Raw genomic sequence first — 72089 nt, forward strand, 5'->3', positions numbered from 1 at the left:
CAGCACTGCTGACGTTTCTTCTTGCTGGAGGCTGCCATTTTGCTGAAGCCCAAAGCCTGTGAACAGCAGTAAATATTTAGGCTGTCAGCAGATCGGCCTCTACAAATTCAGCACAGTGCTTAAAAATAGAGAGCAACTGAGCATGTGTAGAGCACGGTCAGTCCATGTATTACTAAAATTTGAAACTGTATATGACACTTATTTGCAATGCTTTACAAAGCTATCCCTGCAAAAGGGCCAGCCCAAAGTGATCTAGCAGGGCTTATATTTTCTGACTAAAGTTCCACTTTAAGTAGCCAGCGTTTGTGTTAAAGAGAAACAAAAAGACCATTATATAAATAGTGTAAAATTATTCCAAAACTTACTATCCGTTTCAGGAAGCTCCCTGTAGCCAACATCATTCTCATCTACAGGGACTACCAGACCCAGCACCATGGAAAGACTTGGTCACCACCTAATAAAGAGAAGGGGAGAGGGATGGAGACAGCTGGACAGTTACAGGAAAACAAATAAAGATTGAATATCAGACACAAAGATCTGCTCCAAATCAGGTTAGTTACGCTCATATATTTTTTTTTTTTTAAATAGATGAAAAACAAAAATATCCCAACTCTAGATAATTTTGTCTCCGTTTCACTTAGGAGTAAGGTTTATAAACTCAGACAGGTTTTTATTGCTGTCATTGCACTTGTGCTTCACTTTTTCCAAATTTTGTTATGCTACAGCCTTATTCCAAAATTGATTAAATTCATTATTTTTCCCTCAAAATTTCACAAACAATACCCCAGAATGACAACGTGAAAAAAGTTGTTTGAAATCTTGCAAAATGGAAAATTAAAAAAAACAAAAAAAAAAATAAACCACACTACATACATAAGTATTCACAGCCTTTGCCATGACTCATAATTAAGATCAGGTGCATACCATTTCCACTGATCATCCTTGAGTTGTCTCTACAACTTGGAGTCCACCTGTGGTAAATTCAGTTGATTGGACATGATCTGAAAAAGGCACACACCTGTCTATTAAGGTCTCACAGTTACAGTGCATGTCAGAGCACAAACCAAGCCATGAAGTCCAAGGAATTGTCTGTAGACCTCCGAGACAGGATTGTATCGGAGGACACAGATAGGGGGAAGGGTACAGAAAAAGTTCTGCATTATTGACGGTCCCAATGAGCTCAGTGGCCTCCATCATCCGTAAATGGAAGAAGTTTGTAACCACTAGGACTCTTCCTAGAGCAGGCTGCCCGGCCAAACTGAGCAATCATGGGAGAAATGTCTTAGTCGGGAAGGGGACTAAGAACCCGATGGCCATTCAGACAGAGCTCCAGCTTTTCTCTGTGTAGAGGAGAAATCATCTCTGCAGCACTCCACCAATCAGGCCTGTATGGTAGAGTGGCCAGACGGAAGCCACTCAGTAAAAGGCACATGACAGCCAGCCTGGAGTTTGCCAAAAGGCACCTGAAGGACTCAGACATTGAGAAACAAAATTCTCCAGTCTAATGAAAAATTGAACTCTTTGGGCATGAATGCAAGCATCACATCTGGGAGGAAACCAGGCACTGCTCATCACCTGGCCAATAATATCCCTACAGTGAAGCATGGTGGTGACTGCATCATGCTGTGGGGATATGTTTCAGTGGCAGGAACTGGGAGACTAGTTTGGATTGAGGGAAAGATAAATGCAGCAATGTACAGAGACATCCTTGATGAAAACCTGCTGCAGAGCACTCTGGACCTCAGACTGGGCGAAGGTTCATCTTCTAAGAGGACAAGGACCCCAAGCACACAGCCAGATAACCAGTAGGCCTACGGGACATCTCTGACGTCCTTGAGTGGCCTAGCCAGAGCCCAAATAGGTGTGCCAAGCTTGTATCATCATACTCAAAAAGACTTGAGGCTGCAATTGGTGGACAAAGGTCCTTCAACAAAATTACTGAACAAAAGCTGTGAATACGTATGCACGTATTTTGCAAAGATTTCAAAGCAAACCTTTCACGTTGTCATTATGGGGTATTGTTTGTAGAATTTGAGGGAAAATAATGAATTTAATCTATTTTGGAATAAGGCTGTAACAGCAAAATGTGGAAAAAGTAAAGTGCTGTGAATACCTTCCAGATGCACTGTGATAAACCTAGGTGACATACACATCGGCTACAATCCTACGCCCTTTCCAAATCGCTGCACCTATTTTAGTTATGGCAGATGAGAGCATAACCTCCATTGCTAGCACTGACACCACTAAAACTATCTTTCAGAGAACTGCCCTTTCAGGATCCATTTTGCACCGAACCCTACATCTGCTGCTCAAAATTACAAGATATATCTCTATCTCTATCTCTATCTCTATCTCTATCTCTATCATCTCTATCTCTATCTCTCTATATCTCTCTATATCTATATATATTTATTACATACACACGCCGTGGATGCAGTTAAGGTAACTCCTGAGGCGATCAGAAGCCTCTGCTAATACATTGAAATGTGTTAAAATATTTCATCATTTTTGGACCTTCTCTTACAAAAGGTCCCAAACTACTTTCTTCAATGTCACTCTCCCACCCGCTATGGGCTCTTCTGAGGAAACGCAGACAACAAGGACCACCATTCGGAGGGAAAGAGGTTACCTAAAAATATAGACAAGTGTGTGATATTTCACCCCTCACAACAGCATAGTTTGGCCTATTCAAAGGACTATGGTTTATGCCTATCAATACATTTGGTGCTGCTCTTCACCCCCACACCATTGTTGATGCTTCTGTGGTACTGACCTCTATCACAGCATCACAGCATTCAGAACAGCAGTGGACTATGCAAGCAAACACCAACCCCCCCCCCCCCCCCCCCCCACTGGACAATCTGCACTAAAGCACAATCTTACCAGAGCAGAGAAACCTGACATGAAATCCCTATAATCTATCCCCCCCCCCCACAGGATTGCAATAACCAGAAAGAGGTGATCAGGGAACATTTGTTTCATGATCTCCTCTACCAAGTGTGAACCCAGAGTCGTATCTGAGTTTTTGTAGTGCACAGCTACAATTTTTAAATTTTTTTTATTGAAAACACCCACCCAACACACACGCACTCCTGTTGTCCAGTGTGCACACAAATGAATACGAACACACATGCATGTAAACAATTGCACAACACATAATTGGTATTGTCGCATATCCTGGAGTGAGAGAGCAGCAATTCTAGGTCCCTCAGTTACAGCAAGCTCCAAATTGATGAGCCGCAAAAGGCATTTAAAGCGCCATCTATTGATAATACTGGGTACTGTAATTTTTTGTCATTTTGTAGACGCACGCGGTTTTGAGGGTTTGTCGTATTTGGCATTTACTTGACACAGCCTAATCATATCTGTACGAAAAAAATAAATAATGGGGATTAAATTGTTTTTGTGTGCAATAAATGCAGATTTTAAAACATTGCTATGGAGGGGAAATAGTTAAAAGAAATAAGCCAACAATCAATGCCTAACAGAAAATACAAGTACTAACTTTCTTGTCTCTCCGTTTCATGGAGTTAGATTTCTGTTCCATTGAGTAACCCAATTTATCTGCTGCAGCTGTAAGTTTCTCGATCAAACCTTTTATTGTGGCAACTGTTTTTTTATCAGAAACTTCTTTTAACTTCTTTGTTGCAAATAGCCTGGAGGAAAAAGAAGATCAATAGAAATAAAAAAAACAACCCAAAAAACAACTTATCACGCATTAGGATTTTTTTTTTTTTTTAAACTGATGGGCGCTTACTTGACAGCAGAAAACACATTATCTCCAGATGGAGTGATGAGGCACCCTTTAATGGCTTCATTAGTGCCAACAAAAACCGGCATCTCCTCTGGAGAATCTCTGAAAAATGTAAATTGACAAAGGTCTTTGACATACAGAAGATATAAATGCAATAGGAGACTTCACAATGCAGGGGGGGGGGGGGGGGGGGGGGGTTAAATAAATGTACACAAAAATGTGATGCATAGGAAAAAGTTCAATCAGCTTATGCTTTCAGATGTAAGCCTAGAATGACAGCAAAAAAAGCAACAGGCTGCAACACTTTCAAACCATAAAATGAAAGTACTGTGTTAACTGTACAATGAACCTGAATTGGGAGCAGGTGTGTTAAAGCACCGCACTGTCTCCTGAGAGCTTAGTGTCAGGCTTCCCAAGATTCAGTGCGAAAACAATGATCATGACGTGTGAACAAGCTGTGAATGAACAGCATTCACCGGCATCCAGGAAATCAATGCTTGTGGGCTTCACATGCCCACAAGCAAGATGGAAACACATTTTTTTTAAGTTATTCTTCAGTATGAAAACAGACAGAGGCGGGAAGAAGGAAAAAGGAAAAAGAAAAAAGGAAAAAGGAAAAGGAAAAAAGGAAAAAGGAAAAAGGAAAAAAGGAAAAAGGAAAAAGAAAAAAGGAAAAAAGGAAAAAGAAAAGGAAAAAGGAAAAAGGAAAAAAGGAAAAAAGGAAAAAAGGAAAAAGAAAAAGAAAAAGGAAAAAGGAAAAAGGAAAAAGGAAGAAGGACGAAGAAGGAAGAAGGAAGAAGGAAGAAGGAGAAGGAAGAAGGAAGAAGGAAGAAGGAAGAAGGAGAAGGAAGAAGGAAGAAAGAAGAAGGAAGAAGAAGAAAGAAGGGGGAAGAAGGAAGAAGGGGAAGAAGGGGAGGAGGGGGAGGAGGAGATTGGTCGCCGGACTCCCACTTTAAAATTTGGTGTCATCACTCTCACTATCATACTGATAACTGGAAGTTCAACGTGGCACCTCATGGCAAAGAACTCTGGAAAAAAAAAAAAAAAGTATTGTTGCTCTACATAAAGATGGCCAACCTTGGCACCCCAGATGTTTTGGAACTACATTTCCTATGATGCTCAACTACACTGCAGAGTGCATGAGCATCATGGGAATGTGCAGTTCCAAAACATCTTGGGTGCCAAGGTTCGCCATCACTGGCCTAGGCTATAAGAAGATTGCCAAGACCCTGAAAATGAACTGCAGCATGGTGGCCAAGACCATACAGTGGTTTAAACAACAGGTTCGACTCAGAATAGGCCTCGCTATGGTCGACCAAAGAAGTTGAGCGCATGTGATCAGAGTCAAATCCAGAGGTTGTCTTTGGGAAATAGATGTACGATTGCTGTCAGTGCTCAAACCATATGCCGCACACTGCATCAAAATCGGTCTGCATGGCTGTCGTCCCAGAAGGAGGGCCTCTTTTAAAGATGATGCACAAGAAAGCCTGCAAACAGTTTGCTGAAGACAAGCAGACTAAGGGCATGGATTACCGGAACCAAGTAATGTGGTCTGATGAGACCAAAATAAACTTATTAAATTAAACTCCAGTGGCAACCTGTGAAGCTCTGGTGAACTCCATGCCCAAGAGGGTTAAGGCAGTGCTGGAGAATAATGATGGCCACACAAAATATTGACACTTTGGGCCCAATTTGGACGTTTTCACTTAGGGGTGTACTCACTTTTGTTGCCAGCGGTTTAGACATGAATGGCTGTGTGTTAGGTTATTTTGAGGGGACAGCAAATTTACAGTTATACAAGCTGTACACTCACTACTTTCCATTGTAGCAAAGTGTCATTTCTTCAGTGAAAAAGATATAATAAAATATATTTACAAAAATGTGAGGGGTGTACTCACTTTTGTGAGATACTGTATATGCCAATGTGACATTTCAGTTTTTCCTTTTTGATACATTTGCAAACTGTTCTAAAACTTTTTTCATTTTGTCATTATAGGGTACTGGGTGTAGAGTAATGAGGAAAAAAAAAAAAAAAAAAAAAAAAAGTTATTACCTTTTAACTCATTTTCCAGGATGGCTAAGAGAGATAGGCTCCTCCTACCTAGCATAGGAAACACATGATCCACATTATAAAAGACAGCCCACAGGCAGTAGTCCCTTAGTATTAATAGATAACCGAAGGCACGGATAAAACAATAACAAAACTCCCATTAGTGCAACCAGCTTAGGATTACATCATTAGACTTATAAAAATAAGGGAGGGAACGGACACCGTCCTGGAAGATTCCTGGAAAATGAGTTAACAGGTAATAACTCTTGTTTTCCCAAGTCATCTTCCAGGATGGCTTACAGAGAGGACAAAATAGAACATTACCTGATAAGGGCAGGACCACAGCTTTAAAGGACCTTCCTAAGCACCTTCCTCCCGACAGCCTGTTTATGGTTAGAGAACAGGCCCAATCGGTAATGTTTATCAAGGTTTGGAAGTTGGACACGGATGCGGTCTTACAGATCTGGGGAGGAGAAGCGCTGATCTTTCCAGCCCAAGAAATGGCCCCTGCTGTCTGAATGAGCTTTGATGTTTTCCAGGAGGAAACAGCGAAATGTCTGGTAGGCTTCCATCATTGCAAATTAGAATCACCTTGTGATAGTAATATTTTGACGTCTTCTTGCCTTTATCTGGGCTCCAGAATAGAGCAAGCAAACTAGAGGTTGATCTCCAATCTATAGATCTCATCCTACCCAATGTGATACTCATGGACATTTAGAGAATAGGCCCTAGTAATTATCCAGCAATATTTCTGTCCCAATGCTAGATGCATATGCCCATACCGATGACCTTTCTCCGCTCTGAATGCTGGTATGGCAGCTATGAGTGTCTGAAAAGAAACTGGGTAAAAATGAACCTGGCAACTTCATGAATGACAGGAGCTCTGCCCAAAGTTGGAAGTCTGAGATCATAAGGCACATTGTGATGCTGGTGGTAAGTTATGCAGATCACTACTCCAGGAGAGTGAGCCTGTAGCAGTAACAGAACATTTACTTTGACTTGTTACAGCTGTTCTGTTAGGAAGGCTGTGTAAAAGATGCAATTATGTTTTTATCATGTACAGAGTACTGAACCTAAAACATACCCAGTCAGATATAGGGGTCAGAGCCATAGCAAGACGTGAACCCACATCTACAGGCCATATAACTGCCTATTAGTGCTGCAAGGAACACATCACAAGAAGGAGCTGTTTGCATCTGCAGCAAAATGGCTGTTACACCACCAGCTATACAAGTTTATACTGATGTATATAAATCCTAAACCCTAGGAAAGATTATAGTGACCACACAACCCCAAATAAAGGGCTCAGTGCTGCAATCGATAGAACTTTACATATTCAACTACAATGTCAAAGTGAATGTAAACCCGATTCGTGAAATTTGAGCTGGGTACATATATCTGCAGTGTTTTATCATCTCTCGTCAAAGCACTAAGTCTCGTAGCTGTCTCCTGCTCTGTTCTTCTGCTATCATCCTGATAACTTCTGACAAGTGCTTTGTCAACTGAGATAAAAGCAGCTGGAGTATTGTGTTGGGGGGGATGCTATAAATAGATTAGAGTGCTCAACTATTCAGCTCTGAAAGACTCTACCTATGAGGAAAGGAGGTGTATGCCTTTCCTCCAATCAGCTGTCTTGGCTGTATGCCCAGACTACACTTCCATTGCTGAACAGGAAAAGAAAATATCTCTTTCTAAAGAATATATAAAGCTGAAGACAGCAGATATGCAAGTAAAGCCCATGCAGGGCAGATCTGCCCCATCCACCATCCAAGGCGGTTCACCCCACTGGGCACAAATCCTTCCTGGAGGAAGAACACCAAAAATACAATACAAGATGAGGGAACCTCCTAAGTTACTTTTCAAATTGACTTGCAAAGTAGATTTTTCTACTTCTCTCTCCTTCCACTGGTAGATGGCTGGAACCATGTTCTCTAATCTTACCAGATCCAGGCATGGAGAGAGCATATGGTCCTGCATGCTGAATGTAAGGGATTTGATCCTCTGCTGAATGAAGGCTCAGCAGCAAAAAAACACGAGCCTTTGCTGTATGTATGCAAAAGACAAAAATACCTTGGCAAGGTCACAGTGACCAGAGATTTTCTCTCTAAGCCATTTACACACCTGTCTATAAAACATTAATGCATTAAGACAACCTATTGGAGATTGTACGAGACAATGTAAAGGTTAAGTAAAAGCCTCCCAATTCATACAGCCACATATACAAATGAGGGATAAAAACTTCAAGCAGGTCATTAGAACCATTAGGTTCAGTTTCCACTAGTGCAACACTGGACACAAAGTCGCATGACAAGTCACGTCCCATTGATTTCAATGGCACCCGTTCCAATCTACGCAACTCAAAGTTGCAACGAACTAGAAAAGGCCCCAGCACTACCCCGATGCAACCCTGATCCAGAGGCTGTAAAGTTGGATCAAAGCTGCACTCCAAAGTCACAACAGCGGAAAAGTTGCCTCAGTCCATACATTAGATCACATATGAGGCATGAACCACAATGGTACCAAAAGAACATAACCCAAACAGAAGCTCCAATGTTGTGTATTTAAATACATAGATTTATAACATACTTGGAGAAGTGTGAGGTCAGAGACATAGGGGGTTATTTATGAAAGGCAAATCCACTTTCAAGTGCACTTGCAGTGCAAAGTGGATTTTCCTTTAGTAAGTAACCGCCATAGTGTATTCTAATACCACACACACACACAGAAATTCATACGCAATTAATGCCAACCATTCATATAAACACATGTCATAGATATAGCTTAATGTCTGGCTACGAATCTTATACATCTTATTCAGTGGAGGAACCCAGGGAGCTCCAGGTGATAGAAGTCTAGGCACACAAACTGGAGTGCGTAGCAGATACTGTTACCCCATAATAGGTACAGCTTGAGTTCCTAGACATAACCAAATATTTTATTTGGAACAGAAGTAAAAAGCGAGTTTCCTTAAACTACATATTTAAACATCATATGTTAACAGAGATTGCTGTACACTTAACCTCTGAAGTGGGAGACAGACATATCCAAATCTAGTGATAAATGAAAGCTTCTGACACCTTTGGATAAGCCCTGAAGTGTGCAACAGGAGCAATCAGGAGGCCAACACCTGCAGGTATTAACCAGCAATCAAACACAGGTTTGTCCATGCAATTCTTGCATGGAGGTTTTGCCCAGGAGACTGTCAATTGACTGTTGCAGGATCCATAATCTATGTTGCTAGTCCTGCCTAGGGGTGGGTTATTGCCCAAATTCCAGTAGAAAAAAAGTCCTGATTAAACTACAGCATACCCTATTAGCTGTGGCTTAATTGCTGAAAACAAAGAGTGTAGTTGATGGTAAACAGCGTAAGCAGACCCCAGGAGCTCTGCACTTGCAAAACGTGACTTAAGTGTAGGAAGGAGTTAACGGGTTGCAGCTTCTGCTGATCTCTGAGATTGCCAGCCCCAGCTCTGCCGCCAAATGCCCACATTAAATGGTAGATAGGAACACAAAGCACATTCACCCCGCGTTTGTAGGAGGTATGCAAACACCCACGGCAACCAGTACCCAAAAAGGACATCCTCCTAAGGGTAACCACCTTGTGGCCATCTACCAAAATTAAAGCAGGTGTCATGGTGGAACCAAAGTACATGGTGTAGCTTTGCAAATTAGATGAAGTCTGCAGTAATACTCCTGGGAAGTTCAAGGTCCGCCTACTGCTTCCCTAAACGCACTCCCTCCCTGGTGTCTGTTAATGATGGCACCAGGGAATACTCACAAAACCACACTATAGCTGTCCATTCAGGGGGACCTGCAGCATAGCAGACTGCATACTGTCCTGGCTTACCAACATAGTTTACCTGCCTCTGCAGACATGCGCCCCTCCCCCCATCTGGAGGTAGTCAGGGACTCTGGTTGCCTCTGCTCAAGCCATGCAGTACTTCCTTCAAAAGATTTGGGGAAGCCAGCGGCTGTGATCCATTCATATTAATCAGCAGCAAACATCAAGATTTCAGCCAGCAACAGAGGATATGGTGTTGGGCCTCAGCGCCCATGAGGATAGCTGTTTCTCCTCCGGCGGAGAAGGAACCTTCGTGAAAAATCAAGAAAAAAAACCAAAAAAAAACGTAATTTCTTTTTTCCAGTGCTCTTTAGGAATCCCTTAATCTGGACTTCATTTCAAAGAGCGTTGCAGCACTGGAGCTGGTATCCAGGCAGTAGATAACCTGTACCTGCAGGCTGTGCATCTGTCCCTTAGGTGGTTCCCCTTTGCTCCCATCCTCTGTCCTAGAGGGAGAGGACACAAGGCAAAATTAACCTTTTACAAAGAGAGACAAGGTGCAGACGATCACCCTATGACCAGCACCCATCCATCTAGGGAGACTCAAATGAAGCCCTACCACTAGTAGGGAAAAAATGGGGATATACACACACACAGCCAGACTCCCTAGATCAGCCCTGTCGGTCTGTGGATAGTACAGAGAATCATCTCAAAGCGCCTGGTGCCCCCTTCACCAGGGAGCAAGAAAAGAGGAACCCCCATTTGCCTCTCTTACCTTAGGGCCAGAGTCTGCAGGTATCCCAAACCTGCTTCCCTTCTCCTCCCTGGTGACTTACCAGTGCAGGACAAAATGGCTTCCACCATCTTCTCTCTAGCCCTGAAAGGTCGAGCAGTGAGGATCGCGGTCTGGTGCTGTGGATCGGATGCCTCTCCTGGAACAGGAGCTTGTAGCTCCAACCACCAGGTCAGTTTGCTACCAAAAACATAGCTACCAAGCCACTTCCTCTGCTCTCAAGGTAGGAGTGCAGACCACTACGCTATTGAGCTGAGCGCCAAACTTCAGGACACCATAAGTCCGCACTGTCCCCCAGAAGACTGAGTCAAAATCCCAGACTGACAGTGTACCTGAATCTACAGGCATGCTGCCGACCAGCCTCCTGTGGAGAGAGGGGGTCCCCTGGAGTAAAAATTCAAGACTCCCTTTCCAGGGCAGCCCAAGCTACCTGCCTCCCCAGGTTCACTGCCCCTGTTCTGGGATGCTGTAACCGAAAGGTCCCTGCCACCTAGCACAAAGGCCAGAGAAAAATACATTTCTACAGAATTCCTGTCTGGCAGGAGGAAACACAAATACTGAGGGACTACTGCCTGTGGGCTGTCTTTTATAATGTGGATCATGCGTTTCCTGTGCTAGGTGAGAGGAGCCTATCTCTCTGCAAGCTGTCCTGGAGGATGACTTGGAGAAAAAAAAATGAATTTAAAACAACTATCAGGCTGCAACATAACGAAATTGAGAAAAGTGAAGGGGGTCTGAATACTTTAGGAATGCACTGTATGTAGACAGACACACACACACACACACACACACACACACGCTAGAGAGAATATAGAAATCCTGAAAAACATTCAAAGCCAGGTGGTCAGTTTTCTGTTATAATGACAAACTGCCCCAGTCCTGCATTTGTTCAACGTAAAGTAACGTTCAATGTCATTTTTGCAGACAGCTCCTTTCAATTCTCTTACCTGTAATAGCCCATGTGAAATTGTGTTCTGCTGTCCCCATCAATAATGGTCTGAAACTCTGGAGGATCATAGAAAAACCTCCAGTGCAGGTTATAATTCACATCACAATTTTTCTTAGATGTGTGTTTACCAGAAAGAATATCATACGGGCCTACGAGCTGAAGACCAAGGGTGTCCTTCAAAACATCTGAAACCAGATAATGTCTTCATTAGTCACAGGGGGGGGTTTGGTGAGCTTGAAAGTAGTTGTAAACCTCAGACATGAAATATGAACAAAACATATCCTATATATAGCAGCCTCTCTCAACCTTTTCAAAAAGGAGGGACCTTCTCAGTCTCAGGGAACCTCTGCTAAAAATTTCTATATCTACAACTCATGGGGCATTAGTGTGATGGTCATAGTAAGAATGCTCCTTACACTAGGAAGAATTACCCTCTTACAGATGGTGAAAAAGGATCAATGGTGGCATTGGGAACTTATCGGAAAGGCAGAAATTGCTCAAGGAACCCCTAACAACCTCTGGAGGAATCCTAGTTGTGAAACCCTGATCTATAATGTATACTTGTCTCAATCCAGAGCACCAAGTGTCATTTTTTGTCTGCTTTGTTCCTCTGCCATCTTCATGAATCACTTCTGACAAGTTTTCCCGACACCAAAAAAGGTGACAGAAGAGGTAGCTCCAGCCAATTGACAGCCTCAGCTTTGTCCACGACTCATCACATGGCTGATTAAGAGCTCCTGTGTAGCCTTGAAACATTGCACTGATGCGTTTCGATTTCTACCTTCCTATTGGAAAAGAAATGTCCTGATGAGTACACCTCAGGAGAGAAATAGGCTACCAGTGCTGTCCTCGTTCTGAAAACTAAGTTTTCCAGTTGTTTATGGCTTCGATACTGAGCAGGAGTATCAGAAAGGCATTGGAATAGCTCATCTCTAAAAACTTATCTTAAGTACTGAAAGCATTAAGCCCCGTACACACAGGCCGAATGTCGGGAAACAATGGAGGGTTCAAAAACTGGTCGACATTCGGTCTGTGTGTATGATGGTCAATAGCCATATTTTATTCTCTAGGGTCTCTGCTAAAATATATATATATATATATATATATATATATATATATATATATATATATATATATATATATATATATATATATATATATATTTTAATATGTTAAGGGGTTCTAAAGAATTTTCTAGCAAAAATCTGGATTTTTAACTTGCAAGCAACAAATGTTAGAAATGGGCTTAGGCATGAAAGGAGAAATAAAAAAAGTGCCATAGCTTTGCAAAGTTGCTCTCCCCATCTATATTTATTCAACCGTTTCCACAGAGGTAACACGGTGGTTTGGAATGCCATAAAACCAGGACATTTGGGGACATTTTCCTGCTTTACAAGAAAATGTGTGATTCCCATATCAAATGACTACCTTTTGTTACTTTTCCATCATTCCTCACTGGCCTCATCTATAAAAAGCCTGTTCAGACAGACAGTCTACAGATGTGCTATATTGGTCCTATAAAATAAGCTGAGTTAGACTTACCGGTAACTCCTTTTCTGAGAGTCTTTCAGGACAGCCCATGAGACCTTGGGCTCCTCCAACCAGGACAGGAAACAAGTCACCCCCACCAGATAAAAGGGTGGTCCTCCAGGCCCATGTCAGTCTTCTCAAGAACCGTAGGACCCTGCAAAACATATGCATAATACACATAACTTCAGACAATACCGGGTGGGAATCCGGCTGTCCTGGAAGACTCAAAATAGGAGTTACCGGTAAGTCTAACTCAGCTTTTCTCCAAGCGTCTTCCAGGACAGCCCATGAGATGATGAGCCAGAACTTACCAGTCTAGGGAGGGACAACTACCTGAAGGACCTTACGACCAAACGCCTGCTCCTGAGCTGATAGGAGATCCAGGCGATAATGTTTAATGAAGGACGAGTAACTGGACCAAGTGGCAGCACTGCAAATTTGTTCCAGTGAGGCACCAGCCCAAGACGTAGACAAGGCTCTAGTTGAGTGCGCAGTAACAAAAGGTGTAGGAACCTCCCTAATTTTGTAAGCTTCCAAGATGGCTTGCTTTATCCATCTAGCCAATGTAGCTTTAGATGCACTATTCCCCTTGTGAACTCCAGAAAAGAGGACAAAATAAGGCATCAGTTTTCCTAAAGGTCTTGGTGACCTCAAGATAGACTAAGAGAATCCTTCTTACATCTAGAAAACTAAATTTTCTTTCTAAGTCGCCCTGTGGCGAACTACAAAAGGTTGGCAATACAATGTCCTGAGATCGGTGGAATGTACTTGCCACCTTGGGCAAAAAACCTGGATCGGTTCGCAAAACAACTCGATCCTCAAAAATCGTGAGGAAGGGCCTGCAACTTTAATGTAAGTAACTTAACTGACATACTTCCCAGAGGCTCAAACGGAAATTTTACCAGGAGTTTGAAGCACTAGGGACAGGTCCCACGTTGGACAACTTCTCACCACTACTGGTCTGGCCCTAGAGATAGATTTGAAAAATCTGGCTATAGTGGGATTTTCCAGGAGAGAAAACTGGAGGAACACACTTATAGCTGTCGCCTGTACCTTTAAGGTACTAACAGAAAGACCTTTGTCAACACCCTTTTGGAAAAATTCCAAAATAGACGGAATATCATGAGTTAATCTTTCATTTTCAGCTAACCATGAGTTAAACCTTTTCCAAACTTTGGAATATATGGCTCTAGTAACCGGCTTCCTGCAATTAACGAGAGTCCTGACTACCTTGTCAGAGAACCCTTGGGCGCTCAGTATCTTTTCTTCAGATACCAGGCCGTCAAGTTTAAGGAAACCACCTGAGGGTGTGATACTGGACCCTGCAATAATAAGTCTTCCCTTTTCGGAAGACTCCGCGAAGGCTCTGAAACCAGAGACTGTAGCAGGGAAAACCATGGCCTCTTGGGCCAAAATGGGACAATTAGAATCAGATCTGTCTCTTCCAGCAGAAACTTTCGGAGTACTTCTGGAATCAGTCTGATTGGCGGGAAGGCATAACATAGGCCTGGAGGCCACGGGTTTGCCAGAGCATCGATCCAAGGCTTGGTCTGCCGGGTTCATGGAAAAGAATATCTCCGTCTTGCGGTTGTTTCGGTTTGCGAACAAATCAGCTACAGGATAACCCCATCTCTTGGGGAGGTCTGCAAAGACTTCGGGATGAAGGGACCAGTTGTCTCGGTCTATCCTGTGACGGCTGAGATAATCTGCCAGGCAATTGTTTGTCCCCTTCAGGTGAACAGCAGAAATAGAAGCTAGATTTCCCCTCTGCCCATGAAAGGATCTCCTGGGCAATGGACTGAAGCCTCCGGCTTCTCGTGCCTCCCTGCTTGTTGATATACGCAACAGAATTTGGAGGTTGTGACCCCTGATCTCCATCTGAAAAGACTGCAGGGCTCTCTGGACTGCAAGCAGCTCTCTTTGATTGGATGAGGCCCTTGCCTCCTCTGGGGACTACTCTCCATGTGCTACTGCATTGCTGAGGTGGGCCCCCCATCCCCAGGAACTCGCATCCGTGGTAATCCTTTCGGGAAATGGGAAAGGACCATGGGAGCCCTCCTGCTAGGTGCTGACCAGCTCTCCACCACCACAGGCTTATTATCCTGTCGGGAAGCCGGATCCTTGACTCCAGGGACCTTACGTCCCCGTCCCAGTTTCTTAAAAGAAACATTTGTAACGGACGCTGACGGAGTCTCGCCTATGGTACTGCGGGAAAACATGAGGTCATAAGACCCACTGCCCTCGGACACCTGTCTCAGAGAGACAGACTGGTTTGTCTGCAATGCTGACATAGTCTGGAACACCTTGGTAATCTTCTCCTGAGGAAGAAAAACTCTGGTTCACAGAGTAAAAATCGTAACCCAGATAAGTTACTTTCTGGGCCGGAATCAAGGACGATTTTTCTTTATCTTTTTAGGGACTGTAAGAAGTCCTGTACAGCCTGGAGATCCTCCAACAGCCTTTGGTATGATTTTATCACTATCAGGAGGTCGTCCAAGTAAGGGATAACAGTTATGGCCTTTAACCTTAGTGGAGTCAGCGGATCCCCCAACACCTTCGTAAAGATGCGTAGGGCTGAGGAAAGACCGAAAGGGAGGTCTTGAAATTGAAAATGTCGGGTCCCCATACCAGTGTTCACTGCCAATCTCAAAAACTTTTGGAAGGCTGAATGGATAGGGATGTGAAGATAGGCATCCCTTAAGTCCAACGTGGCCATAAAGCAGTTTGGGTATAGTAGGTTTTTGATTGTAAAAACCGTCTCCATACGGAAATGCTTGTATCTGATGGACTTGTTTAAGGTCCGGAGATTCAGGATAAGTCGAAACTTTCCTGCCGGCTTTCTGACCACAAATACATGGGAGTAGAATCCCTTGCCCTGCTCCGCCTGAGGAACAGGAATCAGGACTTTTTGATCTAATAAGTCTCCGATCTGGAGTCCCAGAGCCCTCGCTTTCTCCCGATCTTGTGGAGGAAATGTGACCAAATGTTCTGGTGGTTGGTGAACGAACTCCAGCCTGTACCCGTTGGTCACTAGGTCCAGGATGAAGGGGCTCAGAGCGACTGCTGCCCACTGTGGGATGAAGGCCCTCAATCTCCCCCCCACCGGGGAATACAAGTCACTGTGGCTTGGCGGGCTGTTGAGTTGGGTTAAACAGCACTCCCCCTTTGCCTCTGCCTTTGTGCCCAGTCCAATGCTTTTTCGGCCTGCTGTCCTTTTCTCTAGGACTCTGTTGCCTGCTTTGGCCACGAAAAAAATTTTCTGGCTGTCGGAACTCTCTGGAAATGCCTTTTTCTTATCAGCCATGCGTTCCAGTGCCTCCTATAGACCTGGGCCAGTTAAAGGAAGGCCACAAAGGCGCAACTTGGAGGCCGAGTCCCCTGACCAGGTCTTAAGCCAAAGGCTTCTCCTGGCTGAGTTCACTAGAGCCGAAGTCCTGGCCGACATTCTTACCGACTCAGCGGAAGAATCTGCCAAAAAACCCACTGCCTGAAATAGGAGAGGAAAAGACTTTAAAATTTGCTCTCTGGAGGTACCTGCTGACAGATGTGACTGAATCTGAGTCAACCAAACCTCCAGATTTCTGGCCACACAAGTGGAAGCCAGAGTTGGTTTCAGGTTTCCAACCGCTGAGTCCCAGGCTCTGTGGAGAAGGATATGCCCCCTCTTGTCCATCGGATCCTTAAGCGTGCCCATATCATCGAACGCTAGGTCCGAGTTTTTTGAAACCTTTGAAAGAGGTGCGTCTAACTTGGGATTCTTATTCCACGGCTGCGCAGTGTCCTCATCAAAAGGAAACCTTTTTTAGGTTACTAGAGAAGAATGGTTTTCTCTCAGGATTATCCCATTTCAGTTTAATAGTATTAACCAAAGAACTATGAACTGGAAAAACTCTCGATTTTCTCTTATGTAATCCTTTATACACAAGATCATGTTTGGATAACTGAACCTCTTCCTCTTTTAATTCAAGGGTAGTATAGATAGCCTTTAATAAGTCATCTACATCCTCAACAGATAACTTAAATCTTGAGCCTCGAGTGGATTCTCTATCCCTGGGCTCTGTATCTGACCCGGTTTCTTCCAAAGAAGAACGGGTAGATCTGACCTCAGCCTCAGAGTCCTCACTCTCTGCCTGCTGCGGAGTGCTGACTGACACCTTCAGTGAAGACAGACTCTCAGCTGGAGTCTGGAGCTTGTCAATAAGTGTTTTAAAAGAACTGAAGGTGGACGCAAGCTCATACCTAACAGAAGTAAGCATCTTCTGGCAAGAGGCAACCGGTTCATCTTTTACTAGGCCTTCTATACAGGTGCGACAAACTGCTTTGCTCCATGAGGAGCTCAATTTGTTTGCGCAAACCGCACATTTCCTTTTAAGTGGCTGCGCTTGGGCCTTGTCCTGAAAGACAAAATAAATGACCCACAATGTAATTAAAGCCACCCAATCACTCCGTAACACCACGTGCAGGAGGGAGGAAATGTGTCCCCTTACACCCACTACTAGAGGGGGGAGGGAACACTCACAGGGATAGCAAGGTGGTGACAGAACACCCCAGGCTTACCTGTGAGGTGCTGGTGTTGGGAACCGCATCCGCTGCCTGTGCAGGTACTGCAGGAGGATCCATTCTGCCCCTCTTGGTTGTCCACAGCCTGGCTGCTTTACACCAAGAAACACCAGCAGCCAGCGTTCTCTGTTCGCGCCGTTTATGGAGACTGGAACCTCGTCTCCAGCGCGTGATGATGACGTCATATGCCCCGGAAGTAACCCTCTCCAGGCACTTCCTGTGGGCCAGCTTGGAGCGCAATAGCTCCGCCCTCTCGAGCGCTGCGGCTTCCTCCATTCCCTGCTCAGATCAGCCATGCTGTCGGCAGGGAAGGACAATCGATGCTCAGCTGAGCTATAGTGCAATGCACTGCGCTGCGCTAGGGGGCCCGACCTCACACCGGTCCTGGCCCTCTCCAGGCACTGAGGACAGGGAACAGCAGCACAGCCAACCTCCCCAGCGGTGTGCTGCTTCTGGCAGAGGAAGAGGTAAGAGATATGCCCTAGAAAATAGCCATACAAAGCCCCTGCTTATAAGGCCTATGGGAGCAGGTTCCAGGAACATGTTACCCCCCCCATCTGGAGGAAACACAAATAACTGACATGGGCCTGGAGGACTGCCCTTTTATCTGGTGGGGGTGACGTGTTTCCTGTCCTGGTAGGAGGAGCCCAAGGTCTCATGGGCTGTCCTGGAAGACGCTTGGAGAAAACACATATAAAACAAATAGCTAGGATTTCTTCACTCTAGTGATGGCTACACAAGCATACCCAAACAAACCTTTTTACTTGCCCACTTTGTCTATCTCAGGGATAGCTTAGAATGTTACATGTTGATAAAAGCAACATATATAAGCAAGCATTGTAGTCTGCAACTGTTTTAGCTGTAAAAGGTCATTTGTTATTCTGCATAAGCCTTCTCTGACATTTATGCTCACCATAAAAATTGAATAAACAGAAAACCAAACTGCAGAATTGATAGTACAGAAGCGAGTACATATTTTTCACTTAATACTTTAGGTGGCTTTCACCTTTACAAACAAGGACAAAAAAAAAAAAAAAAAAGCTGTATTTTTACCAGAGGGAGTCTTTGGGTCAATCTCAGTGCAAAACGTCCAGAATGTATAGAAATCTTCTGGCATAGAAAGCTTATACAAGCATTCCACCTCCTGTCGTAAGCTTGTGGGTACATCAGACTGATCTGACCGTCTCTTCTTGACATCTTCATTTACTGTGTCACTATTCTGAAAACCAAAGACACAAATGCAGATAAACGATCCTGAATACTGTAAACCATACCTCTTCATCCTCTTCCAGTTTTTTTTCATAAAGTGTGATTGTGATATTTCAATAAAGTGGGGGGGGGGGGGGGGAAAAAAAAAAAAAAAAAAAAAAGGGAAAAGAAAAAGTAAACCGTGCAATGTTTTAATACATTCATCCATACAATACAAAAATGCACACATTATACAGACTGTTATGCACCCACTGGTTTGAACAGACCTTTAACCGAATTACCTCGCTTTATGACCAGTCCATTTTTTGCGATACGTCACTACGTTAGTTTAACTGACAGTTGTGTGGCCGTGCAAAACTGTCCCTGAATAAAATTTGTATAAAAATTTTTTCCCCACAAATAGCTTTTGTTGATCACCTCTGTTTATTTTTTTCACTATAAAACAAAAAAAAAAAACAGACAGACAATTTAAAAAAATTAAAAATAGGATTTTTTTTAAAACAGCTTACCTGTAAAATCCTTTTCTTTCAAAGGACATCAGGGGACACAGAGCCACAGTAATTACTGATGGTTTATATAGGGTATCACTGGTGATTGGACACTGGCACACCCTATCAGGAAGTTCAACCCCCTATATAATCCCTCCCCTTGCAGGGATACCTCAGTTTTGTAGCCAAGCAATATAGTGTATTAGAAGAGGGGCGGGACCTCTGTGTCCCGTGATGTCCTTCGAAAGAAAAGGATTTTACAGGCAAGCTGTTTTTAAAAAATCCTATTTTCTCTCTCTTTCTCGAACATCACGGGATACAGAGCCACAGTAATTACTGATGGGATGTCCCAGAGCAATGCTATCTGAGGGGGGGGGGGACCACGACCAAGTAGGGTGCAATCAGACCTGAGGACCCTGTACCGCTGCCTGCAGCACACTACGCCCAAAGGCGATATCCTCATGCCTTCTCACATCCACCGGATAGAATCTGGTGAATGTATGAACTGAAGACCAGGTTGTGGCCTTGCAGATTTGAGCTATAGAGGCCCAGTGATGCACTGCCCAAGAAGCACCGATAGCCCTTGTGGAATGTGCCCTGATCTGAAACGGAGGAATCTTCTGTTTCAAACCGTAAGCTTGAATGATCAATTGTCGAATCCATTTAGAAATGGTAGCTTGACGCTGCCTGTCCTCTATTGGGACCTTCTGGCAGCACAAACAAAACATCCGTCTTGCGGATCTGAGCAGTTGCCCCGAGATAGGCCTTAACTGCTCTTACTACATCCAACGAATGCAGAGATCTCTCTTCCGGAGAACAAGGATCTGGAAAAAAGGAAGGCAGAATAAGGTCTTGGTTTAAATGAAAATCAGAAACCACCTTCGGTAAAAAACTAGGATGAGGGCGCAGTACCACTCTATCTTTGTGTATAATCAAATAAGGCTCCTTACAGGAAAGGGCTGCTAATTCTGAAACTCTTCTAGCAGAAGAGATGGCCACCAGAAAAATTAACTTCCTCGTCAACAAGACCAAAGGAATCTGACTTATTGGTTCAAAAGGCTGTTTCTGTAACACAGCCAGGACCAAGTTCAAGTCCCAGGGGTTTATGGGCGCTTTAACCGGAGGATTAAGACGCATCACCCCCTGCATAAAGCTTCGGACCAAAGAATGCAAAGCAAGTGGCCGCTGAAATAATACTGATAAAGCAGAAACCTGGCCCTTGATGGTACTCAAGGCCAGCTTCATCTCTAATCCTAATTGTAGAAAATCAAGAATTCTACCTGTGACATATTTCCTGGGATGCCAACCTCTGGATTCACACCAGGATACATAAGCTTTCCAGACTCTATGATAAATCATCCTGGAAGCTGGCTTCCTTGCATTAATCAAGGTAGATATGACAGGACCTGAGAGCCCACGACTCTTCAGAACGTGGGTCTCAATAGCCAAACTGTCAAATTTAGCGTTTGTAAGGCAGGATGGAACACTGGACCTTGAGATAACAGGTCTGGGCGTACCGGTAGGGTCCACGAGGAACCCACCGTCATCCTTACTATTTCTGCATACCAAGTCCTTCTGGGCCAAGCGGGGGCCACCAGAAGTACCGACTTCCTTTCCTGCTTGATCCTGCGAAGGAGTCGTGGCAGTAGCAGAATAGGTGGGAATGCGTAAATCAGTGAGAACTGATGCCACGGAATCACCAACGCATCCGTCCCGCATGCAAGAGGATCTTTTGTCCTTGCCACAAATCTGTATCTTTTTGTTGAATCGGGATGCAAAGAGATCTACATCTGGAACCCCCCATCTTTGGCATATGGCCCAAAAGAAGTCAGGATGCAGAGACCATTTCCCTGGAAGTTACTGCTGGCGACTTAGGTAGTCCGCCTGCCAGTTCTCTATTCCCGGGATGAAAACTGCCGATATGCATGGCACATGCATCTCTGCCCAGACTAAGATCTGGTTCACCTCCTTTTGAACAGCTCGGCTCCGGGTGCCTCCCTGATGATTGACATAAGCCACTGCTGTGGCATTGTCGGACTGGATCCTGACCGGACAACCCTGTAGCCTGATAGTCCAGGCTTTTAGGGCTAGATATATCGCCCGGACCTCCAGAATGTTGATGGGTAAGGTCCTCTCGGTCTTGGACCATATCCCCTGAACCGCAGACTGTTCCAGAACTGCTCCCCAACCTGACAGACTGGCATCTGTTACCACCGTCCAGGTAACCGGTAGAAAGGATTTCCCCTTCTGTAGGTTTTTGGGTATGAGCCACCAATTGAGGCTCTGACGCATCGCATGCGACAGGTGCATCGGAAAGTCTAATGCCTGAACCTTCTTGTTCCAGGTCGACAGAATACTGTGTTGCAGCATTCTTGAATGAAACTGAGCATAGGGAACTGCTTCGAATGAAGACACCATCTTCCCTAGTAGCCTCATACAAAGGCGGACAGAGGGACCCTTCTTGGTCCTGACTGCCAGAATCAGCTCCCTTAAAGCAGAGATCTTTGCCTGGGGTAGAAATATTTTCTCCTGGCTTGTATCTATAATCAGACCTAAATACTTGACTTTTCTAGGTTGAGGATCCAACCCAGGTGTTCTAGATACCTGACTGTGGTCCTCAAGTTTCCATTCAAAAAGGCTACCGACCGGTCTATCAAGAGCAGGTCAGCTAGGTATGCTATGACAGCTATACCCTGAGCCCTTAATCTGGCCAGAAGAGGAGCCAAGATCTTTGTGAACACTCGAGGTGCAGCGGCTATCCCAAAAGGCAGAGCCACAAACTGGAAATGGCGCCCTCCTACCTCGAAGCGCAGAAACTTCTGATGAGCAGGAAAAAAAGGGCACATGCAGATATGCATCTCTGATGTCTATCGATGCCAGAAATTCTCCTCCCTGCAGGGTGGGAACTACTGTCCGAATTGATTCCATGCGGAAGGATTGAATCCTTAAGAATCAGTTCAGATCCCTTAAATCCAGAATGGGTCTGACATCCCCATTTGGCTTTTGGACCGTAAAAAGGTCGGAATAGAAGCCCAATCCCTGGTCCTTTGCAGGAACCATCATAATGACCTCCTGCGACAAAAGTCGCTCTAACGCTAGAAGGAGCGACTGCTTCTTCCCTGGATCTCTGGGGACACTGGATTTGAGGAACCGAGGAGAGGGAAATTCCTGAAACTCCAGCTTGTACCCTAAGGTTACCGTGGATATTACCCATCTGTCCTGGAAATCCTCCTGCCAGAGCCCTGAGAACTGTCGCAGTCTTCCCCCATCTCGAGTGAGCGGGGGCGCCCCCTCATGCAGAGGTCTTAGTGTTTTGCCTAGTAGGCTTCTTCCCCCAGGACTTCTTTTGTCCCTGGGGTTGACTCCTGTCTCTGGACCCAGATGGAGGCGGCCGTCGAGACTGCCTGGAGGCTGAAGCCCCCGGCGCTGGGGAAAGAGTTCGTTTGAAAGAGGGATGCTTACTCTTCTTCTTAACAGGTAAGACAAGAGATTCTCTTGATATAGTTATCCAAGTCCTCTCCAAACAACCTTTCACCACGAAATGGAAACCCCGCCAGGAGCTCCTTACATGGTGCTTCGGCTCACCAATTTTTCAACCATAGGATTCTACGTATATGCACCAACCCCAGTGAAAGACGGGGGGTTTGCACAATAGAATCTCTAATGGCGTCAACCACAAAGCATAAGGCCGCTGGATGGTTAGCAAACCCCTGGGCCTGCTGTTCAAGTAATACTTCGATGACCTGCTTAACATGGTCTCTTCAGTATTGACAGACTCCAATCGCTGCTACTGCAGGTTGAGCCACTGAACCTGCTAAGGAAAAAACATCCTTCAATAGGGATTGCATCTTTTTATCTACAGGATCCCTGAGCATTGTCTACAGGACAAGTCAGACTATTATTTACGGAGGAAATGGCCGGTATTCCCCACATTTTAATAAACTTTTCTTCCATCGGATAAAGTGTTGAAAACTTTCTCGGCGGAAAAAAACGTTTGTCTGGGTGATCCCACTCAGAATAAATGAGCTTTTCAAGTAAATTATGAACAGGAAAAGCCTGTGCTGCTTCAGTGACCCCAAAGCAGAATAGGATTTCTTTAGCAGTTTCAGGTACGGCCAACTTAAATGTGGAGCGGACCAATCCAGTAAGGATCTGCACTAAGACTTTCTCCTCTTGGGAAGTCGCAGAGGGCCCCTCTCCACCTGATTCCTCCGAAGAGGAATCATCCGTCCCATCCCGATCCTCTGAAAGGGATTCAACTCCTTTATCCCAGAACTCCTCTTCCTGAGGGTCTTGGGGAACAGAGGAAGGCCTAGTGCGTTTTCTTCTACTGAGACGTAATCACGGCCATTAATCTTTCCTCTACCATTAATGGTTGAGGAAAAAAACCTCTTGTGTAATATATACAGGGGCTGAAGTGCCAGAAGCAGGTGTAGCCCCTGACCCCAACGGCTCTCCCTGGCTAGCCGTCCCTGGTCCTTCAGGAGGGGAGGATGCTGCTGACAGGGGGCCCTCAAAACCTGAACGAGATCCCCTAGTGTCTCTGGTTCTTGGGGTGCTTGAACCTCTTCTACTCATAGTGCAAAGCAACAAGGTGTGAGGTATACAAATGAACACTGCCTGCTGAGCTATGTAGTCTGGCTAAAAGCCTTGCTACCCAATGCTCAGTCTGGTGTTACTTCAGTAAATGCTGCCTAGGAGAATGCCTGTGTCCCACCTTACATGCGACTATCAGCTCTGTGTCTCTCCAAAGGCTGTGTGCACCTGTACAGAGTGCCTTAATAGCCTGCAGCTGGCCTGAGTGGGAGTCTAAGCACCTGTGCTGACGTCCCGCCCCCCCTCTCGAATTTTGAAAAAAACTAGCGCTTCCCACGCTGGCCGACTCTCCTGAAATACTATGGAGGAAGGCTGGGGGAGGGGGAGGAGGGAGAGAAGCTGGTAGTGAAGACCTGCCTAAAAAACGTCAATGGTCGGAAAAATGGCAGCCGAGGCAGCGGTGCCCGAGCGGTATAACCGCTTTCTAGACCCCGGTGGCCTCTCTAGCTTGGGGGGGAACATTCAAACATGAGAAATCCCCCCATCCATCCTACCGTGACCCGGCCTGAGACGCTGTAAAACATGTGCGGCATGAACACAAACAGACAATCCAGCATAACAAGGTTTGTGCTCCTGGCAGCCCCCGGTGGTCACAATAGGCATAGCATGCATTTACCTTAAAGGAGAAACCTACTAGAATTAGAAAATTCTGTGGAATCTCCTCTTACCTTATCCAGCCGCAGGGTTCAGTTTACACAGACCCAATCGTCACCTCTCACGGTGGGCTCCGTTTGAAAAAAACATCAGAGACTGGGGCCCCCTACGAATAGGGGGATCCTGCAGTTCTGGGCCTGTAAAGCACCCGGCTAGAAAACCATTTTCTAATATGCGGGGTCCAGCGCTCTAAAAAGAGAAGCATTACAGGTAAAACCTCGTTTCTTCAGACACGAGGCCCGGGTACCATCCAATTCGGCCTAGAAAGGACACTTTGAATGGATCCGGTCTGCCTGGCTTGCCCCAGTATAGGATATTCCCTTTGGAGCTCAGCACAGGACATCTTTACACGTCCAACACCTAAGACACTGGCGTAAAAACTGAGGTATCCCTGCAAGGGGAGGGATTATATAGGGGGTTGAACTTCCTGATACTGGTGATTGGACACTGGCACACCCTGATACCCTATATAACCCACCTGTAATTACTGTGGCTCTGTGTCCCGTGATGTTCAAGAAAGAAAAAACATTTTACTTTCTGCTACAAAACATATCCAATAAAAATGTAAAAAAAAAAAAAAAAAAAAAAGTCTTCATAAGTTTAGGCCAATATATAATCTGCTACATATTTTTGTTAAACAAAATCCCAATAAGCGTATATTGATTTGTGCAAAAGTTTAATATTATATAGAATTATTAATACTAGTAATGGCGGTGATCAGTGACTTCTAGCAGGACTGCGATATTATGGCGGACAATCGGACACTGAGAATATGCACTGTCACTGTACTAATGACAATTGCATGGGCAGGGGTTAAACATCTAGGGCGATCAAAGGGTTACCTGTACCTAGCCAGTGTTTGTGTACGATGTTAGGTGCTTCTACTAAAAGAAGGGATGCATTTTATTCCCAAAATCCATCCCTATCCCCCTCAGACCAGAACTCTGCCTTTTTTTTACCTAGGCCCAGACACATAACTGAGATCTGCCCGACGATTGCCGGGTGCTAGCAGACATCCAGTGCCTGGCACCCGCAGATTGGAGTGGGGCGCTCACCCCGCCTTTTCCTGACCTGCCGGGCTGCAAGAAACATAAGGGTTTGATATGGATTTGGGGTGGGGGGGGGGCGCCACACTTATGTTGGCATGGGGTCCCTCTTAAAATCCATTCCAGACCCAAAGGGCCCGATATGGCATAGGGGGACCACCCCCCCCCCCCCATTTAATTTTTCATTGCCAGCGTACTTTTGTTTACATTGTGGGGAAACCCCTTGACAGCTGAGGAGTCATCATCGGTTGTTAAAGGGGTTGTAAAGGGAAGTGTTTTTTCACCTTAATGCATCCTATGCATTAAGGTGAAAAAACACCTGGCAGTGACCGGCCCCCAGCCACCCCCGCCCCACCCCCCGTTTTACTTACCGCGCTGTCTTTCGGCTGCTAATTGGATTGATAGCAGCGCAGCCATTGGCTCCCGCTGCTGTCAATCAAATCCAATGACACGGCCGCCGAGGGGGCGGGGCCAAGTCCTGCATTCGGCGTCTATGGACACTGAATTCTGGACTCAGGAGCACGCCCACAAAGTAACCCCCGGGAGCGCGCGCTTCTCCCAGGGGGTTATCTAATGCAGGGAGGAGCCGAAAGAGCCACCGAGGGACCCCAGAAGAGCAGGTTCAGGGCCACTATGTGCAAAACGAGCTGCATGGTTGAGGTATGACATGTTTGCTATAATAAAAAAAAAAAAAAAAAAAAAAAAAAAGGAATCTTTAGTATCACTTTAAGGAAGCGGTGGCTGGCTTTCAAGCCTGCTCTTTAACAACCAGCTATTCTTCACACAGAAACTGAACCGGTCAATTTTCAACTGATTCATATTCAAATTGTTCTGAAAATTTGAAATTCATTCGAAAATAAAGATCAAACGAAACTAAACACATTTTTCCATTCTGCACATGTCTAGCAACTTTGTAGAGCACAAACAAAAACGATCACAATGGTCAAAGCCAAAGTCACACAAATCCAAAGCTGCATCAAAGTCGCATGGTAAAGTCCCAATGGAATTCACACAAGTGTGAGTGGACACCAACAACAGTTACCGATTCCTCCCACTGCTCTCCCACCTATGAATCCAGGAAGAGAGGAGAGCGGTTCTGGAGTTAGGACAGCGCCTAATCAGTGAGAGGAATCAGGTAAGTTTTTCTGGATTGGGGGACATTGCAGGGTGTTTTGTTTTATTTTCTGTGGAATGAAGGTATAGAAACAAAAACACAAAACTTATGTTGACTTTAGAACCACTATAAATCTATGGGTTTAGTAACACTTTCAAGGACTTCTATGGTGCATCAGTATTGTAACCATATAAAACATTAGTTATTTTGTAATTTTCGAAATTCCACGTTGTGAGCCCTGCCTGTTTGCTGCCATCGCTTTGCACGATGTCATGGATTCTCAGCATGCTTTGCAACTTTTCCTCTGCTGTTTACTTTCAATTTCTAAGGACTATATATCCAATGGTACCTTGCTGGCTGCAAGCAATGATTCCTGTACTGATTCTGCCTCCTGAAACTCCTCAACACCTCTGTGAAACGTGACAGCAGTGCCTACTCACAAGACATAGTGAATACGTGTCAGAGAATTCAATTAAGTAAATGTGTGGAGATCAAAGTGGTTTTAAAGGCAGAAGGTTTATTATCATAAAGTGATTGTAAAGTCTCATTTTTTTTTTTTTTTAATTAAAACAAACACGTGATACTTGTCTTCTCTGTGCAATGGTTTTGCACAGGGCAGCCCAGATCCTCCTCTCCTCAGGTCCCTGGCTGGAGCTCCTGGCCCCTCCCTCTTGTAGAGTGCCCCCACAGCAAGTGGCTTGCTATTTGGGCATCCGAGCTGCAGCTTCGTGTACCCATTCAGACATGGAGCCATGGTTCAGCCCCGACCCTCTCTCTCCCGATTGGCTGACTTTGACAGCAGTGGGAGCCAATAGCACCGCTGCTGTGTCTCAGCCAACACTGCAGATATATGTGCCCAGCTCAAATTTCATGAATCGGGTTTACATCAACTTTAAAGCAGAACTCTGGCCCAATTTTTTTCCCCATGTCCTTGTTGCTGATCTCCTACCTTCACCCACTTTGCCATCCATGTTCTTCTGAGCTCTGTAGTTCCTCTGTAATAGGCTGCTGAACTTGCTGAAAAACCGTTATTGCCTGCTGACTTCCTGTTTGTAAGACCACTGGCTGCTATCCCTCTCCTCAGCAAGTGGTCCTTCACACCCTGTTGTAGTCCTCTGAAAGCCAAGCAGGAGGAAGCAGACATGTTGTGGGCAGAAGGGGTCTCACAGCCCCCGGTCTGTGCCACACATGGAGGAGAAGGTGTCCTCCTCCTCTGCTCCCCGACAGTCACCGCCCCCGCTCCACCGCACCCCCACCTGCCATCTCTGTGCAGAGCGGGGATCGTCATCAGCATGTACTTGTATGACACATCAGGGATCTCCCACTGTGTCAGGTATTGTATATGAGAACACCAATGCTGATGTCCCGCCCTCCGCCGTTATATGAACAGTGCGTTGTCAATCATAATGGTGGGGGGGGCGGAGCATCAGCACTTGGCATTCTCATAATACTGAACACCGCGGGAGATACCCCGCTGTGTATATGCATGTAAATACTGATAATCCCACTCTGCACTGCTGGTCCCCGACAAGTGCCACTGGTGGACACTGATAAGCTGCACTGGTTTGCATTTATATTAAATGCATTACATGTATTAACTGAAATGTATTTATTAAAATTATATTAATTTGCATTTATAAGGCTGTAACCTATCATACCGTGTGTTATGCATGGCTTGCTGGCTGCAGAATGAGGGGTGCGATTTATGTTGAAGCGGGAGCGTTCACATTTACATATACAAGCCTAGTGTACCTCCCACATTCACTCCCAACCCAAGTATTGATGGGAAATGCAGTCCGATTACAGTTAGAGAGAAGAGGATATCATGCAATCACTGTTCTAATGCCTCCTCTTGGGCAGAATACAGGCTGCATTTTTTTTTTAAATCAGAAAACTGACTTCCTGAAAATTCAGGTCATATCTCTGAAATTTCACAAATGTAAAGTGTTTTGTGTGGGGGGTGTACGAATGGGGGATTTTTTTAAAAGTTCTGCTTTAAGTTTACAAACTCCAAGATCGTTCAGATTAATAGGAGCTGAGAATAAACAAACTATTACATGCCATGCATAGATACGCTTTAACCCTTTCACTGACAGACATATGTCAGACAAGCTGATGGTCAGATGGAAGCGATTCAGCATCTATGCATTCGCTGGATCTCTTCCACACACCCCAATAATGGCCACCAGAAGCAATGTGTAGAAAGTCACTTCTGAGTCCCCATGTCACTTTCCCTAGACACTATGGCCAGGGAAGAAGCTGATGGTACGCAATCTATGTTCCTTTAGCTTCACTGGAGCTCAGGTCTCAAAGAGAACCTGTCACAAAAAAAAAAAAAAAAAAAAATCACAGAGCAGGGTTCAAAATTTCAAGTCCTGAGCTACTAGTGTACTAGTGAGTCCTCATGACCCTTTTCACACTGGGGCCGTGTGCTTGCAGGACGTGAAAAAAAGTCAGCATCTTTGGGGCAGTTTGGGAGTGGTGTCTACACCGCTTCCAAAACGCCCTACCCATTGAAATGAACGGGCAACGCTGCCGAAGCTCCTGCAAAGGGCTTCGGCAGCGCGCAACACAGGCGCTTTTAACCCCTTTGTCGGCCGCTTGTGGGGGTTAAAAGTAGGGATCGATCGATTATTGGTAAGGCCAATTATTGCAGGCAGATATCAGCTTTTTCTGGAAAAAACGGTATTGGTCGCTAACTAGACCGATGTTACTTCAAGGGGTTTTACCGGGCTGCAGGCATCACCCCGGTACCGTTCTTTAGAGCGGATGGTTGGCTTTATTGTAATATCAACCAATGTGGCTCAGTTATTACAAATAGCGGGAGGGGACATTCCCTCCCGCCCCGGGAGGCCCCAGGAACCAGCTAGCACACCCACCGGCTAGCCGAAGACCAGAACAAAAAGCCAATGCTTCGCTTGGATCTAGTAACCCGGAAGCGATGTCATGACATCACTTCCCGGTTTACTGGCATCTTAAAGGCGCCAGTTTAAAAAAAAAAAAAAAAAAAAAAAAAAAAAAGAAAGTATTCAAAAACGCAGATCTTGACGTTTTGAATACGTTCAAATAGGGTTGTCCCGATACTAGTATCGGTACCAATACCGAGCATTTTCGCGAGTACTTGTACTCGCACAAATGCTCCCGATGCCAGATCCGATACCTGGGAGAGATTAGGTGACCCGGTGCAAACGGAAGTGATGCTCCATGTTGACGTCAGTGAGTGAACATCCCGATGCCCATCTTCGTACACCCTGCACTTGGCCGCAGTACGCCAGCAGCGGACATCTTGTTACACCCAGCCCATATATTTAGGGCTGGGTGTAACAAGATGGGCACTGCTAGCTTACTGCGGCCAAGTGCAGGGTGTATGAAGATAGGTGTCGCAGGCAGACTTTCCTCATGGCATTTCAATGCCAATAATTGTCACCCATCAGTGCCCAATGCCCATAAGTACCGCCAATCAGTGCCAGCCACCTGACATGACATAAAAAAAAAAAAATAAATCACTAATCGGCGAGTACTTGGAAAAAAGTATCGGTACTTGTACTCGGTCTTAAAGTGGTATCAGGACAACCCTACTTTCAAGTGCAGAGGAGGGGTTTGGGATCTTAGACCCCAGATCTCTCCCAAAGGGTACCTGTCACTGCCCATTACTGTCACAAGGGATGTTTACAAAAAAAAAAAAAACAAAAAAAAAAACCTTAGTTAGACTTACCGGTGACGGTATTTCTACGAGCCTTTCAGGACAGCACCTTGGAGAGAGCGTAGCTCCACCTCTTAGACAGGAAACACTGCGTGACAACGCCCCTTTAAAAAGCAGCTGCTTCCACCATGCCATCAGTTGTTACCGAGAAATCCTCCGACATGCTGGAAAATATAATCAGACAATTACCAGGTCCTATAATTATACTTTACATATGATAACCAAGGGAGGGAAGTAGGCTGCTGTCCTGAAAGGCTCGTAGAAATACCGTCACCGGTAAGTCTAACTAAGGTTTTCTCCCTTCGCCTTTCAGGACAGCACCTTGGAGAGGATAACCGAGAAACTTACTTCAGGGTGGGACTACTGCCTGCAAAACCTTCCTACCAAATGATTGGTCCGAGGCTGATAGTAGATCCAAGCGGTAGTGCCTTATGAAGGTCGAAAAACTGGACCATGTGGCAGCCTTGCAGATTTGCTCAGGAGATGCCCCAGCCCTTTCTGCCCATGATGCCGCCACTGCTCGAGTAGAATGAGGTAATACCCCTTCCGGAGGTTCCAGACCCAAAGATATGTATGCCTCTTTGATGGCCTGCTTTAACCATCTTCCAAGGGTGCTTTTGGAAGCTTTACCTCCTTTGTGAGTACCTTCCATTAAAACAAAGAGTGAGGATGACTTTCTGATTTCCTTTGTTCTTTCCAGATATTTAAGCAGGCACCTCCTGACATCAAGGGTATGGAAAGCTTCTTCTCCTGCTCCCGAAGGTAAAGGACAAAAAGTAGGGAGAATGATTTCCTGTGTACGGTGAAAAACTGAAGCCACCTTTGGTAGAAATGCTGGATCCGTCCTTAAGACTACCCTATCCTGTAGACATCTCATGAAGGGCTCTTTAATTGAAAGGGCTTGTAACTCACTAATTCTACGTGCGGAAGTTACTGCTACCAATAAAATAGTCTTTAACGTCAAGAAACGTAATGATGCTTCTTCTATGGGTTCAAACGGTGCCATAGTTAGACCCTGAAGAACTAAAGATAAATCCCATTTGGGAAAACTAACAACAGGTCTAGGCTTTACTTTTGCCATTGCCCTAAAAAATCTGATTATTAAAGGTTCCCCTGACAGGGTTCTTTCCAAAAAAACTGATAAAGCAGCTACCTGCGTCTTGAGCGTACTTGCTGCTAACCCCTTCTCCAATCCCTCTTGAAGAAATTCCAAAACTGAAAATGTGGTACGAAAATCAAAGTTTTTACTGGAACACCAAGAATTATAGATCTTCCAGACTTTAAAGTAAATGTCTCTCGTCACTTTTTTTCTACTTGCAAGAAGGGTAGAAATAAGCCTCTCTGATAAACCCTTCCGTCTTAAGATTTGTTCTTCAGAAACCAAGCTGTTAGTTTGAGGTAAGCTGGATCTGGATGGAGAATTCGGCCCTGACTCAACAGGTCTGTCCTGATTGGTAATCTCCAAGCAGGTTTCACTGAGAGGTTCATCAAGGTTGAAAACCAGGGTCTTTTTGGCCAATAAGGAGCTATTAATATTAGCTCCGTGGACTCCAATCTGAATTTGGCTAACACCTTTGGTATCAGTTGGAACGGGGGAAAAGCGTAGGACAGATGGAAGTCCCATTTGTGAGCTAACGCATCTACTCCGAGAGCTTGATCCTGTCTCTGAAGAGAGAAGAAGACTGGTATTTTTGCATTTTCCTCTTTTGCAAAGAGGTCCACTTGGGGATGACCCCAACTCTTGGAAATCTTTTCGAATAATTCCTGATTGAGAGACCACTCTGCTTCCCTTATTTCTTTCCTGCTGAGGAGATCTGCTAAGGTGTTTTCCGTCCCCTTTAGATGGACTGCTGATAGAGAGGCCACATTGTTCTCTGCCCATCTTAGGATCTGATGCGCTAGACCCATTAGGGTTTTGCTTTTTGTGCCCCCTTGCTTTGTTAAATATAATACTGTCGTCATATTGTCTGACAATATTTGGACATGTTGATTCACTAGAAATTCCTGGAGGGAGAGGAGGCTTAAGTGAACAGCCTTTAACTCTCTCCAATTTGAAGATCTTCTTGCTTCTGGTTTGGTCCAAACTCCCTGAACCGTTTTTTCTTCCAGGTGAGCTCCCCATCCCCAGGCGCTGGCATCTGTAGTCAGCCTTCTGGTTACCGGAAAGACCCAAGGAAGCCCTTTTGAAACGTTTCCTAGGTTCCTCCACCACCAGAGAGACCTTTTTGCTCTTGCCCCCAAGTTGAATTTCTTCTCCAGAGGTTCCTGGTATGACCAATTCATCAGGATATCCGATTGCAGAGGACGGGAATGCAACCTGGCCCACTGTACCGAAGGAATTGCTGCTGTCAACAGACCCAGAGCAGACATGGCTTGTCTTACAGAGATCTCTGCGTTGGATTGAAGTGTTATCAGGGTCAACTGCATCTTCTCTATTTTCTCCTGGGGTAGAAAAATTTTCTGTTCTATCGAGTCTATTTCGTACCCCAGAAACCTTACCCTTTGAGATGGAATTAAGTTTGACTTCTGAAGATTGAGAAGCCATCCCAAACCTCTTAAATGTGTTTGAACTGTCTGTAGGTTGACCTCTACTTGACCCCTTGAGTCTGCAAACAGTAGCAGATCGTCCAAATAGGGTACTATTGAAATCCCCTTCAGTCTCAGGGGCTCCAAAGATTCCGCCATCACTTTTGTGAATACCCTGGGAGAAGAGGAAAGACCGAAAGGCAGAGCCCGAAACTGCAGGTGCCAAATCTCCCCTCCCCCCAGATTGACTGCAAGACGCAGGAACCTTTGTGATGGGGGTGCTATTGGTATATGGAGATAGGCATCTCTCAAATCGATGGAAGCCATATGACATTTGGGGGTTAGCAAATTCCTTACTGAGAAAATCGTATCCATCCTGAATTTTTTGTATTTTATGGATCGATTTAGAACCTTTAAATTGAGAATCAGGCGGAACTTTCCTGATGGCTTTTTGACCATAAAAATGTGGGAGTAAAACCCCTTCCCCTCTTGATCTTTCGGAACCTGGGAAATGACCTTCTGTTGCATCAGTTCCTGTAACAGAGACTTCATGGCCAGAGCCTTTTCCCGATCCTTTGGCAGGTTTGTGATGTAAAACCGACTTGGGGGGCTTTGTGAGAATTCCAATTGATAACCCTTTTTGATTAACCCCAGAACAAAAGGACTCTTTGTTGTTTTTTCCCAGATTGGTAAGAAGTCCTGTAGTCTCCCCCCTACTAGATGGTCATTGTTTTTTAGGGGTTTGTTCTGGGGTTCTAAAGAGTACCCCACCTCTACCTCTTCCTCTCTGAGAAGACCAGGGTCTCTTCTGTGTGTGGTCCTTTTCCTTATCGGTTTGTCGAAAAGGACGAAAATTTTTCCTCTGCTGTACCGTTTTCTTCTTCTGTGGGAAAGCTTTCTTCTTGTCTGCTGTCCTGTCAAGGACAGTCTCTAGTTCTGGCCCAAACATCAGGTCTCCTGAAAAGGGAATTCCGCACAGTTTTACTTTAGAAGCTGAATCCCCTGACCAGATCTTTAGCCAGAGTGCTCTTCTTGCTGAGTTAACAAGCGCAGAGGACCTGGCTGACATCCTGATAGATTCTGCAGAGGCATCTGCCATATATTTTACTGCCTTAAGCAGGGTAGGGAAGGACTCCAATAAGTCTTTTCTGGAGGTACCTGCCACAACATGATTTTTAAGTTGCTCTAACCAGCACTCCAGATTCCTAGCCACAACCGTAGCCGCCATTGCTGGCTTAAGATTAGCTAGAGATGAGTCCCAGGCTTTCTTCAGTAGCCCATCTGCCCTCTTATCCATAGCATCTTTGAGAATACCCATGTCCTCAAAAGCTAAATCAGTCTTCCTAGATACTTGAGAAAAGGCAGCGTCTATTTTTGTTTTTTTATTCCACAATAGTTCCTCATTCTCCTCAAAAGGAAACCTCCTTTTGAGGGTTTTAGAAAAAAACTGTCCTCTCTCTGGGTTCTTCCATTCCTTTTTAATAGTGTCTGTTAACACTTTATGCACAGGGAACACCCTGTGTTTAATTTCCTCCAGCCCCAGGTACATCTTATCATGCACAGACAGCTGAGCCTTTTCTTCCTGGATCTCCAGGGTAGTATAAATTGCCTTGAGTAATTCATCCACCTCCACAAGTGACAGCTTATATCTAGATGATCTTGACTCTTCTTCCACCTCCTCCTCCTCCTCAGAATCAATGGTTGAGGGTGGAATGCTTTCCCTTTCCTCCTCCGACTCACTTTCCACCTGTCTGGAAGTGGACTGAGGGAAACTGGAGTGAGAACTCTGCTCTTGGCTGGAACTCTGGCCGTGCTTTACAAGGGAACGCACTGTCCCTAGGGCCTCTGCTAACTCCTTCCTCACAGAAGATAAGAGCTCTTTGCACTCTTGTGAGGATTCTTCTTTTACTAAATCCACAATGCAGGATTTGCACAGTGGTTTGGGCCAAGAGTCCCTTAAAGGATTTTTGCATGAGGGGCACTTTCTCCCTGTTCTCTCTGATTTGGCAGTAGCTTTCTGAAACAGAGAAACAAGAAAAAACCCAGGTCCTTTAGAACTAAGGCTTCAGAGAAAAGTAGTACCTCCAGCCAACACCCTAAGTGCCCAGAGTCTCACTCCTTTGCTGAACTGCTAATGGAAACTGTTACCCCATAGCAGACAGCAGCAGGTTTTGAGTAACCACATCAAAGATAAAACACCCAGTGATATAAAAGGAAAGAGGTGCCACCGCACCTCTCCTACCTGGGCCTGGCCGGGAACCTGGGCGCCTGCATCCGCCATTGCTGCTGACGATTCCGCTGTCTCCATAGTGCAATCCGCAGCTGCTGCACTGTGTACTAGGCTCCATGTGCCAAACAAAAGGAAGTCCCGGCCAGAGGACCCGCCCCTTCCTCCTGCGTTCCAGCAGCAGGAACCAATCGCTGCTACGCCCCGCCGGAAGTATCCGCCCACCGGAACTGACATCACCTGCTGTCCGGGATTCGGCGCCGCCATGCAGAGGCCTGGCATGGACGCTCTTACTGAGCACAACCGCGGCCCCCCGAACACCCCGGGTGGAAAACTTCCGGCAGACCATTACTCCTGTGAGCCGGAGAAGGAAGGGACACCGGAGCACCCTCCTCACGTAAGGGAAGGAGCTGGGTTGGTCTGAGTACCCAAACGTGGAGGTCCTGCCAAAACCCTCTCCTTGGAGAGAGCGCAGCCCCTCTGGTTCCCCAAGCAGTGCTTCCACCATGGCGGAGGAAACACTAAAAACTGATGGCATGGTGGAAGCAGCTGCTTTTTAAAGGGGCGTTGTCACGCAGTGTTTCCTGTCTAAGAGGTGGAGCTACGCTCTCTCCAAGGTGCTGTCCTGAAAGGCGAAGGGAGAAAATTGTTTTCTTGTTTTTTTTTTTTTAAAATGTACAAAATATTGGCAGACAATGTCGACTATCAGCCTGAGAGGTTGCCGAAATATCGGTATTGTATTGACACTGAAAAAACGATATCGGTCGATTCCCATTTAAAAGCACCCCGCTAGCAACCGAAAGGTGCCGCTAAAACAACGGTAAAGCAATGCTAAAGCTAGCAGCGCTTTACCGCTAACACGGCACGGCCCCAGTGTGAAAGAGGTCCAAGGGTTACTCACCACCAGTTGCCCACCCCAACCACACCCTACCCCTAAACACACCCTCAAATAAGCTCATGAGATTACAGTTAAATGTTTTATGCAGAATTAAGTTACAAAAATAAATATTAACAACAACTTCATCAGTGTCACTCACCACAGCCTCACCATTGCCCATCAATGCAGCGTGACCAGTACCAGTCAGTACAGCCTCACCTGTGCCGAGGAAGAGTCAAGCTGGCCGATCAGAGAATGAGAATTACCCCTGTAACAGCTTTCACTTGAATTGCTGGGTTTCCGGCGCCGTTTACCATCACATAGTCCCACCTCCTCAACCAGGGCCGCTCACGTCACAGTCTCACCTCCTTGCCTGGTGCCTTTCGGCATTGGACGGATGTTCTGTCTATCAAATGCGCCAGACAGGCGGGACTGTTTGACATGAGTGGCGCCAGGCAAGGAGGCGGGGCTGTATGTGACGTGAGCGGTGCCAGGAACCCAGCAATTCAAATGAAAGCTGTTGCAGCTGGCAATCCCCGCTCTCTGATGATCAGCCAGCTCAACTCTTCCTCTCCCCTGGTTGGGAGCACAGCTCCTGCTCAAACCCGCCTGTCGGCGGTGCTCGCCCCCCCTCCTCCGAGGCAGCCTACGCTCACCAGCCACCAAAATTTGAGGGCTGACAGAGTGCACCCAAGCAGTTAAAATATCCCCACATACACATATGTAATTACATGTCAGGACAGCCCACACACGAAAATGGATTGCCCTACATGTTACATATCGCTGCACACGCCAGAGTGAAAGTAATAATTCTAGGCCCAATATTCACAGTGAGCTCTAAGCGGATTACCTGTAGGGGTTTTTAAATCAGAACTAAACCCTCCTATCACCTTCAGCCAAGGAAGCTGCCATCTTGGTCTCTCTTGGACCATCAACTGCCACGATGCTGCACATGTGATCAGTTATGACATCAACCACTTGATGGTTTCAGAGTTTGGTCGAGAGCACAACCAATGTGACAGTTACACTCCTGGTAACTTTTTTTGTGTTAAATGTTTAAATTGATGGGTTTAGTTCCACTTTAGAGCGTCACCTATGGAAAAACCCCCGTTAGACGTAACGGTATTTCCAGGAACCTTCCAGGACAGCTACTTGAGAGATGATTGGCTCCGCCCTCTACAGGAAACACAAATCAGATACAATTTAAAAGGCCCCTCCTTTTCCTCTGACCCTCAGTTGTTTAGAAGATCAAGTAACCTCCACCAAAGGTGCACTCGGCAGAGGAAAAAAACAGAAACCATAAAACACACCACCACCAGGTAAACATGGTCGACCAGTGAAAAAAATAGAATAGGGTGGGAATAGAGACGTTGTCCTGGAAATACCGTTACCGGTAAGTCTAAGAGCCGGTTCACACTATAAGTGGCACGACTTGCAGGTCGCCTCACCGAGGCGACCTGCACACGACTGCCACGGCGACTTGCAAAACAACTTCTGTATAGAAGTCTATGCAAGTCGCCCCCAAAGTAGTACGAGAACCTTTTTTCTAAGTCGGAGCAACTTGTGTCGCTCCGATTAGAACGGTTCCATTGTACAGAACGGGAGGCGACTTGTCAGGCGGCTAGGTCGCCTGACAAGTCGCCCCCCGTGTGAACCGGCTCTAACAGGGGTTTTCCCCCCCTCACCTTCCAGGACAGCTACTTGAGAGGATAAGCAAGATTCTATACCTTAGGGAGGGACGCCAGCCTGAAGCACTTTCCTACCAAAGGAAAGGTCCTGGCTGGAAAGCATCTGAACTCTATAATGTTTGACAAATGCATGAGAGGAGGACCAGACGGCAGCTTTAGAGATTTCTTCCCATGAAGCCCCAGCTCTTTCTGCCCATGGATCTCGTTGAATGGGCCCTAATTCTAGAAGGAGGGGTGCGACCTGACGCTTTGCATGCCTCACAGATAGCTCCCCTAATCCACCTAGCAATAGAGCTTTTAGATGCTTTGGACCCTTTCTTGGGGCCACTGAACAAAACCAATAGTTGCGAGGAACTCCTAAAACCACTGGTCTTTTCTAGATAAAGCAGAAGACATCTCTTTACGTCTAAAAAGACCAAACATTTCCTCTTCCGTATTTTTTGGGAGAGGTGCAGAAACTAGGAAGGACTATCTCCTGGGACCTATAAAAGTTGGAAGAAACTTTGGGTAAATAGAAAAGATCAGGTCTAATCACTACCCTGTCCTCTAGAATCCTCAGGAAGGGGTCTTTACAGGAAAGAGACAAGAGATCAGAAATCCTTCTCCCTGACGTAATAGCCAAAAGGAAGGATAACTTCAAAGAAATAATTTTCAGGGAAGCCTCATGCAAAGACTCAAAAGGAGCCCTTGTTAGTGCATTTAAATACCAACGACAGATCCCAGGGAGGAACAGGTTTGATGACCCTGGGAGCATGTCTAGATCTGGCAGAAAGGAACCTCTTGACTAAGGGATCTTCAGCTTGTCTTCTCTCTGTAAACAAAGATAGGGCAGCAATCTGAACCCTAAGGGTGCTGACAGAGCCCCTTTTCCACTCCCCCCTGCAAAAAATCCAATATACAGGGAGTGGAAAGAGAATCTAAACCAGTTTTCCTTTGCCAGGAAATAAAAGTTTTCCAAACTTTCCCATAGATTCTTCTCTTGACCAACTTACGGCTGTCCAGGATAGTTTGAATAACCCTCTCTGAACACCCCTTTAACTGTAGGATGCGCCGCTCAGCCTCCGGGCCGTCAATTGGAAGGTCTGAGGGTTTGGACGTAACACCAGTCCCTGATGGTGCAGATCCTTCCGAACTGGTAGGGGCCAGGGAGGATATACAGATAGGGCCTTCAGAGAGGAGAACCAACTCCTCCTGGGCCACCAGGGGGCAATCAGAACAACTTCTGCCCGGTCCTGAATAATTTTACGAACCACTAGGGGTAAGAGGGGTCCTTATGCATCGCGATTCGGGTGTCCCCGATGCGGCATCGATGCAAGGATTAATTTCAGCACCCCTACCTTCTGGTAAAGTACAGACTATCATCCAGGACTTGGCCACAACTAGTCCTGGATGAAACCAGAGAAGGGGGGTCCACCAACCACAGTTACCAGACCTTAAGAAAAAAAAAAAAAACGTGTCGGTGCTCCTGGAGGGTCTGGAAACACAAAGCAACTGAGGGTCAGAAGAAAGGGAGGGGCCTTTTAAATTGTATCCGATTTGTGTTTCCTGTAGAGGGCAGAGCCAATCATCTCAAGTAGCTGTCCTGGAAGGTGAGGGGGGAAATATAGGGTATCAAAGCTTGTCGCTGTATCACGGGCACACACAATTTTAAGGTTTGATATGTTGGGTATCTTTTACTTGGTGCAACTTCATCTTTTAGACCCCTTTCACACTGGGGCTTTACCGCCATTTTTGCAGGGGTTTTCGGCCACTAGCGGGGCGGTTTTAACCCCCGCTAGCGGCCAAAAAAGGGTTACAAAACATGACCCGCAAAGCGCTGCTGTAGCGCCTGTAAAGCGCTTCAGTGTGAAAGGGGTCTTATATTTTTCTTATAATTGGGGAATTTATTGCATTTACATTCTTTAACAACTTACGGACCGCCCACTGTGGATATACCTTGCTACTTTGACCTTAAATACTGTTGCTATGGCAGCAGCTAGCTGCCATAAACCCAGTATTTTTTTTTTTCATAATGGGCAATCCTCTCTTTTTTTTTTTTTAATGTAAAAAAGTGGTCCCAACAGCGCATTCGCCACAAGATCACTTCGACGCTTACTGGAGAGATCAGCAGCGGCCGAAACGATCAGATCCGATGGAGTGATTGGAAAGAAGTCGAGTGAGGGCAAGATAGCCCCCCACGTGACTCTATGCCCTTGGTGGACAGGAGCGACGCCAAACATCACTTCCACCCTCAAAAGGGGCCATTTTTTTTTTTTTTTTTTATTGCTTTTAAATGTAAATGTGAGATCTGAGGTCTTTTTGACCCCAGATCTCACATCAAAAAGGCCCTGTAAAGATTAAAAAAAAAGTAAAATAAAAAAAAAAAAAAACATTTTAACCACTTCACATCCGCGCTATTGCCGAATGACAGCCACAGCGCGGACCTGAATTCCCGGGAGGCCGTCATATGACGGTCTCCCCTGTGCACGCGCCCCGCGATCACCGAGACCCGGGTGATCACCGATTCAAGTAAGGGGCCGTCCCGGCCCCTTACCATGTGATCAGCTGTCAGCCAATGACAGCTGATCACATGATGTAAACAAAAGATCGGTGATCGTTTTTTTTTTTTCTACTCACGCTGACAGCGTGAGTAGAAAAAAAAGCCGATCACCGGCTCGGATGTGAGGGACATCGGTCCCGAAGTGGAAGAGGCACATCTGCCTCATCAGTGCCACCTATCAATGCCCACCTGTAGTGCCAATCAGTGCCACCTAGCAGTGCTGCCTATCAGTGTAACTGATCAGTGCCCATCACTGCCGCCTCATCAGCGTACATCAATGGAGAAAAATGACCTGTTTTAAATTTTTTATAACAAAATATAAAAAAAGGCTTTTTTTTTTTTTTAAATTCAGTTTTTTTTACATTTTTTAACAAAAAGTAAAAACTGCAGAGGTGATCAAATACCACCAAAATAAAGCTCTATTTGTGGTGAAAAAATTATAAAAATGTCATTTGGGTACAGTGTTGTATGACAGCGCAACTGTCATTCAAAGTGCGTCAGCGCTGAAAGCTGAAAATTGGTCTGGATAGGAGGGGGGTTTAAGTGCCCAGTAAGCAAGTGGTTAAAGAGCCCCGTCACTCTGAACTGGCGCGCAAACGCAAGTCGCTCCCACATATGGAAACAGTGTTCAAGACATACGTGAGGTCCCCTCCCGCCGCCTGTAAGAACGATCAAGCCGCTATGATTGTTCTTATGGTGAAGGGAATCGCTGGCTGAGAAAAATTATATCTGAATGAGGTCTAACTGGAGGCATCATTCAGATATCCCCACCAAAAGCCCAGGACGTCACAAATTACATCCTGCTGTATGAAAGTGGTTAAAAAAAAAAAAAAAAAAAAACCTAGATCAAGGTTTGATCTAGGTCAACCCCAGAGTTAGCACTTGGGTCAAGGTCAGTATTATATTTATTTTTTAAATTGGTGTCAGTGTGTTTTAGATAGGATAAAAGAAAAGGCGCACTATTGTTTCTGGACTGTACTACGGTACATAACACAACCAACATACACATATGTGGGATCGCTGTGATCGTCCAGAGTGGGATAATTCATTATTTATGTTAGATTGATTGTTCTTTGATGGTAGGAGCAAAAAATATACTAACTATGTATGTGTGTGTGTATATGTATTTTTTTTTTTTTTAAGTTATATTTTTTTTTAATAGCTTTGCTTGGATAAAAAAGTCAGGTAATATCCATTACCATTTACCAAACAAAAGCCATTTGTCTTGAACAATGATGATGTGTACGGTTTTACTAACACATGTCAAAGTTGCAAAATTGTGCTTCGATGTTTCTCCCTTAGGCGTGAAGGGGTTAACAGTGTATTCATTCAGGGCTGCCCACAACTTCCCCCTGCACAGTGTCCTGTAGTGATTGTACGAATAGAAGTTACTGCTCCATCCTGAACAAGCCGCTTCTATAGGCCCCATTGGCTCAGGTATGGTATAATTGCATGCATTCAGCAGTAGGAAGTGGATGAAGCAGTTCTTTTAGGCGAAGTGTAGTGGACAGCTCCGCAGCCTCCACTATAGCCGGACATGTAGCGAAGGGCCTGTGTCTCTCTCCCCCCACCCCGTGCGCTCCGCGGGTCAGCTCAGCCCTCACCTGTTGCACATCTTGTGTTGTTCTTTTCCCGCCTCCCGCCATGTCAGAGTTTAGCCTTACCGCGCCAGCTTGCCGTGACGTCATCCCCTCGGCTCCACCCGCTGCCTTTGATTGCGAGGGCGCACGTCAAGGTTATTATCAGCGTTACGTACACAAGTCACGTGTTCCTCCGCAAAAAGAAAACAAACCGAAAAAACACAACAGAGTTCAGAATGTAGTGATGTGTAGATAGAACGCTCTATAGAATGGCTGTTGTTCCGTTGGTGAAGGTTTCTAGTGTACTTTTCGCAGAATGTCATTTGCCACTAATAAACATGGCGTGTCAGGCTTCAGCGTTTTGTCTGCTCCTGGATTTCTGACCAATCTTCCAGCCGATATCTAACATGTAGTGTCGGAGTTCAGCCTTTAGAGGGCAGAGCGGTTCAGAAAACTGGCAGATTTCCCTGACGTCATCGTTTTTTGTGCTCCAGTGAATCCTTTGAAGGGCTTCTGTTTTCACTGCTGCAAATAAAACACTAATCTTCCTTGACACGATCTATTCCTAAACTATGTGTCCATGTATATGAATATGTGAGGTACAAGTACATGTATACCCCCTAAACAACGTCAGCTGTTCACATCAGTTTAAAGAGGAACTGCAGTCTGCACACATAATTGGTAATAAAAACATCTTTACCATTCTGAAGCTTCCCTCCAACCACATTGCATATTATTTTATATATACTGTGATTCTGTACTTGCCAAATATGCTGCAGAAATCTCCCTCCACTAATTCTGGCTCCATCCATTTTTAGACATTCCAAGTCTCCCGCATTTGGCTGCAGGCTCACGGACACCCATGAGCACTGTGCTATTTCCCGGCTGGGCCTGTCACTCAGCCCCAGACAGAAGACAGAGCAGCCCAAGTGGCCGAATGGGGTACGGCGACAGCGGCCACTTGGGCTGCTCTTTCAGCGTCGCAGCGGTAGTTCACAGAGAGAAGGGGAGGGGGCGGGACGGAGTCGGGAGTGCCACTGACTCTCAGACCCTGCCCCGGTGCAGTCTGGTGGTCAGGAGAAGGCCGAGGCTGGAGGTGCAGCTAAGTATCGGGTTGGGCTTGGAGTAGGAGCGGCAGCGCTGAGATCCCCAGAGCTAGGATCGGATGTGAGCTGGTTTGCTCAGTAGGTCCTTCTCCCCAATGCAATTATGTATGAAGCACTAACCCCCGAAGAAGCTGCTGAATAGATTTGGGCTTACTGTTACCATCTTCACAGTGTTCATCATAGGGGTCCCATAGTAGATATTCAATTGAAGACACTGGCTCCAACACTTAATTCTTTTTCCAAGAGGGTGAAAGGGATTCAGGTACCTTGAATTTTGCGGTTAGAGGTAATTCCTGTATCCAGCGAGCAGCAGCTCCACAGCTGGATTTACCAACCACCGGATAGGTCTCTCTCACCAACCTAGCAGCCGATGCGATGCTAGAATACGGTCTCTGCCACAGACCTGACAATCGTGAATATACTGCTTACGATGTTTGACACGGTCTCTGCCACAGACCTGACAATCTTGAATAAACTGATTGCTGTGCTTGATCCCAGATGCATCTCCGACTGAGTTCCCAGGCTCTTCTCATGATACCAGCCTTATGCTCGGTCCTCTCCTGAAGAGTCCTCCCCTGGTTGCTACAGTCCCTTGCTTCTTCCCACATGCCAGACAGCAAAAAGACCATCCTATGAACCAATAGGCCACTAAACTTTGGGCCTTATTCTAGTAGCTGGGCCTTGGGTCCGCCGACCCCAAGGCAGAATTTTAGGCAGCAGCAATTCCCCCCAGGCCAGGAGGGCCATGAGGTCAGGAAGCGCAAACCCCCCAAAAAATGGTGTCTGCTGCTTAAATACCCCTACCCAGAATGCACGGCGGATGAACCACTCCCACCGAACTGTCTCTGGGCAAAGAGTATTCAATATGTCCAACCAGACTGTATTTACAACATCCACCAATGGTAACAGCACCACCCATGGTCGGATGGAAATTTGCACAGTCCAGCCAAACTGGTACAGAAACCAGTAACTTTAGGTAATAATAAGCTGAGCCGAACTGTAGCTTCAACTGACTTAAATTTTTAAAAGAATAGCGTCTGCTCTTCAGGAGCAGGGTGCTACATGTATAATTAAATGGGCTGCCTGTGGATTGTCTGATGAGGCTGCACTGGTGGACACTGATGAGGTGGCACTGAAGGACACTGATGGGCTGCACTGGTGGGCACTAATGGGCTGCACTGCTGGGCACTGGTGAGGTGGCACTGATAGGTGGCACTGGTGGGCACTGATGAGGTGGCACTGATGGGCTGCACTGGTGCGCACTGATGGACACTGATGAGGCTGCACTGATGATGCTGCATTGATGAGACTTCACTGATAAAACTGCACTGATCAGGCTGCATTTAAGTGGCACTGATCAGGCTGCATTTAATTGGCACTGGTAAGGCTGCATTTACAGTACCTGACCGCGAGATTGTGTTTCCAGCGCGATACCATCGCGCTGGTTCTCAGCGACAGGGTACTGTGAATGTCGCGCTGGCTCGCTCACCGGGAAAGGAAAACTTTGTTTTCCTTCCGCGATGAGTGACAGGCAGTGCTGACAGCTGTCTAGTATGAATCCTGAGGCGGGAACACCGCGCCAAATTTTAAATGAAAAAAACGGCGTGGGTTCCCCCCTCGGGGGCATACCAGGACCTTAGGTCTGGCATGGATTGTAAGGAGAACCCCCTATGCCGAAAAAATCGGCGTGGGGGTCCCCCCAAATCCATACCAGACCCTTATCCGAGCACGCAGCCCGGCCGGCCAGGAAGGGGGGTGGGGACGAGCGAGCGCCCCCCCCTCCTGAGCCGTACCAGGCCGCATGCCCTCAACATGGGGGGGTGGGTGCCTTGGGGGAGGGGGGGCGCCCTGCGGGTCCCCCCACCCCAAAGCACCTTGTCCCCATGTTGATGAGGACAAGGGCCTCTTCCCGACAACCCTGGCCGTTGGTTGTCGGGGTCTGCGGGCGGGTGGGTTTTTCGGAATCCGGGAGCCCCCCTTAATAAGGGGGCCCCCAGATCCCGTCCCCCCACCCTGTGTGAATGAGTTTGGGGTACATGGTACCCCTACCCATTCACCTAGGGAAAAAGTGTCAGTATAAAAAAAAACACAGTACACAGGTTTTAAGAATAATTTATTAGTCAGCTCCGTGATCTTCTTCCGACTTCGGGGGGTCTCCTTCCGACTTCTCCCGGTGTTCGGCCTCTTCTCCCGGGCCCCGCCGCTATCTTCTTCCAGCTCTATTGCCAGCGAGGGGCCCGGTCTGCTGCCGCTGTCTTGTCGCCGCTGTCTCGCCGCCGCTGTCTCGCCGCCGCTGTCTCGCCGCTTTTTCTCTTCTTTTCTTCTTCCCCGATGTTGACACGACGCTCTCTCCGGCTCGAATGCTGTGTGCGAGCTGCGGAGCCATTTATATAGGCGGTAACCCCGCCCCCTTACGACGTCATGGTCCCAGCATGCGCAGGGACTCTGGCGTCATAAGGGGGCGTGACCCCAGAGTCCCTGCGCATGCTGGAACCATGACGTCGTAAGGGGGCGGGGTTACCGCCTATATAAATGGCTCCGCAGCTCGCACACAGCATTCGAGCCGGAGAGAGCATCGTGTCAACATCGGGGAAGAAGAGAAGAAGCGGCAAGACAGCGGCGACAAGACAGCGGCGACAAGACAGCGGCAGCAGACCGGGCCCCTCGCTGGCAATAGAGCTGGAAGAAGAGGCCGAACACCGGGAGAAGTCGGAAGGAGACCCCCCGAAGTCGGAAGAAGATCCCGGAGCTGATTAATAAATTATTCTTAAAACCTGTGTACTGTGTTTTTTTTTATACTGACACTTTTTCCCTAGGTGAATGGGTAGGGGTACCATGTACCCCAAACTCATTCACACAGGGTGGGGGGCCGGGATCTGGGGGCCCCCTTATTAATGGGGGCTCCCGGATTCCGATAAGCCCCCCGCCCGCAGACCCCGACAACCAACGGCCAGGGTTGTCGGGAAGAGGCCCTTGTCCTCATCAACATGGGGACAAGGTGCTTTGGGGTGGGGGGGCCCTCAGGGCGCCCCCCCTCCCCCAAGGCACCCACCCCCCCATGTTGAGGGCATGCGGCCTGGTACGGCTCAGGAGGGGGGGGGGCGCTCGCTCGTCGCTCGTCGCGTCGCTGCGTGCTCGGATAAGGGTCTGGTATGGATTTGGGGGGGACCCCCACGCCGATTTTTTCGGCATAGGGGGTTCTCCTTACAATCCATGCCAGACCTAAGGTCCTGGTATGCCCCCGAGGGGGGAACCCACGCCGTTTTTTTCATTTAAAATTTGGCGCGGTGTTCCCGCCTCAGGATTCATACTAGACAGCTGTCAGCACTGCCTGTCACTCATCGCGGAAGGAAAACAAAGTTTTCCTTTCCCAGTGAGCGAGCCATCTCGGCGCTGGCTCCTGCGACGGGGCTCGTAGGTGTCAAATCTCGCCGAGAAGTGCGGCGAGATTGACACAATATCGCGGTCACCTACTGTATTTGGGGGGGGCGCTCGTTTTAGCAGCGCTCTACCACTGTTTAAGCAGCGCTTTTGCGCCGCTTTTCAGCCGCTAGCGGGGCGCTTTTAACCCCATTGGACTGGAGGGAAAGCATATGGCTTGTGAGACCTTTCCTGATCTGTCACAGCATCCGCACCCGGGGCTTGGCCCAGGCCCCTGGGGTAAAGCTTTCCAGCTTGAAACAGTAAGAAGATGCTAGCAGATCTTACTCTGACATCTTGTCCAGAGATGAAAATCTATGTGGAGGAACCTGGATGTAGGAACCACTGTTGCCCAATTGGGTTACAGAATATGGAATCTTCCCAGAAGTTCTGAATGTAGACTCAAATGAGGTGATAGAGAAATTCTACTCCACCCAAATCACAGTCATCTCTACCTCTTCTCAGTGGACTGACCCTGCAGGTTCTGACCTGCCCCTGGATGTAGGACACCAGTGTGATGTTGTTCAGCCCCACTGGAGACTAAAAAGCCTGCTGTCAGGTGACAAAAGACAAAGGGAGCATAAAAGAGTTGGCCAGAAAACCAGAATGTTCAAAACAACTTCCCAACCGGAGAGTGCTACTGGCAAAATAACTTCCTGATTGGCAATAGCTCAGCAGCACAGAAGATTTGTTATTGTGCCAGCACCCAAGGCTTTATCTGCCTGTTTGTGAGACATGAATAGCTGGGTGCATGATCAAAATTGGAGAAAAAAAAACCCTTCCAGGACAGGAGGCCATTTCCATTGCGCACACCTCAATATAGGGATGGGAGAGACCATGGTCCTGATCATTAGGTATTAAGACGCTGACAGGTGAAGAGAGGAAAGCTCGGCTTACCCAACGTTCTACCACCAGTATGCCCTAGTGGCAAAAACTTTGTATCCGATTCCTGAACTGTGATGAATTAAGCTCTTAGATACACAAGGATTTGCATAGGAGTCACATGACCCTTTTTGAAAGGCTAGCCAGCCAATCTCTTGTATGGTTCTGAGAACTCCCTCTGTATTCTTGACAAGGATCCCTGTCTAGAGGAGTGGATCGAGAACCCAACCAGCAAACATGTATGCTGGATAACACCTTGACTCATTTAGAAACAGAGGTATGTCAGAGAACACAGCTCTGAGAGTTGGAAATAGGCATCCCTCTGAGCAACAATAGTACTCCTTCTAAAATCACTGGTAAAAGCAAATAATGCAATGCTCAGAAACAGTGTAAGTCCTTTGCAGGCGTGTGATAAAATCGACAGTGGGTTCTCTGGCTCTGATACTCTCTCTCACACCGATACAGACATAAATACAAAAAATAGAGCCGGCAACTCCAAACATCCTTGTTGCTTCTTTATTGGTGCATTAAAAAGTGAGTAAAAATATACAGGGGCTCACACGTTCCGGCTTACAAGCCTTGATCACAGCACAATTTTCAAGTTAAAAAACAGAACATATATACTGTTTGCCAAACTACACCTTCCAATTAATTATCTCATTCCTCCTAAAATCACATCTGCTGGAGATGGTAAGATCAATGTTGGCTAGGAGAACTTGTCTATTGTTGCTGGAGTAAAGGATTCCTCTCGGCACAATCATAGGCTTGAAGGTGACTGATTGTCCAACATGGCCTGAAGTGCTTGTCCTGAGGGTCCAACCGTCCGAGACCAAAGCTGTATCTTCCTATCAGAAGAGGAGCAACCAGGTACCCATAAGATATGTATAGATAGCACAATCTGAAAAAGACCAGTAAGCAAGTGGCACTTTTTTCTGACTACTTGGTTGAGGACTCTTTCTCTCTTCAGCTCTTTCTGGACTCCAAGCCGGAACTACAGGAGCAAACCTCTTTGGAGTTAGACACACCGACTCTTGAACTGCAGTCTTCTTTCATTCAACGGACATTTACTCTGAGGCAGGAGGCCAGACTGAACACAGCTCTTAAAGGGGACTGTTTAGACCAGGGGTAGGCAACCTTAAAGAGGTGGAGATCTACCTGAACAACACAGGAAAAGTCAAAGATCAGTGAGCACAGTGTTGCCTCCTCATACCGGATTTAAACGTCTAATTGCCGTACTACTGTGTCGCAATTGCGTGCATTGCACGGCAATCATAGGTTTAAATCAGGTGGTGAGGAGGCAACATATTGCCTCCTCACCAACTGTCAAACACACTGGGATTGCTATTCAGAGGTCCAAAGGGTTAAAGCAACTGGTGAGAAAGCAATACAATGCTGCCTGCTTTAACCCCTTGTACTACACAAGGTTGCAGGGCAACTGCAGAGTGGCCTCATTCATCCACCAACCATGCCAGGGAGTATAACTCCTGCTGCTGCATGTGTACACCCCTGGCCACTGCAGCTAAAGGGGTGTGACACCATTCTGGAGACTGCTAGCTGGGAAAAGAGGTGGAGTACAGTTGGTATCACTCCACATTGGACAGGAGGCGGCACTACAGAGGAGGCATCGGGATATGCAGCTTTTGCTCTCTACTACAGATCCAACCTTACAAGTAATCCCTCTGTATTGCACTCTGTGTGATGCTCTGGGATGGCGGGTCAGCAAGCCCAGACTGCGATCCACCAGTCACCTATCCGCAATCCACTGGTTACTGACCCCCGGTTTAGACTCTTTCAATGCAGACAAGATTGTCCCACTTGTAGAATTATTCCCAGTTTTTTGCTAGAGATGGGCCAATCACCCCCCTGTTCGGTTTGCACCAGAACTCCGAAACAGAGAAAAATTTCTGACGCAAACAGCGAACCCTATTAAAGTCTATGGGACCCGAACTTGAAAAATCAAAAGTCACCATTTTTAGGGCTCATATGCAAGTTATTGGCCATAAAAAGGGTATGGGGTATGTATCAATGCAAACATTGTTTTAAAAAAAGATAGTTTTTTTCAATAGCAGTGATTTTAATTACACTTTAAAGTGAAAAAAGAAACTATTTCTTTAAATATAGTGCCTGGGGGTCCCCTTAGCTTGCCTGTAAAGTGGCGCATCTGTACCATAGATAGAACCTACTGCAGCAAAACTGACATTTCTAAAGAAAAAAAATGAATGAAATGACATTAAATTGCCGTTACACGTTGGTACAGAACCCCTTACACGTTGGTACAGAACCCCAGCCTTACTAAACAAGCTCTTCCCCACGACATCGGATCTATGCTGGCGCTGCCAAAAAGAAAGAGGAACCCTGATACACATATTCTGGTCATGCCCACGTATCCAGGATTGCTGAGAGAGATCCGCTGAATCGCACAAAAATTCACAGACCGCACAATCCCAGATGACCTAGCATACTTTCTCCTGCATGCAAACGATATCCCCGCACATGTCTATAAAAAAATCAATAATTCGTCACTTGCTAGACGCAGCCAAAACTTGTATTCCACTGAACTGGAAATCACCACACCCACCGACCATTGAACTGTGGCTCCAAAAAGTAGATGACATTAATAAAATGGAAGATCTCATCCTTACAAGCCAAAACAGACAAGAGACATACTCCAACACATGGCAATTATGGAACATATTTAAATATTCAGAAGAGGGACAAGCCCTCAGAGGAAACTAGTAGATCAGTGACTCAATACCCCGCTCACAAGGTAAATGACATAACCTATTCTGCATCCATTGAACGAGCGTATACATAAATGTTCGTGAATACTCCCCTCCCTCCCCACTAGTAAAACCCCTCTCCCCCTCCCCTTTCCTCACCACTACCCATCCTCCTTTTTCTCTCTGCTACTTCAGGCACTGTCCACTTTCCAACTACTACTCACCCACTTTACTTTCAAAAAAAAAGAAAAGGAGGAACAGAGCCCACAGGGCTATAGAAGCCTATCTTGCCAAGATCAGAAACACAAGACAACTGTATAGAAATAAAGTAATATATCAGCAACCTATGACAACAACTCTACAGATAGACAGGTCCAAGAACGTCATCCAACTTTTATGTTCCCCAAGGCAGTTCAACATAGGATAAAGATGCTATTAAGTTGATAGCATTCACACGCTGTTCATGTACCCTTGTTTATATTTGTATTGCTGTTACTTTGAATATGCTGTTACTGTGGTCCCTGCGAAACCTATTTCCTGTTTTTTTTTTAAATAAAGGAAAGGGGGGGGACGAGCGAGCGCCCACCCCCCAAAACACCTTGTCCCCATGTTGATGGGGACAAGGGCCTTATCCCAACAACCCTGGGCAGTGGTTGTTGGGGTCTGTGGGCAGGGGGCTTATCGGAATCTAGAAGCCCCCTTTAACAAGGGGGCCCCCAGATCCCAGCCCTCCCCCTATGTGAATGAGTATGGGGTACATAGTACCCCTACCCATTCACCAAAAATGTGTCAAATTAAATAAAAACAGGAGGCAGTTTTGGACAATTCCTTTATTAAAAATAAAAAAAACAGTGTCACCCAATATAGATCCATCATCAATCACAACGCTGACGCCACCGCAAGACCCAAAAAAGGAAAAGAACGCTCCACCGAATGCCTGGCATGCCGTTTGATAATTCTTATATAGGTAAGGGCAGAGTCACCTGGCAATGTCACCAGTCGGTGACATCACAAGGAGGGCAGTGCCACCATGTGATGTTGCCAGGTGGTTCCTCCCCTTACCTATATAAGAACTGTCAAATGGCAAGCCAGGCATTTGCAGTTTGCCTTGACAGTGGAGCTTTTTTTTTTCTTTTTTCCGGGTCAGTGGTGTCATGATTGTCGATGGATCTACATCGGGGAACATTGTTTTTTTTTTTTTTTAATAAAGGAATTGTCAAAAACTGTCTCTGTGTTTTTATTACTTTTTGACATGTTTTTGGTGAATAGGTAGGGGTACCATGTACCCCATACTCATTCACAGGGGGCAGGATCTGGGGGCCTCCTTGTTAAAGGGGAGCTTCCAGATTCCGATAAGCCCCCACCACAGACCCCCACAACCACCACCCAGGGTTGTCAGGAAGAGGCCCTTGTCCCCATCAACATGGGGACAAGGTGCTTTGGGGTGGGGGGCAGAGCTTGAGGGCATGTGCCCTGGTATGGTTCAGGAGGTGGGGGGAGCTCTCTTGTCCCCCCCCTTCCTTACCTGCTGGGCTGCTCGCTCGGATAAGGGTCTGGTATGAATTATTTTTCACTTTTTTGTTGCCAGCAATGTTTTTTTTATTCAGCTGTCAGCAGGGAAGCCCATTGACAGCTGATTTCTCATCAGTTGTTAAGGACACCATGGCCGGCTTCCCGGCCCCACTCCTTAACAACCAGCTATTCACTGTTTCCTGATTGGGCAAAGCTTTGCCCAATCAGGGCTTTGAATGCACTGTGCAGCACGCAGTGCATTGCAGGGCGTTCAGCGGGGCAAACACCCAACGAACACCCTGCAAATTTGGGTGTTCGCCAGACAGGCAAACAGGCGATGTTCGGGCCGAACTTTTGCTCGGCCCGAACTGTTCGCCCAACTCTGCTCTTTGCTATCAAATGAAACTAGCCCTTGAAGGGGACAGTTTAAACTCTCACAATGCAGACCAGTGTCCCACTAGTCAGAATTATTCTTTAGGATAGAACTAATATTCTTCATCCCAACTTCCACTGCATTGGAAGAGAGGCAAGGGTCAACGCAGGTCCCAGGCTGCAACTGCAGACAAAGATACCACTTAAGGACAAGTCCAATACATAAAGTTACCACCAGAAAAGGACACACCCAATCATCATAACTGAGTATATCCCTGAAGGACACAGCATCCTCCAATGACAACTCCATGTAGACAATGACAACTCCATGGCTAAGCTCATGAAGGCCACATGAACCAGGCATTCATTATGCTGGAAAACCTCTTACTCATAAGTACCTAATCTGACATCCTGCAGTGCAGGTAGAAGTGTCCTGATTGGGGTTTGAACTGAGCAATTCAGTATTGCAAAGTGCCGACCACTAAGACATTCCGCTGCTCTGTTCTTCTGTTCAGTTTGCACCCCTCTTCAAGAATGAGCTTCTAGCTTAAACATCATAGGAGAAAAAAGCAATGCATTTCTTTGGAAGCGCTAAAACACTTGCATTGCAGGTACCTCTGCCATTTTAGGCATCCTAACGACCATACAAAATCATCCTCATCTGCATCTTCCTTTTAGAAATTGTTTGACGAGGGTTAAATTGGCCAGTTGACCGGTCCTGCAAGGAAAACAACTTGACACTCTCAGAGTAGGGAATCCTTGCACAGGGAGAGTTGTAACAGATGCATTTAGAGTGTCTTGACTACCCGTGGCAACCTGTTGGTCGCTGTCATCTTCCTCCTGAACATAGCAGGAAATTCATATAGGGTTTTGCCTGACAAGGCATGAGCACCAAGGCGCGGTTTACAGTGTGCATAATACACACCCTGCAAAAAAAATTAAAGGAACACTTTTTAATCAGAATATAGAATCAAGTCAATTAAACTCCTGGGATATTGATCTGGTCAGATAAGTAGCAGAGGGGGTTGAAATCAGTTTTAGCTGCTTGAGACAACCTCCAAAACAGGAATGATTTTACAGGCCACTGACATTTTTTTTCTCTACTCATCTTTTCTATTTTCCACTAGTTTTGCATTTGGCTAGGGTCAGTGTAACTTCTGGTAGCATAAGGCAATACCTAGACCATATAGAGGTTGCACAGGCAGTCCAACGCCTCCAGGATGGCACATCAATACGTGCCATTGCCAGAAGGTTTGCTGTGTCTCCCAGCACAGTCTCAAGAGCATGGAGGGGATTCCAGGAGACAGGCAGTTACTCTGGGAGAGCTGGAGAGGGCCGTAGAAGGTCTTTAACCCATCAGCAGGACCGGTATCTGCTGCTTTTTGCAAGGAGTAACAGGATGAGCACTGCCAGGGCCCTATAAAATAGCAGGCCACTGGTGTGAATGTCTCTGACCAAACAATCAGAAACAGATTTCATGAGGGTGGCCTGAGGGCCCTATGTTCTCTAGTGGGCCCTGTGCTCACTGCCGGGCAGGGTGGAGCTCGATTGACATTTGCCATTGAAATTTGCCATTGAACACCAGAATTGGCAGCCCCGCCACTGGCTCCCTACGCTTTTCACAGATGAGTGCAGGTTCACCCTGGGCACATGTGACAAACGTGAAAGGGTCTGGAGAAGCCGTGGGGAACGTTATGCTGCCTGTAACATCGTTCAGCATGACTGGTTTGGTGGTGGGTCAGGGATGGTCTGGGGAGGCATATCCTTTGAGGGATGCACAGACCTCTAGAGGCTAGACAATGGCACCCTGACTGCCATTAGGTATTGGGATGAAATCTTTGCAACCATTGTCAGACCCTAAGCTGGTGTAGTGGGTCCTGGTTTCCTCCTGGTGCACGACAATGCCTGGCCTCATGTGGCGAGAGTATGCAGAAAGTTCCTGGAGGATGAAGGATATGATACCATTGAATGGAACACCTCCGGGACATTATGTTTCGGTCCGTCCGACGCCGCCAGGTTGCACCTCAGTCTGTTCAGGAGCTCAGTGATGCCCTGGTCCAGATCTGGGAGGAAATACCCCAGGATACCATCCGTCTTCTCATTAGGAGCATTGCCTGACGTTGTCAGGCATGCATACAAGCACCTGGGGGCCATACAAACTACTGAGTATCATTTTGCGTTGCTGCAATGAAATTTCAGCAAAATGGACTAGCCTGATGCATCGTTTTTTCACTTTGATTTTTGGATGTCTTTGAATTCAGCCCTCTGTAGGTTGATCATTTTAATTTTCATCAATCAGCATCCTTTCATTCCTAACACATTACCCAGTCTATATCAATATAGATATCCAGCATGATATTTTTCCCCATTGAGATCTGATGTGTTTTCAACGTGTTCCTTTAATTTTTTTGAGCAGTGTACATGCAGATCTGGAAAGGCTTAATAGCAAGTGTCCATTAGTCAGCTTCCTATACACCAATTTTAAGAGGCCCACAGGTGCTTTGATTGGCTCAGGTACCATATGATAGCTGTGGGCCAATCACAGCATCACAATAGTAAGCAAAACACCCATAAATGGAAGCCAATCATGATTGTTTTGTTTACATTGTAATCACATGATCGCTATGACCACACATAGCGATCTAGGGATGAGCCTGCGGTTAGAGTCGAACGTAAGTTTGACTCGAACATCGGGTGTTCGTTTGCTCGCAAACGAACTGAACATATGAGGCGTTCACGGGAAATTAGAGCTCTGTGGAACGTCCCATAGTGAGATCACAGTGCATTGACATCTGATGATTGTCCAAAGCATGCACCTGACCTGCATGCTTTGGCCAATTACAGCGCGCTCTGCTGCGAGAGCCATAATTGGCCAAAGGCACAGTGCCTTTGGCCAATCATGGCTCAGGGGGACTAAGTCCACGCCCCACACTTTATAAGGCTGCTTACATAGCGGCAGTGTATAGTGTGTGGATGGAGATAGATTGAGCTATATTAGGCAGGCAGGTTAGTTAGTGGCGTGCAGGCAGTGTATTTAATATATATATATGCAGAGCTATGGGGATGGGGGGGGGGGGGGCAGGAAAAAGCACAGGGGGGCTGGAGAGCACATAGGAGGCAGCAGAAAGAAGCTGCATAGGGGGAGCTGTGGGGGTGGCTGCATATAAAGGAACCAATCTCTCCATTTCCCCCTCCCCGATTCTCCTCCTCTCCCTCCCGCAAACATTTGTGGGTGCCTTAGCCTGGCACTGAGGATAGCCTGCAGAGATCGTATTATGGAGCCACTAGCCGCTGGGCTCAGGTCCAGAGCCGGCGTGCGTTCCACTCGTTCATGGGAAAGACCGGAAGCTGGGACCCGTAAGAAAGGCTTCCTGATGACGTATTAACTACGAAACATATGCCGAGGCGCTTCCGGTCACGTCACATCCCAGCTTCTGGTTTCTCCTATGCACGAGTGGAATGCACGCCGGCTCTGAACATGAGCCCAGCGGCTAGCGGCTCCATAATACCATCTGTGCAGGCTATCCTCAAATGTAAGCAGACAACCTTCCAGTTTTATGTATGATTTTAAATAAACCAACAGTATTGCGCTATGTAGTGTCCCTTTGTTTATTCCATATGGGATATTTTGGTGGAGAGGAGGTCACATTACAGAGGATTCATCTGGTAATCTAGGGATCCAATCCAGGATTTCCCAAAAGCGCATTAGACCTTCTTTTTAAATAAAGAGGTCACATACATCTGGTGAGCAGCTTTCAATTCTGAGCAATTGGGTGGATTTCAATATATATGGTGAAGGAATCCCCTCCTGCTTTTGGTGTGGGCCTACTAATCAAGGCACCTCATTGGATTTTATGGACTTATAAAATATAATTTGATTAATGATTTTCTGATCACCTCCATATCTCCATATTATATATATATATATATATATATATATATATATATATATATATATATATATATATGGGCTTTTCTCATTGCACTTTATGAATGTTCTCACTTTGCGTTTGTTATATTGTCTGATATAAGGAAATACTGCACTTTATGCACATGTTCACTTTATCTCATGGTTTATGACATATAAGGAACATAATAATAATAATCACCTAGCACCCCCTATCACCCAATTTTGTTTCCATTTGCACAGTGATAAGTTCACTGTTTTTTGGGGAGCAGCTTTGTACACAAGGTATCATTATTTTTACATATTTTTTCATATATTGCTTGGTGCAAGTTTTATTTTTCACATAGTATGGGATAGTCCAGAACCACTAACAGAAACTAGAGGACATTCTTCTCTATGTTGTAAACTTTAAGGACAGTTCTTGTGCACAGCTAAGAACACAATCTTCCCGTGAGAGACTAGTAGAGGCCAAAGCTATGTACTCCTCAGTAGGAAGACAAATAGACCCAGCTTTAACCTCCTGACATCCGGCCATAGCCGAATAACGGCTTCAGCGCGGATGTCAATTCCCGGGAGGACATCATATGACGGCCTCCCCTTTCATCGCTCCCCGTGCGCGCTCACGAGCGCGCAACGGGGAAATTCTGTGTTGGCCGTGTCCCTTGGACACAGCCAATCACAGATCGCTGTAAACGGCCAATCACAGCGGCCGTTTACAGCGCGATCGCTGCCTCCAATGAGAGATGATCTAAAATGTAAACAATTGAGATCATCTCTCATTGCCGGCTCTCTCTCCTCACACAGAGACAGCGTGTGAGGAGAGAGAGATCTGTCAGCCTTCTGTGAGTGTTCGTTTGTCATTTACTGTGTCTACAGTGCCCACAGTGCCCAACAATACAGTGCCCATCAATACAGTGCCCCATCAATACAGTGCACCATCAGTACAGTGCCAATCGGTGCCCACCTGTGCCAATCGGTGCCCACCTGTGCCAATCTGTGCCCACCTGTGCCAATCTGTGCCCACCTGTCTGCCCAGCGGTGCCCACCTGTCTGCCCAGCGGTGATCAGTGTCCAGCTGCACATCTGCACAATCAGTGACCACCTGTGCCACCTCATCAGTGCCCACCTGTGCCACCTCATCAGTGCCCACCTGTGCCAATCAGTGCACATCTGTGCTGCCTCAGTGCACATCTGTGCCGCCTCATCAGTGCCCATCTGTGCTGCTCCATCTGTGCCGCTCCATCTGTGCCGCCCCATCTGTGCCGCCCCATCTGTGCCGCCCCATCTGTGCCGTCTCATCAGTGCCCAGCTGTGCCACCTCATAAGTGCACATCTGTTCCACCTCATCAGTGCCCACCTGTGCCGCCTCATCAATGCCCACCTGTGCCGCCTCATCAGTGCCCACCTGTGCCGCCTCATCAGTGCCCACCTGTGCCACCTCATCAGTGCACATCTGCACATCTGTTCCACCTCATTAGTGCACATCTGTTCCACCTCATCAGTGCACATCTGTTCCACCTCATCAGTGCCCCTCTGTGCCACCTCAGTGCCCATCTGTGCTCATCAGTGCCGCCTCATCAGTGCCCATCAGTGCAGGCTTAGCAACCATGGCCAAAAGAAGCTTTTCCGCCGAGGAGGCGTACCAAATACTGTCCCAGGCCGACGAGAGCAACGGGGAGCTCTCTTTTTCAGATTCCCTTTCCGATTCTGAGTCGGACATAAATTATGAGCCAGTCCTCAGTAGTGAAACACTGAGTGACTCAGAGGAGGAAGAGATTCGGCCCGCCAAACGAAGGCGTTCTGGTGGGGAGGCAGTGGCATCTACCAGCACCGCAGTCCCATCCACCAGCACGGCAGTCCCGTCCACCAGCACGGCAGTCCCGTCCACCAGCACGGCAGTCCCGTCCACCAGCACGGCAGTCCCGTCCACCAGCACCGCAGTGGCATCCACCAGCACTGCAGTGCCATCCACCAGCACCGCAGTGCCTCGGCAAGAAAGGCCAAGGACCCATGCCAGCCTTCCCTATGCCCTGCAGAACCCCTTGTGGCTTCCTCCTAATTCAGGAGAAGCCAACATTCCCCCTTTCACTGCCCAGCCAGGAGTCCAGGTGAACACGGAGAATTTTTCCCCAATAGATTTTTTTAATTTAATTTTTACCGAGGACATGCTGTCAAGTATTGTGGCCCAGTGCAACCTTTATGCACAGCAATTCATTGCGAATAATCCAACGTCCTACTATGCCCGTCCCTACAAATGGAGAGACCTAACGGTGGAGGAGTTGAAGGTTTTTTTAGGGCTCACATTTAACATGGGACGAAAAAAAACACTTTGCTGTCCTATTGGTCAACCCACCCCCTCCAACACATGCCAATATACTCCAAGGTAATGCCCAGAAACAGATACCTCATGATAATGAGGTTTCTTCATTTCAACGACAATACCCAGTGCCCTCCCCGAAATGACCCAAACTATGATAGACTTTTCAAAATTCGGCCACTTTTAAATTATTTTTCTGCACTATTCCCCCTGCTGTTTACCCCAGACAAAAACATATGTGTGGATGAGTCCCTTCTTAAGTTTAGTGGCAGGCTTAAAATAAAGCAATATATTCCCAGTAAAAGGGCACGCTATGGGGTGAAGGTATACAAATTATGTGACCGAGTCACAGGTTACTTGTATGCCTTCAAAGTGTACGAAGGGAAGGACACCCAGCTGCAACCCCCTAATTGCCCAGACTACTTGGGATCAAGCGGGAAAATTGTTTGGGATCTCACATACCCCCTACTGGAGAAAGGCTACCACCTGTACGTAGATAACTTCTACACATCTCTGCCCCTGTTCCACAACCTGCATCGGAAGAAGACGCCTGCATGTGGTACCATAAAAAAAAAACGGAAGGGCTTTCCTCAAAGTCTGGTCAATAAAAAATTGAGAAAAGGAGAAACGGCGAGTCTACGAAACAACGAGATTTTGGCAGTGAAGTGGAGAGACAAAAGAGATGTGTACATGTTGTCTTCAATCCACGATGATACCTTCATGGAAATCCACAGAAGAAATGGCCCCATACAGAAACCTAAATGCATCTTTGACTATAATTTGTTTATGGGGGGAGTCGACTTGAATGACCAGATGCTGGAACCGTACATTGCCACAAGATGGACATACCATTGGTATAAGAAAGTCGCAATTTATTTTTTTCATTTGGCCATCTACAATTCTTATGTCATTTATCGTAACTCCACCCAAAACCCCAAACGCTTCCTTGGCTACCAGGAGGAAGTTTTCACTGCCCTTACATTCCCGAACGGCCCCCCCAGAAAATATCCGATCTGATGTTCTAAGTCGACTCTCCGAACGCCACTTTCCAGATAAGATCCCTCCCAAACCAACAGGCCAACGACGGCAAAAAAAATGTAAGGTGTGTACCAGAGCTGGATTCAGAAGAGACACATCTTATTATTGTGCACAATGTCCTTCTGAACCAGGCCTCTGCGTAGGTGAATGTTTTCGTCGTTACCATACTTCACTAAATTATTAGTGAAGTATGGTAAACGTAAGCCTCCGTTCCTGCAATTTACCCTCACACCCCTTATGCCACTGCCTCCTCTGTAACTGACCCTGGCTTGTTATTTGACCACGCTTCTGCCTAACGATTCTGCACATACCTCTGCCTGATCTGGAACTGACCCTGGACTGTTATTCGACCCTGCTTCTGCCCAACGATTCTGTACATACCTCTGCCTGATCTGGAACTGACCTTGGACCGTTTGACCATGATATTTGCCTGCCTCTTGGACTGATCTTGTACCCTGCAACTGGACTAGTGGGATTCAACACAGGGGTCTCACATATGTGAGGGGCTCCAGAATTGTTTTTCTGGATGAAGAAAACAATTTTTTTTGTTTTCTCAATCCTAGATTAGGGTCTGGAGACTCGGAGGCTTCAAAGAGATTTGGGTGGGAGAAGCCTCTACCCCGTCCCCATTCTGTCCTGAACGAGGCCCTACTTCTGCCTGTAGGACTTACTGCCGTCATGCCTCTGCCTGTTGCACTGACCACACCACATGGACCTGCCTACTACCAGGACCAATATTTTTGGCACTGCGGACAATATCTCTGCCTGCACTGACCCTGGACTTTATATGGACAGTAACCCTGCCTGCTGCCTGGACAATTGTGTTCGCCGCTGCTGACCAAGTCCCTGCCTGCTGCCTGGACCAGTGCTATCCTCCTGTGTACAACTGCGCTACTACAACCACAGGTAATCTTTTTTGTTTACGCTTTGCTCAGCATAATGTATTTTGGGGTGTAATTCTTGGTATGTGCATGCTATGTGTCCCTGGAACACCTGACGGTGTTCCATGCATGTTGGGCCTCTGTATGTGGCTAGGCAGTGAAAAAGTCCCACACATGTGGTATCGTAATACTCAGGAGGAGTAGCAGAATGTATTTTGGGGTGTCATTTTTGCTATCTAAATGCTATGTGTTGGAAATATCTTATAAACGGACAACTTTGTGTAAAAAAAAATGCGTTTTCAATTTTTTCCACATTTTCCAAAAACTTCTGGAAAAAAATAAACCATTGAAAAGACTCATTATGCCTCATAGATTATACGTTGGGGTGTTAGATTTCCAAAATGGGGTCATTTTGTGAGGGTTTCCATTGTCCTTGTGCTCCAGGGCCTTCAAAAGTGCAATAGGTGGTTGAGAAATGTGATGTGTAATTTATGCTCCTAGAACACCTGATGGTGCTTCATGCATGTTGGGCCTCTGTATGTGGCCGGGCAGTGAAAAAGTCCCACACATGTGGTATCGTAATACTCAGGAGGAGTAGCAAAATGTATTTTGGGGTGTCATTTTTGCTATCTAAATGCTATGTGTTGTAAATATCTTATAAACGGACAACTTTGTGTAAAAAAAAATGCGTTTTCATTTTTTTCCACATTTTCCAAAAACTTCTGGAAAAAAATAACCCATTGAAAAGACTCATTATGCCTCATAGATTATACGTTGGGGTGTTAGCTTTCCAAAATGGGGTCATTTTGTGGGTGTTTCCATTTTCCTGGTGCTCCAGGGCCTTCAAAAGTGCAATAGGTGGTTGAGAAATGTGATGTGTAATTTATGCTCCTAGAACACCTGATGGTGCTCCATGCATGTTGGGCCTCTGTATGTGGCTAGGCAGTGAAAAAGTCCCACACATGTGGTATCGTAATACTCAGGAGGAGTAGCAGAATGTATTTTGGGGTGTCATTTTTGCTATCTAAATGCTATGTGTTGGAAATATCTTATAAACAGACAACTTTGTGTAAAAAAAAAATGCGTTTTCAATTTTTTCCACATTTTCCAAAAACTTCTGGAAAAAAATAAACCATTGAAAAGACTCATTATGCCTCATAGATTATACGTTGGGGTGTTAGCTTTCCAAAATGGGGTCATTTTGTGGGGGTTTCCATTGTCCTTGTGCTCCAGGGCCTTCAAAAGTGCAATAGGTGGTTGAGAAATGTGATGTGTAATTTATGCTCCTAGAACACCTGATGGTGCTTCATGCATGTTGGGCCTCTGTATGTGGCCAGGCAGTGAAAAAGTCCCACACATGTGGTATCGTAATACTCAGGAGGAGTAGCAAAATGTATTTTGGGGTGTCATTTTTGCTATCTAAATGCTATGTGTTGTAAATATCTTATAAACGGACAACTTTGTGTAAAAAAAAATGCGTTTTCATTTTTTTCCACATTTTCCAAAAACTTCTGGAAAAAATAAACCATTGAAAAGACTCATTATGCCTCATAGATTATACGTTGGGGTGTTAGCTTTCCAAAATGGGGTCATTTTGTGGGTGTTTCCATTGTCCTGGTGCTCCAGGGCCTTCAAAAGTGTAACAGGTGGTTGAGAAATGTGATGTGTAATTTATGCTCCTAGAACACCTGATGGTGCTCCATGCATGTTGGGCCTCTGTATGTGGCCAGGCAGTGAAAAAGTCCCACACATGTGGTATCGTAATACTCAGGAGGAGTAGCAGAATGTATTTTGGGGTGTCATTTGTGGTATACACATGCCATGTGAGAGAAATAAGCTATTACAATGACAATTTTGTGGGAAAAAGAATTGTGGGAAAAAAATACAACTTCAAATAACTCACCATGCCTCTAACTAAATACATTGAAATGTCTATTTTCCAAAAAGGGGTTATTTGGGGGGCATTTGTACTTTTCTGGCTTGTTAGGGTCTCAGGAAATGAGATAGGCCTCAGTACATCAGATGTGATAATTTTTTTATGATTTGCACCATAGCTTGTAGACTCTAAAACTTTCACACAGACCAAATCATTTCCACAAATTTTTGGTTATTTTTACCAAAGATATGTAGCAGTATAAATTGTGGCCAAAATTTATGAAGAAAAATTACGAATTTGCAAAATTTTATCACAGAAATTAGGAAAAATGTGTTTTTTTTCAAAATTTTCGGTCTTTTTTCATTTATAGCGCAAAAAATAAAAAACCCAGAGGTAATCAAATACCACCAAAATAAAGCTCTATTTGTATGAAAAAAAGGACAAAAAAACAATTGGGTACAGTGTTGCATGACTGAGTAATTGTCATTCAAAGTGTGAGAGCACTGAAAGCTGAAAATTGGTCTGGATAGGAGGGGGGTTTAAGTGTCTAGTAAGCAAGTGGTTATAGGACAGTCATTCCAGGAGAAACTAGAGGAGACTAATGTACGAACCTCTCAGGAGAGGAACTACTCAACTTAGCATAAAATCTTTCCACTAAACTAAAGGGAAATGGTCAGTCCTCAAGAGAGGAACTACAAGGCCCAGAAATCCCAAAAGTACACAGTAACCAGGATCTTGCAGCAGTACCCACAAGGTCAGGGGAGCAGCTATGCCTAATCAGCTTTCTCCAGGTGCCTTCCAGTGAAGCTAGGCGGACTGGGTCCTGTACATGAAGTCTCAGGGTGTCTGATACCCTCGCAAATGTATACCCCTCAGCTCTGCCACAGCTGGGACCTCAATAAACAGCAACTTAAAACAGCAGAATGACTGGAGGCAGGGGGTAGTTACCTTTGACAGGAAGACACTGCTGTTTTACCGTTAATAAATCAATAACTGTGGAGCCAAAAAGAACTAAATTATCTTAAGGCTTCATTCCCACGAGGCGGATCCGCTGCCACGGAGTCCGCCTCTGTCCACCAGCTCAGCGGGAGATCTCTCCGTTGATCTCCGCTGAGCCGGCGGATGACAGGTCCCTCTCTGCTCACTGTGCGGGGAGGGGCTTTTCAAGTGCCGCTGGTTGCTATGAAGAGATTGGCCGAAAACGGACAGCTTGTCCGTTTTCATCAGATCTCACCCGATCCCATCCGCCAGGGATGGATGCGAACATAGGGCCATCCGTCTGATTTTAGCAGATCGGACCAGGTCGGATGTCAGCGGACATGTGACCGCTGACATCCGTCGCTCCATAGGTTAACATGGAGCACCCATTTAGGTCCGCCGACAAAACTGACCGGCAGACCTGAACAGTCCGACAGTGTAAAAAGGGGCCTAACATCCTAGCAACCTAACTAGGAGGGTGCTACATGTGCTTACAATAAAATCCATTTCTCACAGTCCACCGAGGAACAAATGAGCAGTATATCAGAAGGCTTTTTAGCACCATCATCAGATGGCCAAATTAACAACTTTAGATCAACCCCCAAAGTAACCATCTGCAGGCATATATCATCTTGCCTGCCAGGTAGTACTTGTACACGAAAGGAAAGACCAGGCACCCTTTCAGCCTGGGCTCCTGTAGAGTACCCAAATTTTATTTAGGATTGGCCAAAGCCCAAAGCAAAAAAGCAAATAGATTGTTAATTTGCTTAAAGTATGATTTGGTATTTGCACCAGGAGATCCTTTAGAAAGTACAGAAACCTCATCAAAATTTTGATTATAGGTGCATTTCCCCCCGGTCAATCAATTTAGGGGAGGTGTTTCCAAGCATCAGTTTTTTGCCTCAGGAGAGTAAATAATGGGGTACTGTTGGGAGAGATAAAGACAGTTATTCTGGCAGAATAACACAAAGTACTGCATTTGTGTGACTCATTGAAGGGGCGGATCACGGTCTGCCATGTCCTTCGCTCCTTAATCAATGGGCGAATGTGTATTTTGGCCCAGTTTACTTCCAGAGAAGAAAAGATGGAAAAACTCCTTAAGAATCCAGAGGACTGCCTGCAGTGAGAGGTTTTGCTGAAATAAGATTAGGTCATCCACATAAAGTACCAGTGATCTATCAATACAAACCACCTTCAGGTCCTTGATGGCAACTGAGGTACGGAGAGCAATGGCCAAGGGCTCCATCATTAATACAGATAAACAAGGAGTTAAAGGACAACCTTGTCAAGTCCCCCTTCAGATGTCAGAGAAGGGTGACAGAGATGTGCTTTCTACATTACCTTAATCGAGAAGTGCTCTGTACCTCTGTATCAAGTTACTTAGCAGGAGATTGTTGACACTCCTTTCACTGTACCTATTAACAAGACAGACAGGAAGCAAAAAAGGATTAACTTGGTCCCCTGATATCTTAGTAAAAGGACCTGTTATCACTTGCACAGTGGGGAAGAGCCACCCGTCTTCTGAATAGGTTGGTCACATTTACCCCCTGGAGAGCGAAAAAATGGCTTTATGGACCCTGGAGATCAATACAATGACAGCAGCTCCTGCTGCTGTCAGTTAAATCATGTGATGAGGGAGTGGGGGGCAGGGCCGAGCCATACTGTGCCTTACTATGAATGCATACAGCCCGGCTCAGGAGCGAACCCTCATAAGTGCCCCCATAGCAAGTGGCTTGCTAAAGAGGCACTCAGAGAGGAGGGAGTGGAGATCGCAGTTTGTTATCTTAAGAAAAAAAAGCAGCCACTACAACTGCTTTAACTAACTTACAAATCCTATATGGGGATCATATAGCATTGATAACAATCAAGGTATACAAATCACAAAGTTTTTGATATACTTTGAGACACTTGTCAAGGATGTCCTTTATCTATCCCCTTGATTTTCTTGGCCCTTGAACCTTTAGTGATCAAGATGAGGGAAAATCCTGATATAGGAGGCATTTTGAGCAGAGGGCAGTATGCTCCCTATTCGCAGATGCCATATTTGTCTTGTTATCTTTTTGCTATTCAATCCATCCCAAATTTACTTAGTGTCCTGCACTCAGGCCTTAATGTAATATGTGCCAAATCTTAAGCCTTAAATATCTCCTTAGATGACCATACTATAATGGGAAAAGTAAATTTCAATTAATTTGACAACCTCCCTTATCTGAGTATATATTTAACTTACTCACTGCATATACTATATCGGAAACAAAATTACCCACTCCCAAATGTACTATATTTGTTTAGAACCCTCCCAAAAGGGATTTCTAATTCAGACCTCAAAACTTTCCAAAGCAAGATGTTCAAATTTATATGGGGAGATAAAAGACCCAGGGTGAATAAGCAAACCTTATAAGTATATTCCAAGACAAAGGGTGGATTGGGAGTGCCGTATTTCCTCAAATATTTTCAGCCACATATCAAGTTTCACTCATGACATTCAAGTCAATAGAATTATATTTATGCAACTTGAAACCATCTTACGTGGTTACCAGCTAAAGACAGGTCACTACCTTGTGCCTATCCCTTTCTAAACCTAGAGAATAGAGTGCAACGTGGAACAGAATTTCAAATCTACCAATAGTCTTTTGGAGGGGACGGCAGGGTAGCCTCTTGCCTACTGACTATGGGCCCTGGTATTTGAGAAAGCTTCAAGCATCCAGGAAGATGTCCTGTTATATAATGCAAGATGACATGTTATTTAACCACTTCAGTCTCAGAAGCATTTGCCCCCTTAATGACCATGCCATTTTTTGCGATACGGCACTGCGTCGCTTTAACTGACAATTGCACGGTCGTGCAAAGTTGTACCCCAAGCTTTCTTTTGGTGGTATTTGATCACCTCTGCGGTTTTTATTTTTAGCGCTATAAACAAAAAAAAAAGCGACAATTTTGAAAAAAAAAATATTTTTTACTTTCTGCTATAATATATATCCAAAAAAAAATGTAAAAAAAAAAAAAAATTCATCAGTTTAGGCCAATATGTATTCTGCTACATATTTTTGGTAAAAAAAATATCCCAATAAGCAAATATTGATTGATTTGTGCAAAAGTTATGTCTGCGACATTGCAGCGAGCAAATCTGACCCTAAGTAACACTTTTTGGGGACCAGTGACACCAATACAGTGATCAGTGTTAAAAAAAAATGCACTGATCAATGTATAAATGACACTGGCAGGAAAGGGGTTAACACAGGGGTGATCAAAGGGTTAGCTGTGTTCCCTGGGTGTTTCTAACTGTGTGGGGGATGGGCTCACTGGGACAACACAGAGATCGCTGTTCCTGATCACTAGTAACAGCAGATCTCCATGTTGTCCCCTGACAGAATGGGGATCCACCTTTTTTACCAGATCCCCGTTTTGCCTCTCTGTTGAGTGATCGCAGGTGGCCGGCGGACACAATGTCCCAACCCGCACGACCCCCCAGCGTGCAGCAGGTGTGCCCTCACCCACGGTATCTAATGCACAAAACTACGTACAGGTTTGTCGTTTCGCGCAGCCGGGCCGCCCTGCCGCAGTATATGTGCAGTGGGCGGTCCAGAAGTGGTTAACAGTCAAGGAAGCCATGATGGTCTCTGCAAACTTGAAACATAGTGAGAAGATGGATGTGGATAGAAAGCTGTTTAATAGGATCTGTTGCCAGGACTGTCTAGGGTGGTCACTCCCTGACTAATCAAGGCTTGTCTAGGGGCCTAGCTGTTGATTAGTTTACTATTAATTAGATCACTGTTTAATTAGGTTACTGTTAGCTGCTAGCTATTTATTAGATGTCCTGATGATATTATTGTTTAAAGTTTGCATTGTTTAGGATAATGTGATCAAGCTCTTATCTGATTTTGTGTGGTATAAATTCTGTGCGAGTTTTCATTAATGGCTTCAATTTGCACCTAAGCTAGTGTCATCTACTTCTTGGGTGCAATTCTCAGCTATAATACCTGGTTCCAGAGTGGAGGAAGCTGTATCTTGGCGGAGGCACCCAGGCGAGGTGCCAGGCGGTCCGTCACAAGTCCTTTAGCTCCTATATTTAATAATTCAGCTTTTACCCTGGGTCTCACTTCCAAGAATTTTGCATGATGGACTGACAAAGGCTTTATACAAATAGCTGACTTATGCAATGACCTGGGTATCATGTTGTGACAACTCTTAAGGGAGAAATATTATTTACCAGGCACAGAAACTATCGCTATACTCAGATAGCACATTTTTTGCAATCCTTAGAACATCACTCTGATATACAGTAGTGACTAAGATGTCTATGGAATATCTTTACAAAAATCTTGAAAGAATCCAAGTTTATATATCAGAGATTTCTGTTGTATGAAACCCATCAAACTACCTTATATGGTTAAGTGGGAAAGGGATTTGGGTGAAGAATTGGACCTTAATGATTGGTACAAGCTGGCTCTGAGTTCATCCAAGTAGTCATAAATAAATACCTCTATTGTACATTGTAGAAGCAAGTTTAAAAGTATTGTTATGATGGTGTATGGTACCCACGAGATTGGCATCCTATGTGACTGGTGCTTCCCCCAGTTGCTTAAGGGGTTGTTGGCAGGGGAATAGCTTTTCATATATGTCCAAACGTCAAGAGATTCTGGATTCACATATACAATTTTATATACTTTCTGACCCCAACCAATCTAAAAAAATCCCCTTATAAGCCCTACTAAATCAAAAATTAGGAGGGGGCACCGGACATATTTAAAGGCTAATCTCATTTAAATTCATAGCCGCGAGGATAGCAATCACCAGGTCCTGGACGTCTTTATTCATCCCATTTGCAGTAGCAAATACCAAACTTTTATGGAAAATTGTAAATGAAAAACTCTGTCACGTTAAGAAACAAGATGAAATTATTTGAAAACACATGAGACCTGTGCATAAAGTATATCACTGGAGAAATGTAGAAAGCATTATGCTCTGGGCTTGTGGGATGGATTGTGCGTTGCAATCTGTTTTGCTCTGACTGTTAATATATTTTTCTTTTTTCTTTCCTTTCCTTACTCATTCCTGTCTATCTTCTTACAAGTATATTATGAACCCGCAAAAAAATTCGAAAGGCTGTCCCACAATGTGTATTGATATGACTCATGTTGTCTTGTCTGCCTTTGCTGTCTGCAAGCAGGAGTCAGGATGGAAGTCTGCGGTGGAAGTGTCTACCAGGCAATGCCTTAGCAGGATTGGTGGAGCTATTCACTCCTACAGTTAAGCAGGCTATACTTAATATGTGTGGATCTCTAACCTTGCTGGCTGTCAGTGTATCTGAAGTGAAGCATGGTATTTAGTTGTACTTTCTGATAATCTTAGGAGTTGACTTTTCCCCGCCATACCATCAGTCTTCGTTACTTTTTGCTGGCTGCTTTTCACTTCCCGTGATCAATACTCTCCATAACTACTTGGTGAGCACTTCTGTATGCGTTATTCAATCTAACACTTGCCTAAAGCTCCTGAGGAAGAACTGAGACGCACAACATGTAGAGCAAAGCAACTTTACACCATATCCACTTCCACCGAGCCTTTTTTAGACACAAATTATCGTCTTTCAATAGATGCATGCCTATTATCAATACAAGGTTACAGTGGTTGTAGTGGTTTTGGTTATGTTTTTATTCCTCCTAAGCATTATGTGTTCAGTGTGATTTTGTTTATGTATTTAAATTTTTTGTAATAAAATAATATTTTTATGAATACATGTGTACTTGTGCCTATAAAGTCCAAATCCTTGTTCCTATTTCATGTTGTCAAGATACCTGTGACCCCCTACTCTTCATGATGGGGGGAGGGTTAAATACATCTATCCAGATTGCAGAGACCTCTGCTTGTCGAGGACACAATAAGAAAAGAACGTTTCATGGACAGTGCAATGGAAAGTATGTCTACATTTACTTTTGTATTTTAATAATAACAATAAAAACAATATTGTAAAAAAAAAAAAAAAAAAAAAAAAAAAAACATTTAGCTTTGAAAAAGCCGTGCATACTCAACATTATAATGTGAAAAGAAAATGTAGTTCCAAACACAGTCCTATATGTTGGTAGAAATGCCCTTAACCTCCGTCCTCTAACTGTATTGGAATTGCATTACTGTTGAAGAAAAGCTTCAGCAATGGTTGCAATGCTTTGTGGCCCAAGGTCAGCAGATAGAAAATTACAATATCAGGGCAGCGAAAATGAGATGTTTAAAGAAAAGATCACTGAACAGCATGCTGCTCTGGTGTCCAAGGGAGCTTCTATAATTAATTTTACATCAAACATTGAAGACGCTGTTGTGTGGAACTGTAACCTTTTACCAACGCTGTTGTGGTCATTAATGAAGCAAAAATGGGAGCTATCAAGTAAAATATGTATTTGTCCAGTGGTGTAATTGATTAAATATACTTCATGTTTACACTTCGCACTCATGGTAGGATCATTTTGCAAGGTGATTTTTTTAACCCTGTAGTTGATATCTAGGCAGTGCTTTATATCTGTATAAGTTCCAAAAAGAGAGGTCCTGGCCCAGGTATGGTGTTTATTACATAGTTATACTAGTACAACGTTAACTAATATAAATATACATATTCCATACACATGGGACCACTGTTGAAGCTGAAAATCACTGTTATAGTCGCCACTACTACAATGATTATTGCGATTATCTGGGTCCTATTCTTGACCACTATTCACAGAGGTAGGAAACATATTTTTTTACTGCTGTACCATTCTTCATTTAATATATACCAGATACTCAGTCTCTAGGCCACCAGTGACTTCCGTCCTTGTACATTTTTTTTCACCCCCCCACCAATGAACACCCTGCAGCTTTATCAGAAAAACACAATTTTCTATGTGTCCTGTATAGCTCATTCCATATAAGAAAATAAATCTTTTTCTCTATCGTCAGATACTTACAGGTTCTGTCATTGCAATTGATCTTTAATCTCAGGAGATGTGTTCAAGTATTAAAATAAACTGAAGGATGATCATTTCTGTGATGAGGTCATGGTAGATTATTTGGTGGGTTCTCATCATTTTCAGAGTATGGTAGTTGTCTATTAGATTCATGAAGTACCTCATCCTCTTCATGCGCCCCTTTTTTAGTATATACATCTTATAGGCATTAACAAAAAATGTCCACCTTTAAAGTGATACTAAAGTCTCAATTTTTGTTTGTTAAAAAATAACAAACATGTTATACTTACCTAATCTGTGTAGTGGTTTTGCACAGAGCAGCCCAAAACCTCGTTTTCTCTGGTCGCTCTTCGGTGCTCCTGGCCCCCCTCCCTCATGTTTAGTGCCCTCACAGCAAGCAGCTTGCTATGGGGGCACCTGAGCCATTCAGACACGGAGCCGTGGCAGATGGTAGAGGCACCAACTAGAAATAAAGCATTACTAGATCTACTGATTACCAACAATACAGATCTGATCACTGATGTGGAAATACGGGGCAATTTAGGAAACATCGATCACAGGTCAATTGGCTTCAGTATAAAGCAAAACACAAAAAAGAGTATCCAGCGCTAACCCAGGAGGACCCAGGCAATAATAAACTGCTAGCAGACGCTAAAGGCTAATTCAATAAAAACCTCATATAAACATCAGTAAATAAAGTGCTGCGCAATTCATAAGAGTCCATAAATTGATAAAAACACAAGTGGTGTTGGTGTAGATAAACGAGCAAATTGAAGTGCAAGTGACACGCAGGAAACAAATCTCAAAGACGGGTGTCAGTGATCCCTCCACCGCACACAGATGGCCTCTCACCTCCCAAATTCGACCTGAAACAGGTCACACAGCGAGAGTCAGTGTAGCTGACACAGCAATCCAGGCAAACACTCCAGACATAGCCGCTCCAGGATGCGTCTCAGTCAACATAATATGGCATGTGGAAAGAGATAACAAAGCGATCTAATGCTCTCTGTATGTTCAATCTTTTATTAAGGTAAAAAAGATAAGTTGCACTTACATATAACGGCACTCAGGTCCAAGTGCCGGCGGACAAACGAAACTGATAGTGAACGAGATGGCTGCGGGTGACGTCATGCGAACACCTGACCCCCGTACGCGTTACGTCCGTAGGCGGGACTTTACCTTAATAAAATATTGAACATACAGAGAGCATTAGATCGCTTTGTTATCTCTTTCCACATGCCATATTATGTTGACTGAGACGCATCCTGGAGCGGCTATGTCCGGAGTGTTTGCCTGGATTGCTGTGTCAGCTACACTGACTCTCGCTGTGTGACCTGTTTCAGGTCGAATTTGGGAGGTGAGAGGCCATCTGTGTGCGGTGGAGGGATCACTGACACCCGTCTTTGAGATTTGTTTCCTGCGTGTCACTTGCACTTCAATTTGCTTGTTTATCTACACCAACACCACTTGTGTTTTTATCAATTTATGGACTCTTATGAATTGCGCAGCACTTTATTTACTGATGTTCAGTATAAAGCACACAAATAGGAAACATAAGGGGAATACAAAGACACTGAATTTCAAAAGAGCCAACTTCCCTAAACTACGAACCTTGCTAGAAGGCATAAATTGGGATAAAATCTTAGGAACAAAGAACATGGAGGAGAGATGGGTTTGCTTTAAGAGCATATTAAATAAGGGCATTAGCCAATGCATCCCAATGGGAAATAAATTTAAAGAGCGAACAAAAATCCTGGATGGCATAACTCCAATGTATAAATGCATATAAAAGCAAAGGAGAAGGCCTTCAAAAAATACAAGGGATCATCGTCAACATTCAGACTTTATAAAGAATGCAACAAGAAATGTAAGGGTGCAATTAGGATGGCTAGGATAGAACAAGAAAGACACCTAGCGGAGGAGAGCAAAAAAAAATCCCAAGAAATTCTTTAAGTATATAAACAATAAAAAAGGGAGGACAGACCATATTGGCCCCATAAAGGATGAGGAAGGACACCTGGTTACAAAGGATGGGGAAATGGCGAAGGTATTGAATTTATTCTTCTCCTCGGTCTTCACGAGGGAATCGGGGGCTTCAGTAACCAAAACCAAAACTGCAGTGTTTACCCTCATGACACATCACAGGAAGCACCTCCATGGTTAACAGAGGACAGAATTAAAATTAAACTTAAAGGAAGGCCCGTAGACATAGTGTATCTGGATTTTGCAAAAGCAATTAACACAGTTCCCCATAAACGTTTACTGTACAAAATAAGGTCTGTTGGCATGAACCATAGGGTGAGTACATGGATTGAAAACTGGCTACAAGGGCGAGTTCAGAGGGTGGTGATAAATGGGGAGTACTCGGAATGGTCGGGGTGGGTACTGGGGCTCCCCAAGGTTCTGTGCTGGGACCAATGTTCATAAACGACCTGGAGGATGGGGTAAACAGTTCAATCTCTGTATTAGCAGATGATACTA

At 45.5% G+C, this 72089-nt stretch overlaps 1 protein-coding gene across 1 annotated transcript; it reads right to left on the reverse strand.

Annotated features, from left to right (window-relative positions):
- Window positions 1-315: 315 nt before the first annotated feature.
- On the reverse strand, window positions 316-41840 carry HPF1 (histone PARylation factor 1). Its single transcript, XM_073606340.1, is given in 7 exon segments — window positions 316-426; window positions 428-454; window positions 3506-3656; window positions 3758-3856; window positions 11326-11512; window positions 18471-18636; window positions 41689-41840. Coding segments are annotated over 7 exon segments (810 nt in total). The 5' UTR covers window positions 41773-41840; the 3' UTR covers window positions 316-330.
- Between the last annotated feature and the right edge of the window lie 30249 nt (window positions 41841-72089).

The sequence above is a fragment of the Aquarana catesbeiana genome, linkage group LG01 (genome assembly GCF_042186555.1).
Source record: "Aquarana catesbeiana isolate 2022-GZ linkage group LG01, ASM4218655v1, whole genome shotgun sequence".
In the NCBI taxonomy this organism is placed as follows: Eukaryota; Metazoa; Chordata; class Amphibia; order Anura; family Ranidae; genus Aquarana; species Aquarana catesbeiana.